The sequence below is a fragment of the Oncorhynchus clarkii genome, chromosome 1 (genome assembly GCF_045791955.1).
Source record: "Oncorhynchus clarkii lewisi isolate Uvic-CL-2024 chromosome 1, UVic_Ocla_1.0, whole genome shotgun sequence".
Lineage (NCBI taxonomy): Eukaryota > Metazoa > Chordata > Actinopteri > Salmoniformes > Salmonidae > Oncorhynchus > Oncorhynchus clarkii.
The window spans coordinates 82742155-82814243 of NC_092147.1; the positions used below are offsets into that span (position 1 = coordinate 82742155).

Consider the following 72089-nt stretch of genomic DNA (forward strand, 5'->3'; position numbering starts at 1 on the left):
ATGGACACAGTTTTGTGTACTCTGTGACAGGAGAAAAGGCTTGAGTGAGTGTGTGTTCTCAGATGTGTGTGTTCCATTCTCAAGTAGGTGAATGAATGCACAGTATGTAGATCTAGAGTATATGCTTTCAGGTTATGTCGATGTAGGACATGTTTTACTGTGGATATAGATACTTTTGTACCTGTTTCCTCCAGCATCTTCACAAGCTCCTTTGCTGTTGTTCTGGGATTGATTTGCACTTTTCGCACCAAAGTACATTCATCTCTAGGAGACAGAACGCGTCTCCTTCCTGAGTGGTATGACGGCTGCGTGGTCCCATGGTGTTTATACTTGCGTACTGTTGTTTGTACAGATGAACGTGGTACCTTCAGGCGTTTGGAAAGGTGTGTGTGTGTTCCTCCTCAGGTGGTGGAGTGATGGGTTCTCTGGGGTGGAATGTTGCTCTGGCTGCCATAACTGACCTGAAACGTGGCTGAAACCTTACCAACCCACTCTGATTGGAGGGAGTGATGGAGAAATAGGGAGGTGGTCCATGCCAATGCCTCAACACTAGATTCCCAGCTGTAGGTGCTTTATAGCTCACTTCACCGTTTGGGCGGAGTTTGCGCTTTAGGATTAGGATAATGACTAATGATGTACAAAATATGCCCACCCGGTAACCATGATGAGCTAAAACAAACACTCTCACTGATGTCTCTTTCTAGAGGAATGATCTCACATCCACATAGATCTCCATCCATTTGCATGGTACGGGGACACCATGACATGCATTTTATTGAACATTCAACTCATTCCGACTGATGACATTCAAAAGGGCTGCTAATTCAATCCTTAGCAAACTAGATTTGTAGAATAGAACACTATAAGGGTATCACATTTTAGGAAAGACCCAGATGCAGACAGTGTTGAAGTAACAACAGTTTATTACTAGAACAGGGTGCAGGCAAAACGACAGGTCAGGGGCAGGTAGAGGTCAATAATCCAGTGTGATGTGACAAGGTACAGAATGGCATGCAGGCTCAGGGCAGGCAGAATGGTCAAAACTGGGAAAACTAGAAAACGGGAACTAGAAACAGACAGGAGCAAGTGGAAAACCGCTGGTGGCTTGACGAACAAAACAATCTGGCAACAAACAGAGAACACAGGTATAAATACACTGGGGATAGTGGGGAAGATGGGCGACACCTGGATGGGGGTGGAGACAAGCACAAAGACAGGTGAAACAGATCAGGGTGTGACGATGGGGTTGAATTCTGGAATAGAACACTATAAGGAGTCGAATTCTGGAATAGAACATTATAAGGAGTTGAATTCTGGAATAGAACACTATAAGGAGTTGAAATCTGGAATAGAACACTATAAGGAGTTGAATTCTGGAATAGAACAAAAATGACTGAACAAAAGCTCAAACTCAAAAGCTCTCAGCCTAATTATAATGGTAGAAAAGACTGCACTCTCTGAGTGACACACACATATGCATGCACGCACGCACGCACACACACACACACACACACACACACACACACACACACACACACACACACACACACACACACACACACACACACATGCTAAAGCTGTGTGGTATGGATAGAAATTCATATCGCAATATTTTGTCTGAATTGATGTGATAATGATAAATAGAATGATACGTTTATAACATTAATGTGCACCACAGTTATGTTTTTTTATCATCCTTTAAACAATCACCCATATTAGATAACTTTTTCATTTCAAACTTCACATTTCGCTAGCACAGGCTACTTATCGTAATGAACGATATCAGCAAAATGTCTGTGATAAGTGATCAGTATGGTCGGTGTCGATCATTTTTGATTTATCGTCCCAGCTGTAACACACACACACGATTCATCTGCTGCAAATGTTAAACATTGACATTCAAACATGTGGTCTAAAGCACTGCATTTCAGTGCTAGAGGTGTCACTACAGACACCCTGGTTCAAATCCAGGCTGTATCACAACCGGCTGTGATTGGGTGTCCCATATGGCAGTGCACTATTGGCCCAGTGTTGTCTGGGTTTGGCTGGTGTAGGCTGTCATTGTAAATAATAGTTTGTTCTTAACTGACTTGCCTAGTTAAATAAATAAAATGTGTTTTGTGAATGAATATACTTTGAACAATCCTTTCTAATGTGAAAAAAACTCCATCTCTATTGTTTACAAATGTTGTAAAAAATATATTTTATGAACTTTGAACCAAATGTCTAAATTGTAAAACGCAGCTGAAATGACAGTCTGTCTGTCGGTTTTTCTGTGAAGATGTCAATATAATATTTTGGTCCAAATTAAAACATCTTAAACTGAAAGGCTACTGTCAAAACATTAGGTGAGGTTTGGGAATCCCACTGGTCCATGTCAATTAGGTTGTAACTATCAGGGGTTGAGAGTATCGTACACTAAATAGTGGCCACCACCCTTTTATTTTGAAAAATAACATTCTATAGAATCTATTGAAAGCGAAATCATTTCCATGGACATTTGGGATGTTATATCAATTGATGCTGAATTGTCATGTAGAATGTTCATTCAAATTATGCTAACTGATGTGGCTCATGGAATGGAATGTAGGCCTATTTGTTGTAATGTCAGTAGAGTTAACGCAAAACATTACAGCACAGATTGAAGGGAACATACGTACACTTCTAGATTCTATTTATATGTGAAAACGAATATAAATTTTGGATTTAGTCGTGAACTGCCTCTTTAAGACGTGGGCATTGGGTGGTACCTCCAACGAACTAAATATGCCGACTCATGACGCCCAGGAAGCCCTGACCAAACCTCCCAAATTCCCGCAGATCTGAGACAGCTAAGGTCCCCCATGTTATAAGCGTTTTTTACTTTGTAACAATGTGTGTGGTTTTGTTAACGGGTATTTGAGTCGATAATGCTGAATGGTCGGTGTCATGCGGTTCACATGGGATATTTACAGGCTGTTGGGGCTTGGGAGCGGTAAGAAATCTCCACTTTTGTACAACTCTTTTTGAACTTTCCTCTCAACTCGTTAACAGACGGCAAACAAAAGTTGATTTGGCCTTTGAACTAGGATTACAAAACATTTCAAGGGAGTGTTTGGAGTTACACTGATAGAATAACGAATCTGCAATAACATACTTCGGCGCTGTTGTTGCATGTTTATGATTAGAAGTTAAAATACATTCAAACAAGTGGCTACGCTTGCCACTCTCCCGCTAGCTTTTTCGACGCTACATTGGTACATTATAAAATGTAACGATTGCTACACGAATGTACTTCTGAGTGTGCATGATGTGGATTGTTTAATGCCCCACAAAAATAGTTGTAACGTGTCAACTATATTTCATTAAAGTATGTCGGTCTATACTGCGAACAGCACAGGGATTTTGTACATTTGCATATCTTACTGAATGAAGGAATCTGAATGCATACCTATGACGACTTGGCTATTAGAGTAACACTTCCTCTCATCGCCTCGTCCAAAAACACTTTAATGAAGCACAACTGATAAGAATTGCTCAATCGATAACAATGCATAGCCTTGCTCTCCAGAACCCAATGCATTAAAGCTGCAATGTGTAGCAACCAGACAAAATTCACATAGAAGAGTGTTATAGACATGTCATTCTCATTGAAAGCAAGTCTAAGAAGCGGTAGAACTGTTCTTTGTCAAATCAAATTGTAATAGTCACATGCGCCGAAAAAGGCCTCACAGTGAAATGCTTACTTACGAGCCCCTAACCAACAATGAAGTAAACAAAAATATGTAGAATAATAAATAAAGTAACAAGTTATTAAAGAACAGCAGTAAAATAACAATGGCGAGACTATATACAGGGGGGTACTGGTACAGAGTCAATGTGCCAGTTAGTTGAGGTAATATGTACTAGAGGTCGACTGATTGATTTTTCAACGCAGATACTGATCATTGGAGGACCCCCCAAAAAAACGATACCGATTAATCGGCAGATTTTTACATGTATATATTTGTAATAATGACAATTACAACAATACTGAATGAACAATGAACACTTTTTATTTTAACTAAATTTAATACATCAATAAAATCCATTTAGTCTCAAATAAATAATGAAACATGTTCAATTTGGTTTAAATAATGCAAAAACAAAGTGTTGGAGAAGAAAGCAAAAGTGCAATATGTGCCATGTAAAAATGCTAACGTTTAAGTTCCTTGCAGAACATGAGAACATATGAAAGCTAGTGGTTCCTTTTAACATGAGTCTTCAATATTCCCAGGTAAGAAGTTTTAGGTTGTAGTTATTATAGTACTATTTCTCTCTATACTATTTGTATTTCATATACATTTGACTATTGGATGTTCTTATAGGTACTTTAGTATTGCCAGCCTAATCTCGGGAGTTGATAGGCTTGAAGTCCTAAACAGCCTACCATCGCTCAGTCAGACTGCTCTATCAAATCATAGACTTAATTATAATAACACACAGAAATACGAGCCTTTGGTCATTAATATGGTCGAATCCGGAAACTATCATTTAGAAAACAAAACGTTTATTCTTTCAGTGAAATACAGAACCGTTCCGTATTTTATCTAACAGGTGGCAACCCTAAGTCTAAATATTATTGTTACATTGTACAACCTTCAATGTTATGTCATAATTATGTAAAATTCTGGCAAATTAGTTTGCAACGAGCCAGGCGGCCCAAACTGCTGCATATACCCTGACTCTGTTGCACAGAACGTAAGAGCAGTGACTCAATTTCCCTAGTTAAAATAAAATAATGTTAGCAGGCAATATTAACTAAATATGCAGGTTTAAAAATATATACTTGTGTATTGATTTTAAGAAAGGCGTTGATGTTTATGGTTAGGTACACATTGGTGCAACAACAGTGCTTTTTTCGTGAATCCGCTTGTTAAATAATCCGTTTGGCGAAGTAGGCTGTGATTCAATGATGAATTAACAGGCACTGCAGGACAAGCTAGATAAACTAGTAATATCCTCAACCATGTGTAGTTAACTAGTGATTATGTTAAGATTGATTGTTTTTTATAAGATAAGTTTAATGCTAGCTAGCACCTTACCTTGGCTCCTTGCTGCACTTGCATAACAGGTAGTCACAGCCTGCCACGCAGTCTCCTCATGGAGTACAATGTAATCGGCCATGATCGGTGTCCAAAAATACAGATTATTGGTCATTACGATTAATCGGTCGACCTCTAATATGTACATGTAGGTAGAGTTATGAAAGCGACTATGCGTAGATGATAACAACATCTATGCATAGTCACTATGCATTGCTATGCTTTCCGTTCTTAAGTTTCAATGTTGCTTCTTTTATTTTCGGGTTTGTACAGCAGTCTCAAACGTCTGAAACACCTGAATTTCCATAACCAAATAATTTTCATCAATGCTCGCAAAAAATGCTCATGGCCATGACTGAAGACAAACGAGTTGTCTTTGGGCTGTGGTTTAATGTGGGTGTTCCTTTGGTGTGTCTGACTGATTTCATGTCAACTGTAATATGGTTACATTTTAAACTCTAACAATGTATTTGAGAGACAACAAGTGCTCATTGTGCAAATGTATTTATGCTTTCAATAAACATTTGGAGACAAAATCTAGTTTACATGTTGTCAACAATCTAAGCCAACCCTGTCTGTTTTGTCCCATAGTGCACACACTTCGGTTGTTGCTAAACAACCAACCCGTCTATGGAGAGAATTCAGTTTGAAATTTGAGGACTTCTCCCCTGACTCACCATCTCAAGATTGTCAGCTAATTAGGTTCACCATGTAGGCTAAAGACCTTGTATTTAGCCAACCTGACAGCAGCTAGCTAGCATAGCTTGGTGAAATGGTAGCCAGCAGCAGCTATATTTCTCTGTCAAATCAGTTATGGCAAGAATTAGTGTCTGGAATGTGTTAAATAAGACACACTTGCTATAAAAGTAGCTTGCAACTTAGTTTCAACATTTCATAACATCATGTAAATAAATACATGTTATCGTGGAAACAATATAAACTACTGCCAGTTGAATGCCCATGGTCTTCAGTCAGCTCACCTACGCAATATTCTATAACTGGCAAGTTTTGTCTCTCCTTATGTCCGCTGTTAGATCTTTCCCGGGAAACAAATCCTAGAACTAATCTCCCTACTGGTGCAGGCTACATGTGGACATTGAACATCACCCAACTTGAGTGTAGATGAATCAACAAAAACAATCTAAGGATGTGTTTGTGTTACAAAGACGAAACATTTTCTGCTGTAAATATCATATTGTTGTGCTTATATAGACTATATGCCTACACTTTACCTAACAAATAAAATCAGTTGTGTTTAGAGCATAACTTCAGCTCTCTAACCAGAACTAGAATGACATTTATATGGTCTATTTGCTCAAATCTAAGGATTATTTGACTATCTAACATACTGACATGCACACCTCTCTGGGTGAGGTTCTGTCACCAGTGAGTGATACATCCCTTCCATCAGTGTAATGTATTACAGGTTATGGACAGGTGCAGTCAGGGGGCAGGAGGGATGGAGTGTATGACACTCCATCCTGGATATGACAGAGTTTGTCTCATGGGTCCAGCAGGCAGAGTTCAATAACTACAGACAGATGTGAGATGCCACTCTTCTCATACTGAGTAACCTACAGTGTAATATGACAAAAATGCAATAGCTGAACTTATGTAGATATTCTAAACAGTGTTATGATAACAAAATGAAAACATGAAGCAGAGAACTCTTTGGTCCTTTAAAAACCTACTCTATGTAAAATATTGTGTGCTAATAGCTTGGAAAATATGTAAATGTGACTGGATGATAGCATAATGATGTTTGTTTGCAACATTAGGGCTGTTTTCCTAAAGAAGTTTAAACCACCTTGTGTTTTATTTCCTTGTCACGATACTAAAGAGTATCCTGATACTGGTATTGTCCCAGCCCTAGTGGTTATGTCCTCCATTACTCTAAAACGGACTGGTGTCTCATCACCGTCTCCTTATCTGGTGATCTGTCATCATTTTTTGCCCTAGGAAATACACACTGTTTCTTGTTGGCACCTTTTCAAATCAAATAAACTTTTATTTGTCACATGCGCCGACCTTACCATGAAATGCTTACTTACAGGGCCTCCCGGGTGGCGCAGTGGTTAAGGGCGCTGTACTGCAGCGCCAGCTGTGCCATCAGAGTTCCTGGGTTCGCGCCCAGGCTCTGTCGTAACCGGCCGCGACCGGGAGGTCCGTGGGGCGACGCACAATTGGCCTAGCGTCGCCCGGGTTAGGGAGGGCTTGGTCGGTAGGGGTGTCCTTGTCTCATCGCGCACCAGCGACTCCTGTGGCGGGCTGGGCGCAGTGTGCGCTAACCAAGGTGGCCAGGTGCACGGTGTTTCCTCCGGCGCATTGGTGCGGCTGGCTTCCGGGTTGGATGCGTGCTGTGTTAAGAAGCAGTGCGGCTTGTGTATCGGAGGACGCATGACTTTCAACCTTCGTCTCTCCCGAGCCCGTACGGGAGTTGTAGCGATGAGACAAGATAGTAGCTACTACAACAATTGGATACCACGAAATTGGGGAGAAAAAGGGGTAAAAAAAAAGAAGAAATGCTTACTTACAAACCCTTAAACAATGCAGTTCAAGAAATAGAGTCAAGAAAATATTTACTAAATAATCGAAAGTTTAAAAAAAAAAAATAATAATAATAATAATAATAATAATAATAAAAAGTAACACAAGAAATGTACATGACAGTAACGAGGCTTTATACAGGGGGTACCGGTACCGAGACAATGTGTGGGGGTACAGGTTAGTCAAGGTAATTTGTAAAGTGACTGCATAGATAATAAACAGCCAGTAGCAGCAGTGTAAAAACAAATGGGGGGGGGGGGGGGTCAATGTTAATAGTCCGGGTGGCCATTTGATCAGTTGTTCAGCAGTCTTGGGGGTAGAAGCTGTTCAGGAGCCTGTTGTCTATTGATCAGTCTTATTGCATGTTAAAGCTGTTAAGGATGCTTTTGGTCCTAGACTTGGTGCTCCTGTATTGCTTACCATGCAGTAGCAGAGAGAACAGTCTGTGACACATTTTTGGGCCTTCCTCTGACGCTGCCTAGTATATAGGTCCTGGATGTCAGGAAGCTTGGCCCCAGTGATGTACTGGGCTGTACGCCCAGTACATTACTGGGGCCAAGTCTAGGACCAAAAGGTGAGCATTTTTGGACGATAAACAAATGACTTGCTTGGACACAGTTTTATTTAGGAATTTTAGTTCCAACCGGACCAAATAGAAAGAATACAATGTAACAAATAGTCAAACTATGTGTGAAAACGCCATTACTGTAGCAGGTTTGCACAGATCCTTATGTGTGTGCCTCCAGCCAACAAACTACACTTCCTCCCAGTTACATTTACACATGGGCAGTGGTAGAAAAAGTACCCAACTGTCCTACTTGAGTAAAAGTATAGATACCTTAACAGAAAATGACTCAAGTAAAAGTCAGTCACCCTGTAAAATTCTACTTGAGTAAAATGATTTGGTTTAAAATATATTTAAGTATCAAAAGTAAAAGTATAAATAATTAAAAATTCCTTTTATTTAGCAAACCAGCCACATTTTTATTAGGGATAGCCAGGGGCACGCTCCAACATTCACACATCATTTACAAGTGAGTCTGCCAGATCAGAGGCAGTATGGATGAATTTGACTATTTTCCTGTCTTGCTAAGCATTCAAAATGTAACAAGTACTTTTGGGTGTCAAGGAAAATCTGTCACCCATTGGATGGAAACCTAGTTACAGTGTCGTCTGGGTTAGGGTTTGGCTGGGGTAGGCCGTCATTGTAAATAAGAATTTGTTCTTAACTGACTTGCCTAGTTCAATAAAGGTTCAATGTAAAAGCTGTGATTACAAAGTAGCTCTTTAAATCCCCTGGTGTCTGATCTCTTTGTCTAGGTCTGATTCCAGTTGCAGAAAGTGTAGCTTGCAGCCCTGTTCCCCTTTTTTGGTATTTATATTTTTTTCTTTGTAACTTGATGACGTGGTTATTACGTAGGTAGGTACAGTACATTGTTTATTAGCCGATGTCAATGGCAACAGCTAGTTTTTCTGAGGTCCGACGCGAAACGGAAAAGACAGAGACAAGACTTTACAATTTACATAGGATAAAGAAATAAGACTCTAAGCTGCAGCTCAATACTACTTGTCAAACATAGAGAACTGATAATATATACTGGTTGTTGGGGTGGGGTTCCGTGGGTGGCTTTTCACCATTTTTCTTTGGAATCCTCATGTCTTGCTCATTGTTAGAATTATTTATTTTTGGTCCAAATTGGATGTTATGTACCCTATTTATTTTATATGAAACCAATAATTTAAAATGGCCAATTTGGGAGAAATCAATTAGCTTAATTTCTCAGAGATCAATGTTGAAAATGTTGTAGGAATGCTAATCTAATCTTTTTCTAACTACAGACATGATTCCCAAACAATCTTGAGATGGTGGCAGTCAATCCTCTTTCTGGTGCTTTTTTTGTGGCGGAACGACCCAACAATCTCTCATAGTAGAATTTTGCGCTTTCTCACACACCTGTGATCTGAGATGTTAGATGATTTCAGTCATGCAAATGTCTAGCAGGTACAATTATAGAGTATGATGAGTCCAAAATGAGTGCTGGGGTTGTTAGTGCTAGGCTGGAACGAAAGCCTGAACACAGTAGGCATAGCTCTCCAGGACAGAGTCGGAGAGCTCTGATTTGGGTAGTGAGTGAATAGCGATGACGAGGGAGGCTGAGTACCGTATTTAGCTAGATGGTGTAGCTAGCCTCCCATAGTTTGGGATGATATACTGTATATTTTACATTCTTGTGTCAGCAAAATCCCCTTTCAGCACTACTAATTTACTACAAGAGGTAAACACTGGATCTTTTGTTGCTATTGGCATCAGATCTGGATAATTTGTTGGACAGAGAACATTCCTTTATGATGGGGATTGAAGGAACAGTATGATTTAGCAGGTAATGGGTACTCAGACGGTGCAGTAAGAACATGCGTATCCTGCCATTTAAGTAGCAGGCCGGACACTGACATAAAATTAGGACTGGGTGGAGTTTTTACCATATTTCCTAGTGTTTAGTCTCTATCCTGTCCTCTCAGATCTCAGGGTTTCTGGATGGGACCAGATGCTGAGATTTACTCCATCCCTAAATGGTCTGGTGGTGGGTCACAGACGGATAGTTAGTCACCGTTGGTGTTTGTATGTGTGCGCGTGGGAACTACTGCAAGAAATGCCACAGATCTTCCACACTGAGGAGATGGACATTTCAACAGTGTACAGGTCTATGTATAGATGTCAATCCAGTGTTTTATCTAAACATCCCCCCTGTTCACTTTCCATTTTGGAAACATTTTGCTACATTGTGCCCTATTGAACATGCCCACTGTATCTGTATCTGTATCCCATTACCTGTATATTTGTCCTGGTGTCTTCCAGGGTGAGTGAACTGACACAGTGGCCCTGACTTGACCCTTAGCAGCCCAATAGGAAATCAGCATACTGTCATGTGAGGGGAACTTATGACATCAGCCACTCTAGTATTATATTCATCAATGGACTTGTACCCCACTGACATCATGGCCATTTAGATTACAGGAACAGCGTTCTGAAGAAGAAAAAGAAAGAAAAGATATATACCTTTGACTACTTTTCACTGAGCTCCTTTTGAGGTTAGAAGACTATTTAGGGATTTATCTATTTATCATATAAACTATCCCTTTAAATGTCTTCCCTTTTCCCCTAAGAAGTTTGAACTCGGCTCAGGGAAGGGACTCTGCGGGCCCTAGTCATGATGAGGCTGTGACATCACAGGTCAGCCAGCTCCCCAGACCTTCCCTGCCCTCCCAGAACATATTGTTGGATGACTTTGTCCCTGTTCAGCCATTAGAAGTCATTTAGAAAAGATGGCTGTGTTTTGATAAGGCCGTAGCCCAGAGCAGGGATCATCAACTAGATTCAGATCGCTAGATGTGTTTTTTTTCTATTTTTCTTGAGCTGATGGTCAGGGGGCCGGAACATACAGTAATTACAAATCATTTGTCAAATGCAAATTACGGCAAGAAGCACAAACAAATATAGCATTTGACTAAAACATAATAATTTCAAACTTGCTGACATTTGTATACAGTCAAATATCTCTTATGCGTGGGAATACATTCTAACAGATTTCCTCAATTAAATACCAGCCAAGCAAAAAACCTGCACTAATTTTGGCCTCTAGTACAGAGACCAATACATACGATTTTGATGTGTGTTGGTTTGATCTTAGCAGATGTTCTATATATGGACACCAACCGTCCCCACCCGCCTTCTTCTCGTCTCTGTGTTTACACTCAGAGATCTCATGATCTGCATCATCATTAAACTCACATTCACCCTGTCCCACCATTTACTAGGCTCACACAAACTCTGTTGGGGTTTTAGGCTGGGTTTCTGTATAAGCACTTTGTGACATCTGCTGATGTAAAAATGGCTTGTATTTATTGATTTGTTTCTACAGAACTCCCACACCTGTGCTTACACGTTTCACTTAGAGGCTGCCCTTAGACACAGATCTAGAAAACGGTTTTTATTTTTTATGTATATATTATTTATTTATTTGTGTGTGTGTGTATATATATATATATATATATATATATATATATAACACACACACACACACACACACACACACACACACACACACACACACACACACACACACAGTGGGGCAAAAAAATATTTAGTCAGCCACCAATTGTGCAAGTTCTCCCACTTAAAAAGATGAGAGCGGCCTGTAATTTTCATCATAGGTACATTTCAACTATGACAGACAAAATGAGAAAAAAAATCCAGAAAATCACATTGTAGGATTTTTTATGAATTTATTTGCAAATTATGGTGGAAAATAAGTATTTGGTCAATAACAAAAGTTTATCTCAATACTTTGTCATATACCCTTTGTTGGCAATGACAGAGGTCAAACGTTTTCTGTAAGTCTTCACAAGGTTTTCACACACTGTTGCTGGTATTTTGGCCCATTCCTCCATGCAGATCTCCTCTAGAGCAGTGATGTTTTGGGGCTGTTGCTGGGCAACACGTACTTTCAACTCCCTCCAAAGATTTTCTATGGGGTTGAGATCTGGAGACTGGCTAGGCCACTCCAGGACCTTGAAATGCTTCTTACAAAGCCACTCCTTCGTTGCCCGGGCGGTGTGTTTGGGATCATTGTCATGCTGAAAGACCCAGCGACATTTCATCTTCAATGCCCTTGCTGATGGTAGGCTTTGTTACTTTGGTCCCAGCTCTCTGCAGGTCATTCACTAGGTCCCCCCGTGTGGTTTTTGCTCACCGTTCTTGGGATCATGTTGACCCCACAGGGTGAGATCTTCCGTGGAGCCCCAGATCGAGGGAGATTATCAGTGTTCTTGTATGTCTTCCATTTCCTAATAATTTCTCCCACAGTTGATTTCTTCAAACCAAGCTGCTTACCTATTGCAGATTCAGTCTTCCCAGCCTGGTGCAGGTCTACAATTTTGTTTCTGGTGTCCTTTGACAGCTCTTTGGTCTTGGCCATAGTGGAGTTTGGAGTGTGACTGTTTGAGGTTGTGGATAGGTGTCTTTTTATACTGATTACAGGTTCAAACAGCCTCTTAAAGAAGAAGTTACAGGTCTGTGAGATCCAGAATTCTTGCTTGTTTGTAGGTGACCAAATACTTATTTTCCACCATAATTTGCAAATAAAAAAAATAAATGTAGTCTCAAATAAATAATGAAACATGTTCAATTTGGTTTAAATAATGCAAAAACACAGTGTTGGAGAAGAAAGAAAAAGTGCAATATGTGCCATGTAAAAAAGCTAATGCTTAAGTTCCTTGCTCAGAACATGAGAACATATGAAAACTGGTGGTTTCTTTTAACATGAGTCTTCAATATCCCCAGTTTAGAAGTTTTAGGTTGTAGTTATTATAGGACTATTTCTCTCTATACCATTTGTATTTCATATACTTTGACTATTGGATGTTCTTATAGGCACTATAGTATTGGCAGCCTAATCTCAGGAGTTGATAGGCTTGAAGTCCTAAACAGCGCTGTGCTTCAAGCATTTCCAAAAGCTGCTGGCAAACGGAGGAAAGTGTGGTTTGAATGAATGCTTACGAGCCTGCTGCTGCCTACCACCGCTTAGACTGCTCTATGAAATATCAAATCATAGACTTAATTATCAAAAAAGGAATCACACAGATAGGTCATTAATATGGTCAAATCCGGAAACTCATTTTGAAAACAAAACAGGGTAGCCTAGTGGTTAGAGCGTTGGACTAGTAACCGGAAGGTTGCAAGTTCAAACCCCCGAGCTGACAAGGTACAAATCTGTCGTTCTGCCCCTGAACAGGCTGTTCCTAGGCCGTCATTGAAAATAAGAATTTGTTCTTAACTGACTTGCCTAGTTAAATAAAGGTAAAAAAAATAAATAATCTTTCAATGAAAAATGGAACCATCTAAATATTGCTGTTACATTGCATAACCTTCAATGTTATGTCATAATTATGTCAAATTCTGGCAAATTAATTATGGTCTTTGTTAAGAAGAAATCGTCTTCACACAGTTCGCAACAAGCCAAGACAAACTGCTGCATATACCCTGACTCTGCTTACACTGAACGCAAGAGAAGTGACACAATTTCAGGCACCGCATTGATTATATGCAACGCAGGACAAGCTAGTTAAACTAGTAATATCATCAACCATGTGTAGTTAACTAGTGATTATGTTAAGATTGATTGTTTATTTAAAGATAAGTTTAATGCTAGCTAGCAATTTACCATGGCTCCTTGCTGTCTGCACTGCCACGCAGTCTCCTTGTGGATTGCAATGTAATCGGCGTCCAAAAATGCTGATTACCGATTGTTATAAAACTTGAAACCGGCCCTAATTAATTGGCCATTCCAATTAATCGGTCAACCTCTAGATTCCATTCCCATCCCATCGGAGCTCATTTCCTTCTGTTATTTTAGTTTCCCTATTGTCTCCCCTCAGACAAACTGTAGGCAAATGTCACTAGACCAGATAGATGTAATGTCTAGACTAGACAAATGACACATGATTCCACAACAATCAGTTTCACTCCTTAACCACGGAACTTACTGTTTAACCACTGAACTCTGTTTTGTGTCAACTGTCTGTTGTTGCCCAGTGCATAACCATGGTTTTTGTTGCCCAGTGAAAGACAGATTTTTCACTTAGAATGTATACCAAACAAAAACCATTGATTTAAAAGTTTAACAAACCATACAACTCTATGCACAATGACTCCTTTTAACAATGTACATTGACATTTTTACAGAAACACAGTTACTGGAAGAACTTGAACATTTTGGTAACAGAATTTCTGTAAAATCCCTCAAATAAAAATAAATAAAAAAAACCTGTTAAATATCTGCTCTGAATTAAGATGCAACGATGTCAGCCAAAACAATGGGGTGTCATCTATGACACCACACCTTGACATTGAAAAAATCTATTTGGTTTATTGAGTAAGTGAAGTGGATTTACACCCGGTAACGGAATTTCATCATGGGTCCCTGATCTGTACAACATAGAAATGCATAATTATGGATATGAATGTCATTCTCTTCATGGTGATGTATCCTAAATAGGTACACTAAAGTATACATATGAAATATCTTCCTTTGCATATCTGGGTATTATTCTACACACTGGCTATTATTTTAATGAGCTCTGCTCTCAAACAAGACCACATTTTGTTGTTCCGGACCAAATCTGAAACAATCATAGATGTCAATGTTTCACAAGTTTGAACATCAAAGTACAGCACGGTAGAGATCAGTACAGTTGAGCACAGTACAGTACACTTCAGCACAGTAAAGTATAGTACAGTACATTATAGTGTTCTCAACTTGTGTGCCCTACTGTGTACTGTACTGAACTAATACTCTGCTCTACTGTGCTGTCCAAACTTGTGAACCCAACTGTGGTTTGACTTCTATGATTTCCCATTGTAGCCAATTCAATTGCAGAAATCCGTTACCTGATTTTTGGTGATTTTAAAAGTAACTTTTTTAATCACTATCATAACTCTGCATTGTTGATGAAGGACCCATAACTATTTCACAGCACCTGTTGTTTATGAAGCATATGACAAATACATTTTATTTGACTTAATAATTTATAACAAAAATGTATATCAGTAAAAACACTAACTAATTGATAGGTCTACCGTTACTTCTGTTAACTTTCATTATTGTCCCTCATGAGGGAGAGAAATTAGAACATATCTTAAAGATGAGTGGGATTTTGGTAATGGTATTTCAAGGCACAAGCCAATGTATCTAAAACTTACACAAGGCAGAAAAAAATGATCCAAAGCTAAAAATACAGTTCCTATAGAAAGTCTACACTCCCTTTCAAAATGTTCACCTTTTGTTGCCTTATAGCCTGGAATTAAAATACAAAATACACTGCTCCAAAAAATAAAGGGAACACTTAAACAACACAATGTAACTCAATCACACTTCTGTGAAATCAAACTGTCCACTTAGGAAGCAACACTGATTGACAATACATTTCACATGCTGTTGTGCAAATGGAATAGACAACAGGTGGAAATTATAGGCAATTAGCAAGACACCCCCAATAAAGGAGTGGTTCTGTAGGGGGTGATCACAGACCACTTCTCAGTTCCTATGCTTCCTGGCTGATGTTTTGGTCACTTTTGAATGCTGGCGGTGCTTTCACTCTAGTGGTAGCATGAGACGGCGTCTACAACCTACACAAGTGGCTCAGGTAGTGCAGCTCATCCAGGATAGCACTTCAATGCGATCTGTGGCAAGGTTTGCTGTGTCTGTCCAGAGCAGAGTGTAGAGTGTAGAGCAGAGTGTCCAGAGCATGGAGGCGCTATCAGGAGACAGGCCAGTACATCAGGAGACGTGGAGGAGGCCGTAGGAGGGCAACAACCCAGCAGCAGGACCGCTACCTCCGCCTTTGTGCAAGGAGGAGCAGGAGGAGCACTGCCAGAGCCCTGCAAAATGACCTCCAGCAGGCCACAAATGTGCATGTGTCTGCTCAAACGGTCAGAAACAGACTCCATGAGGGTGGTATGAGGGCCCGACGTCCACAGGCGGGGGTTGTGCTTACAGCCCAACACCGTGCAGGACGTTTGGTATTTGCCAGAGAACACCAAGATTGGCAAATTCGCCACTGGTGCCCTGTGCTCTTCACATATGAAAGCAGGTTCACACTGAGCACGTGACAGAAGTGACAGAGTCTGGACACGCCGTGGAGAACGTTATGCTGCCTGAAACATCCTCCAGCATGACCGGTTTGGCGGTGGGTCAGTCATGGTGTGGGGTGGCATTTCTTTGGGGGGCCGCACAGCCCTCCATGTGCTCGCCAGAGGTAGCCTGACTGCCATTAGGTACCAAGATGAGATCCTCAGACCCCCTGTGAGACCATATGCTGGTGCGGTTGGCCCTGGGTTCCTCCTAATGCAAGACAACCTCATGTGGCTGGAGTGTGTCAGCAGTTCCTGCAAGAGGAAGGCATTGATGCTATGGGCTGGCCCGCCCGTTCCCCAGAGCTGAATCCAATTGAGCACATCTGGGACATCATGTCTCGCTCCATCCACCAACGCCACGTTGCACCACAGACTGTCCAGGAGTTGGCGGATGCTTTAGTCCAGGTCTGGGAGGAGATCCCTCAGGAGAACATCCGCCACCTCATCAGGAGCATGCCCAGGCGTTGTAGGGAGGTCATACAGGCACATGGAGGCCACACACACTACTGAGCCTCATTTTGACTTGTTTTAAGGACATTACATCAAAGTTGGACCAGCCTGTAGTGTGGTTTTCCACTTTAATTTTGAGTGTGACTCCAAATCCAGACCTCCATGGGTTGATAAATTTGATTTCCATTGATCATTTTTGTGCGATTTTGTTGTCAGCACATTCAACTATGTAGAGGAAAAAAGTATTTAATAAGAATATTTCATTCATTCAGATCTAGGATGTGTTATTTTAGTGTTCCCTTTATTTTTTTGACCAGTGTACTTAACACCCTTTGATCTACACATCCTACCGCACAAGTGACATTTTTTTATGTATTCTTTTGAAAATCAATAAATGGAATAGCTTGGTTGCTTACTGTAAGCGTCCACCCACCTTGTAATAGCAATCCTAAATTAGCTCAGGGCTAACCAATCACATTCAGAATCACACACCAAGTTTATTGGCCTCAACCTGTGTTAAATTGTATTGATTCACATGATTTCAGGATTCATTCAGCAGATCCTGTAGGTTATGTCTGCTAGTAGTGACTTGCAAAGCAAACACTCAATCATGAGCACCAAGGATCTTGAAAAAAAACTAAAAAACTCAGGGACAAAGTTGTGGAAAGGCACAGATTGGTGTCACAGCCAGGCATACAGTGCATTTGGAAAGTATTCAGACATTTTGTTACATTACCGCTTTATTCTAAAATATATGAAAGAAGAAGAAAAAAAACCATGACAAAGCGAAAACAGTTAAAAAAAAAGTTTGCACATATTTGCATAAGTATTCAGACCCTTTGCCTTGAGACTCAAAATTGAGCTCAGGTGCATCCTGTTTCCATTGATCATCCTTGAGATGCTTCTCCAACTTGATTGGAGTCCACCTGTGGTAAATTCAATTGTTTGGGCATGATTTGGAAAGGCACACACCTGTCTATATAAGCTCCCTCATTTGACAGTGCATGTCAGAGCAAAAACTAAGCCATTAGGTCGAAGGAATTGTCCGTAGAGCTCCGAGACAGGTTTGTGTTAAGGCACAGATCTGGGGAAGGGTACCCAAACATTTCTGCAGCATTGAAGGTCCCCAAGAACACAGTAGCCTCCATCATTATCAAATGGAAGGAGTTTGGAACCACCGGGCGGCCAGCTCTCCTTGGAGCTGAGCAATCTGGGGGAAAAGGGCCTTGGTCAGGGTGGTGACCAAGAACCCGATGGTCACTCTGATAGAGCTTCAGTGTACTTGGGAGAACCTTCGAGAAGGACAACCATCTCTGCAGCACCACCAATTAGGCCATTATGGTAGAATGACCGGACAGAAGCCACTCCTCAGTTAAAGGCACATGACAGCCCGCTTGGATTATGCCAAAAGGCACCTAAAGGACTCTGACTATGAGAAACAAGATTCTCTGGTCTGATGAAAGATTGAATTTTTTGGCCTGAATGAACCTGAGTGAACCTGGCTCCATCCCTACAGTGCATCATGGTGGTGGCAGCATCATGCTGTGGGGATTTTTTTTTCAGCGGCAGGGACTGGGAGTCAGGATGAACAGAGCAAAGTACAGAGAGTTCCTGGATGAAAACCTGCTCTAGTGCGCTCAGGACCTCAGACTGGGGGTGAATGTTCACCGTCAAACAGGACAATGACCCTAAGCTCACACAGCAGAGACAACGCATGAGTGGCTTCGGGACAAGTTTCTGAATGTTCTTGAGTGGCCGAGCCAGACCCCGGAATTGAACCCGATCGAACATCCCTATTTTCAGAGATACCTGAAAATAGCTGTGCTGCGACGCTCCCCATCCAACTGACAGAGCTTGAAAGGGATATGCAGAGAAGAATGTTAGAAATTCCCCAAATGCAGGAGTGTCAAGCTTGTTGCGGCATACCCAAGAAGACTTGAGGCTGTAATCGTTTCCAAAGGTCTTTCAACAAAGTACTGAGTAAAGGGTCTGAATATTTATGTATATTTCAGTTTAGTATTTTTTATACATTTGCCAAATGATTGAGTATTGTGTGTAGATTGATGGGGAAAAAAACAATTTAATCATTTTTAGAATAAGGCTGTGGAAAAAGTCAAGGTCTGAATACTTTCTGAATGCGCTGTATTTCTAGAGAAGTCACATGTACACCTCTTGACTGCTGTTTCACTTCTTCATTTTTAAAATCCTCATTTTGGTCCATCAGAATTCAGAGCTTGAAATGTAAAACACAGAAGATTGAATCCTGTCAGGGTAAGACACATGTCAAACTCATTCCACAGAGGCCAGAGTTTCTGCGCTCCACCCTTGGACTTGATTGATAATTATGGTCACTGGTTAGTAAGGAACTTCCCTCATCTAATTGTCTCGGTCTTAATTGACAGGATAAAAACAAAAACCAGCAGACACTAAGCCCTCCATGGAATGAAATTGACACCCCTGTTTTAAGGCTTTGACCATAAACAATATTTAAAAAAATATATATTCTCAGTTCTCCTTTTGCAGAAGGAACTGTTCAGTCGTTAGACTTATGTGCGTGACAGACTGACTTGAATCCGATGTCAGCGAAGCCGTGACCTGGTTCAAGCCTGTATCGGACCGCACAGTTCTGTTAATGTTAGCTAGGTTTCAGACATTGATTGGCTTACCTCTTTGAGCATGTAACGTATGAATAGAACCCTACCCTACACATTAGGAACACCTACTCTTTCCGTGACATAGACTGACCACCTGAATCCAGGTGAAAGCTATGATCCTTTATTGATGTCACTTGTTAAATCCACTTCAATCAGTGTAGATAAAGGGGAGGAGACAGGTTAAAGAAGGACTTTTAAGTCTTGAGACAATTGAGACATGGATTGTGTATGTGTTCCATTCAGAGGGTGAATGGGCAAGACTATTGATGTGCATTTGAACAGGGTATGGTAGCAGGTGCTAGGCGCACGGGTTTGAGTGTGTCAAGAACTGCAACGCTGTGTATCAACAATGGTCCACCACCCAAAGGATATCCAGCCAACTTGAAACAACTGAGGAAAGGAAGCATTGGAGTCAACATGTGCCAGCATCCCTGTAGAATGTTTTCAACACTTTGTAGTCCATGCCCTGATTAATTGAGGCTGTTCTGAGGGCAAATGGGGGTTCAACTCAATATTAGGTTGTTCCTAATGTTTTGTACACTCGTATGTTTTTGTTTTTTGCCCAGAAGCCCCCAGTGCCCAGGGCCAGGAGGAGATGGAGTGTGGCGTAGTGACCCCTGACCCCACCGATGACATCACACTGTCTCAGGTAAGGTAATCATCTTCAAATCATATTTTTTGCAGGAATCTCCATACGAATGATTTTCCTGAAAATAATGTGACACTATCAATCAGAGGTAAGGACATGTTACACTGAAGGACAATGTATGTTTGACAGTGTTCGGAGCATTGTGGTCTTAAAGTTAAATGGCATGCTCTGGAACTTTTTCGATGACTTTAACCTCCCGCTTTGTGCTGGATGTGCCAATGTGTAGTTCATACATGCATAATCTATGAGCGGAATTACTGTTTTACCTCAATTAGCCACGAAATCCCTAGTTTCAAAGCAACGTTTTTTCTGGGAGCTGTGCTGCACCATTTTTCCCTACATTTTCCCCCACGGCTACCAGCCTCCTAGCAATTTGACTTCTAGCCAATGAGCTTCAGTCCCTCAGCATTTGAGTGACAGCCAACAAGTGTTGCGCACACACAGTAGAGGGAGAGCAATGATGTGGTACACATATCTGCACAAATGTGACGTAGTATGCAATTTTCGAGGACCCCTTACGGTTTGTGAGCACTACTTTCAGAACTACTGGCTAGAAAATATACAGTAGTACCAGATAATGTCTTTAAGGAACAGGACATCAGTGGGGAGGACAGTCTGAGTGAGGAGGAGAAGGCCAAACGCAGAGTGGAGAGACGCAGAGCCAAGAGGAAGGTGAGCAACACGCGCACACACACACCTACTCCTCCTGAGCCATAGTGAACAACATAGTCATGTGTATTCCTGATGTGTGATGCTGTTTCTATGTTTCTCTCAGCGTCAACGGGAGCGCAAGAAGCTGGAGCAGGTGAAGATGCCTGAGAGCGCCGAGCAGGTAAACTACAAACCAATATTACATGTCTTCTAAATTAATCTGAATCATATGACGATTAGCACCCTAATTTGCAGTAATCGAAAAAAGGATTGGTTTGTATAGAAATGAATGGTTGTTATAAAAAGGAATGGACAGTTGGCATTCCAGCTAGGTTATAATATGCTCTCTCTAACTGTGTGTGTTTACCAGGACGCTGAAGATGAGTATGATGATGGTGGTGAATCTGAGGAGGAGGAAGCAGAGGAGAGCGATTCTGAGCTTGAGGAGGAGGGTCAAGAAGAAGAAAAAGAGGATAGAGCAGCCATTCCTTGCTCCAAGGAGCCTCCCGCCCCATCCCCAGCCCCCTTGGGGACTAAAGGACCCCAGAAGACCGCTGCACGACACTCTGAAGAGGTAGGGATAGATTGACTCCATCTTGGCAATGGCTTAAGAGCCTGGTCCCAGGTCTGTTTATGCTGTCTGTGACAATGACTATAGGAATTGTAAAGACTGAACAAACAGGTGGAACCAGGCCAATTATGTAGTGTTGTTGAGTCAAGAAACAGTCTGGGAAGCTAGTTTAGGGGAGCCGTCTCTTCTTGAGGAGTCTTAATACACACTGATGGGTACCTTTTTAGTAAACTACTCTCTCTCTCACACATATGATTTCTTTATTTTTGTCTCTCTACTGTAGGAACCGGAGTGGGATGTGAGCAGTGCATTCTTTGCCAACGCTGCTAGCCACATCAGGCCAAAAGGCTGGACCAAACCTGGGCGCAAGTCCAAGGAGAATGAGGGCAGAACCAGAGAGGTAAGTGGACCGTGAGCTTTGGGATATCTACCTTGCTGGCTAGTTGCTATGGTAAGAGTGGTGCTAGCCAGGATATCTAGCTAGATGGGTGTATTGTTGATGTCTGTCTGCAAGAGTTGTTGTGGCAACGATAGCTAGCTAGCTACTTAGAATTTACACTGGTAGGAGTGTTGTTGGGGATAAAGTTGTTTCTGTGGTAGGAGTGTTGATGATAGCTAGCTAGCTGTCTGCTGTGAGACTTAGGATATCTTGCCATCTAGAAGTCACTGCATTGTAGAAGTGTTGTTGGGGCTAAGGATAGCTAGGTAGCTAGCTAGTTGGTAAACGCTTGCTGTTTGATAGCTGTTATAGCAGTGTTGGTGATTACTTGCTGTCTGCACTAAGAGTGTTGATGGCTAACTGTCTGCTCTGGTGGTAGTGTCAGGGCTAAGGATAGTGTGGTACAGTAACTATTAACTGTGGTAGGAGTGTTGGGGCTAAGGATAGCGAGGTACAGTAGCTGTTTACTGTGGTAGGAGTGTGGGGGCTAAGGATAGTGAGGTACAGTAACTATTTACTGTGGTAGGAGTGTGGGGGCTAAGGATAGCGAGGTACAGTAACTATTTACTGTGGTAGGAGTGTGGGGGCTAAGGATAGCGAGGTACAGTAACTATTTACTGTGGTAGGAGTGTGGGGGCTAAGGATAGCGAGGTACAGTAGCTGTTTACTGTGGTAGGAGTGTTGGGGCTAAGGATAGCGAGGTACAGTAACTATTTACTGTGGTAGGAGTGTGGGGGCTAAGGATAGCGAGGTACAGTAGCTGTTTACTGTGGTAGGAGTGTTGGGGCTAAGGATAGCGAGGTACAGTAGCTGTTTACTGTGGTAGGAGTGTTGGGGCTAAAGATAGCGAGGTACAGTAACTATTTACTGTGGTAGGTGTGTGGGGGCTAAGGATAGTGAGGTACAGTAACTATTTACTGTGGTAGGAGTGTTGGCAATAGGTTGCTGTCAGTAGAAGGAGTGTTGATGGCTAACTGTCTACTGTAATAGGGGAGACCAGGGGTAAATTGGACGCCTTAGTCTAGAGTGCTGTGTTAAATTGTGCTCAGGAGCATTTTTTACATCTCAAAATGGTTAAAATAGGAACTAATTGATGTGATGATTGAAAGAAAATCTGTGTTTGCACCTTTTACTATCATTCTAAATTGCCACTTCTCTTTTTTGGATTGTCCTGTGGAACATTCCATGTGTCTAATGATGTATCATTTTCCAGTAAGAAAAGGTATTTTGATTGGTATAGTTGATGAAAATATGCTGAACAAAAATATAAACGCAACAATTTCGTTTTTGTCATTAGTTTTCATCAGGGAAAAACAGGTAGTTGACAAATATTTTTCTTCATAGTTATTGTTGACAAAATTATCACTGCCCTGCAGCCTGTTATGTTCAATTGTAACATTTCACTTCCGCCACTCTCGGTTGAATTGTAAACGACTGGTATGTCCAAGAAACACAGTTGTTGTGTAATGGTAGCTGAGACGTACAGTACCAGTCAAAAGTTTGGACACACCTACTCATTCAAAGGTTTTAGTTTATTTGTACTATTTTCTACATTGTAGAATAATAGTGAAGACATCAAAACTATAAAATAACACACATGGAATCATGAAGTAACCAAAAAAGTATTTCATATTTGAGATTTTTCAAAGTAGCCACCCTTTGCCTTGATGACAGCTTTGCACACTTGGCATTCTCTCCACAAGCTTTACCTGGAATGCTTTTCCAACACTCTGAAGGAGTTTTCACATATGCTGAGCACTTGTTGGCTGCTTTTGCTTCCCTCTGCGGTCCAACTCATCCCAAACCATCTCAACTGGGTTGAGGTCGGTTGATTGTGGAGGCCAGATCATCTGATGCAGCACTCCATCACTCTCCTCCCTGGTCAAATAGCCCTTATACAGCCTGGAGGTGTGTTGGGTCATTATCCTGTTACAAAACAAATGATAGTCCCACTAAGCGCAAATCAGATGAGATGGTGTATCGCTGCAGAATGCTGTGGTAGCCATGCTGGTTAAGTGTGCCTTGAATTCGAAATAAATCACTGACAGTGTCACCAGCAAAGCACCATCGCACCATCACAACGGAGATCCTCCGTTTACCTACTCTGCGTTTCACAAAGACACGGCGGTTGGAACCAACAATCTCAAATTTGGACTCATCAGACCAAAGAACACATTTCCACCAGTCTAATGTCCATTGCTCGTGTTTCTTGGCCCAAGCAAGTCTCTTCTTATTGGTGTTCTTTAGTAGTGGTTTCTTTGCCGCAATTTGAACATGAAGACCTGATTTCACGCAGTCTCCTCTGAACAGTTGATGTTGAGATGTGTGTGTGTTACCTGAACTCTGTAGCATGTATTTGGACTGCAATCTGAGGTGCAGTTAACTCTAATGAACTTATCCTCTGCAGCAGAAGTAACTCTGGATCTTCCTTTCCTGTGGCGGTCCTCATGAGAGCCAGTTTCAACATAGCACTTGATGGTTTGTACATGTAGGTAGGGGTGAAGTGACTATGCATAGATAATAAACAGCTAGTAGCAGCAGTGTACAAAACAAATGTAAGGGAGGGGGGGGGGGGGGGGGGGTTGTCAATGTAATAGTCCGGAGGCTATTTGATACATTTTTCATCAGTCTTCTGGCTTGGGAGTAGAAGCTGTTAAGGAGCATTTTGGTCCTAGACTTGGCGCTCCGGTACCGCTTGCTGTGCGGTAGCAGAGAAAACAGTCTATAACTTGGGTGACTGGAGTCGCTGACAATTTCATGGGCTTTTCTCTGACACCACCTGGTATAGAGGTTCTGAATGGCAGGAATATTGGCCTCAATGTACTGGGCCGTACGCACCACGCTCTGTAGTGCCTTACGGTCAGATGTCGAGCAGTTGCCATACCAGGCGGTGACGCAACCGGTCAGGATGCTCTCGATGGTGCAGCTGTATAACTTTTTGAGGATCTGGAGACCCATGCCAAGTCTTTTCAGTCTCCTGAGGGGAAAAGGTTTTGTCGTGCCCTCTTCACGACTGTCTTGGTGTGTTTGGACCATGATAGCTCATTAATGATGTGAACACCAAGGAACCTGAAACTCCACTACAGCCCGTTGATGTTAATGGGGGCCTGTTCATCCTGTAGTCCACGATCAGCTCTTTTGTCTTGCTCACATTGAGGTAGATGTTGTTGTCCTGCCACCATACTGCCAGTTCTCTTACCACCTCCCTATAGGCTGTCTCATCATTGTCGGTGATCAGGCCTACCACTGTTGTGTCATCAGCAAACTTAATGATGGTGTTGGAGTCGTGTTTGGCCATGCGGTCATGTGTGAACAGGGAGTACAGGAGGGGACTAAGTACACACCCCTGAGGGGCCCCAGTGTTGAGGATCAGCGTGCCAGACGTGTTGTTGCCTATCCTTACCAGCTGGGGGTGGCCGGTCAGGAAGTCCAGGATCAAGTTACAGAGGAAGGTGTTTTCGGCCCAGGGTCCTTAGCTTAGTGATGAGCTTCGTGGGCATTATGGTGTTGAACGTTGAGCTGTAGTCAATGAACAGCATTCTCACATAGGTGTTCCTTTTGTCCAGGTGGGAAAGGGCAGTGTGTAGTGCGATCTGTGTTATCTGTGGCTCTGTTGGGGCGGTATGCGAATTGGAGTGGGTCTAGGGTATACGGGAGGGTGCTGTTGATGACCAGCCTTTCGAAGCATTTTTGATTACTGTCCAATACTATGGGGCGGTAATCATTTAGGCAGGTTACCTTTGCTTCCTTGGGCACAGGGACTATGGTGGTCTGCTTGAAACATGAAGGTATTACAGACTCAGACCAGGAGAGGTTGAAAATGTAAATGAAAACACTTGTCAGTTGGTTCTCGCGTGCTTTGAGTACATGTCCTGGTAATCCATCTGGCCCTATGGCTTTGTGAATGTTGACCTGTTTAAAGGTCTTGCTCACATCGGCTATCAAGAGCATTATCACAATCATCCAGAACAGCTGGTACTCTCGTGCATGCTTCAGTGTTGCTTGCCTTGAGGCAAGCATAAAAGGCATTTAGCTCGTCTGATAGGCTCGCGTCACTAGGCAGGTCGCGTCTGGGTATACCTTTTGTAGGCCGTAATAGTTTTCAAAGCCCTGCCACATTGGAATGGGGTCAGAGACTGTGTAGTAGCATTCAATCTTAATCCTGTATTGTTGATGGTTCATCTGAGGGTAAAGCAGATTTCTTATAAGAGTCCGGATTAGTGTCCCGCTCCTTGAAAGTGGCAGCTCTAGCCTTTAGCTCAATGCGGATGTTGCCTGTAATCCATGGCTTCTGGTTGGGATATGTAGGTACTAGAGGTTGATCGATTAATCGGAATGGCCGATTAATTGGGACCGATTTCAAGTTTTCATAACAATAGAAAATCTGTATTTTTGGACACCGATTTGGCAGATTAAATAATAATAATAATAATAATAATAATTTTACACCTTTATTTAACTAGGCAAGTCAGTTAAGAACACATTCTTATTTTCAATGATGGCCTAGGAACGGTGGGTTAACTGCCTTGTTCAGGGGCAGAACGACAGATTTTTACCGTGTCAGCTCGGGGATTCAATCTTGCAACCTTACAGTTAACTAGTCCAATGCTATAACCACCTGCCTTACATTGCACTCCACGAGGAGCCTGCCTGTTACGCGAATGCAGTAAGAAGCCAAGGTAAATTGCTAGCTAGCATTAAACTTACCTTATAAAAAAAACTATCAATCAATCAATCATAATCACTAGTTAACTACACATGGTTGATGATATTACTAGTTTATTTAGCTGCATTTAATCGATGCGGTGCGCATTCGCGAAAAAGGACTGTCGTTGCTCCAACGTGTACCTAACCATAAACATCAATGCATTTCTTAAAATCAATACACAAGTATATATTTTTAAATCTGCATATTTAGTTAATATTGCCTGCTAAGATGAATTTCTTTTAACTAGGAAAATTGTGTAACTTCTCTTGCAACAGAGTCAGGGTATATGCAGCAGTTTGAGCATCCTGGCTCGTTGCGAACTGTGCGAAGACTATTTCTTCCTAACAAAGACAGCCAACTTCACGAAACGGGGGATGATTTTACAAAAGCGCATTTGCGAAAAAAGCACAATCGTTGCACGACTTTACCTAACCATAAACATCAATGCCGTTCTTAAAATCAATACACAGAAGTGTATATTTTTCAACCTACATATTTAGCTAAAAGAAATCCAGGTTAGCAGGCAATATTAACCAGGTGAAATTGTGTCACTTCTCTTGCGTTCATTGCATGCAGAGTCAGGGTATATGCAACAGTTTGGGCCGCCTGGCTCGTTGCGAACTAATTTGCCAGAATTGTACGTAATTATGACTTAACATTGAAGGTTGTACAATGTAACAGCAATATTTAGACTTAGGGATGCCACCCATTAGATAAAATACGGAACGGTTCCGTATTTCACTGAAAGAATAAACGTTTTGTTTTCGAAATGATAGTTTCTGGATTCGACCATATTAATGACCAAAGGCTTGTATTTCTGTGTGTTATTATGTTATAATTATGTCTATGTGCTTCAAGCATTGCGCTGTTTATGACTTCAAGCCTATCAACTCCCGAGATTAGGTTGGTGTAACGAATGTGAAATGGCTAGCTAGTTAGCAGGGTGCGCGCTAATAGCGTTTCAATCGGTGACGTAACTCGCTCTGAGACTTGGAGTAGTTGTTGCCTTTGCTCTGCAAGGGCCGCAGCTTTTGTGGAGCGATGGGTAACGATGCTTCGAGGGTGGCTGTTGTCGATGTGTTCCTGGTTCGAGCCCAGGTAGGGGCGAGGAGAGGGACGGAAGCTATACTGTTACACTGGCAATACTGAAGTGCCCAAAAGAACATCCAATAGTCAAAGGTATATGAAATACAAATGGTATAGAGAGAAATAGTCCTATAAATACTATATTAACTACAACCTAAAACCTCTTACAATGAATATTGAAGTCATGTTAAAAGGAACCACCAGCTTTCATATGTTCTCATGTTCTGAGCAAGGAACTTAAACGTTAGCTTTTTTACATAGCACATATTGCACTTTTCTTTCTTCTCCCAACACTTTGTTTTTGCATTATTTAAACCAAATTGAACATGTTTCATTATTTATTTGAGACTAAATTGATTTTATTGATGTATTATATTAAGTTAAAATAATTGTTAATTCAGTGTTGTAATTGTCATTTATTACAAAAAATGTGTTTTGTCAGATTCATTGGTATCGGCTTTTTTTGGTCCTCCAATAATCGGTTGGAATGTGTTCCCGGGATTCATCCAGTCTGTGCTAGCAAAACAGTCCTGTAGCGTAGCATCCGCGTCATCTGACTACTTCCGTGTTGAGCGAGTCACTGGTACTTCCTGCTTTAGTTTTTGCTTGTAAAATAGAATTATGGTCAGATTTGCCAAATGGAGGGTGGGAGAGTGCTTTGTATGCATCTCTGTGTGTGGGGTAAAGGTGGTCTGTAGGTTATTATTTTTTTCCCTCTGGTTGCATGTGTGACATGCTGGTAAAAATTTGGTAAAACTGATTTGTTTGCCTGCATTAAAGTCCCTGGCCACTAGGAGCGCCGCTTCTGGGTGAGCATTTTCTTGTTTGATTGTGGCCTTAGAGTTGGTTGAGCGCAGTCTTAGTGCCAGCATCGGTCTGTGGTGGTAAATAGACAGCTACAAATAGTTTAGATGAGAACTCTCTCGATAGGTAGTGTGGTCTACATCTTATCATAAGGTACTCTACCTCAGGAGAGCAATACCTCGAGACTTCTTTAATACTAGACATCGCGTACCAGCAGTTATTGACAAAAAGACAACACACCCTCACCCCTAGTCTTACCAGACGTAGCTTCTCGGTTCTGCCGTTGCATTGAAAATCCCTCCAGCTCTATATTATCCGTGTCGTCGTTCAGGAACGACTCAGTGAAACATAAGATATTACAGTTCTTAATGTCCTGTTGGTAGGATAATCGTAGATAATCAATTTTATTTATTACGTTAGCAAGTAGAATTGATGGCAGTGGGAGTTTACTCTGATCGCCTACGGATTCTCAGAAGGCAGCGAGATCTGCATCCTCTTTTCCTCCGTGTTTTCTTCACGCAAATGACATGGATCTGGGCCTGTTCCCGGGAGAGCAGTATATCTTTCTCGTCAGACTCGTTAAAGGAAAAAGCTTCTTCCAGTTCGTGGTGAGTAATCCCAGTTCTGATGTCCAGAAGTTATTTTTGGTCATAAGAGACGGTACCAGCAACATTATGTACAAAATAAGTAAACAAATAAGCTAGAAAACGAACAAAATAGCACAATTGGTTAGGAGCATTAAAACGTCAGCCATCCTCTTCGGCACCATCTTACTATATGTGTTATTCAATAGTTTTGATGTCTTCAATATTATTCTACAATGTAGAAAATAGTAAAATAAAGAAAACCCCTGGAATGAGTAGGTGTAAACTTTTGACTGGTACTGTATGTTTGTATAAAAATATTATTCATCTAACTCCAACAATCTTTTCATGAATAAGCAAAAGGCTTTTATCTGGTCTCCCATCGTGTTGATATCTGTAGGCCGTGGCAGGTTCAATGCCCTCCCTAAGATGAGGTGAACTCTGCATCTGGAAGGCATGGTAAACAGTTATTGGAACGTTTATGTGTTTGCCCTCGCATAGTCTCACACACACATACATAGATACATATACACTGCCAGAGCACGGTCAGTCGTGTCACTGGGTCAAAGGTTACCAACAGTTTTATTTATGTGTATGTATGTATATATACAGTGCCTTGCGAAAGTATTCGGCCCCCTTGAACTTTGCAACCTTTTGCCACATTTCAGGCTTCAAACATAAAGATATAAAAATGTATTTTTTTGTGAAGAATCAACAACAAGTGGGACACAATCATGAAGTGGAACGACATTTATTGGATATTTCAAACTTTTTTAACAAATCAAAAACTGAAAAATTGGGCGTGCAGAATTATTCAGCCCCCTTAAGTTAATACTTTGTAGCGCCACCTTTTGCTGCGATTACAGCTGTAAGTCGCTTGGGGTATGTCTCTATCAGTTTTGCACATCGAGAGACTGACATTTTTTCCCATTCCTCCTTGCAAAACAGCTCGAGATCAGTGAGGTTGGATGGAGAGCATTTGTGAACAGCAGTTTTCAGTTCTTTCCACAGATTCTCGATTGGATTCAGGTCTGGACTTTGACTTGGCCATTCTAACACCTGGATATGTTTATTTTTGAACCATTCCATTGTAGATTTTGCTTTATGTTTTGGATCATTGTCTTGTTGGAAGACAAATCTCCGTCCCAGTCTCAGGTCTTTTGCAGACTCCATCAGGTTTTCTTCCAGAATGGTCCTGTATTTGGCTCCATCCATCTTCCCATCAATTTTAACCATCTTCCCTGTCCCTGCTGAAGAAAAGCAGGCCCAAACCATGATGCTGCCACCACCATGTTTGACAGTGGGGATGGTGTGTTCAGCTGTGTTGCTTTTACGCCAAACATAACGTTTTGCATTGTTGCCAAAAAGTTCAATTTTGGTTTAATCTGACCAGAGCACCTTCTTCCACGTTTGGTGTGTCTCCCAGGTGGCTTGTGGCAAACTTTAAACAACACTTTTTATGGATATCTTTAAGAAATGGCTTTCTTCTTGCCACTCTTCCATAAAGGCCAGATTTGTGAAATATACAACTGATTGTTGTCCTATGGACAGAGTCTCCCACCTCAGCTGTAGATCTCTGCAGTTCATCCAGAGTGATCATGGGCCTCTTGGCTGCATCTCTGATCAGTCTTCTCCTTGTATGAGCTGAAAGTTTAGAGGGACGGCCAGGTCTTGGTAGATTTGCAGTGGTCTGATACTCCTTCCATTTCAATATTATCGCTTGCACAGTGCTCCATGGGATGTTTAAAGCTTGGGAAATCTTTTTGTATCCAAATCCGGCTTTAAACTTCTTCACAACAGTATCTCGGACCTGCCTGGTGTGTTCCTTGTTCTTCATGATGCTCTCTGCGCTTTTAACGGACCTCTAAGACTATCACAGTGCAGGTGCATTTATACGGAGACTTGATTACACACAGGTGGATTGTATTTATCATCATTAGTCATTTAGGTCAACATTGGATCATTCAGAGATCCTCACTGAACATCTGGAGAGAGTTTGCTGCACTGAAAGTAAAGGGGCTGAATAATTTTGCACGCCCAATTTTTCAGTTTTTGATTTGTTAAAAAAGTTTGAAATATCCAATAAATGTTGTTCCACTTCATGATTGTGTCCCACTTGTTGTTGATTCTTCACAAAAAAATACAGTTTTATATCTTTATGTTTGAAGCCTGAAATGTGGCAAAAGGTCGCAAAGTTCAAGGGGGCCGAATACTTTCGCAAGGCACTGTACATAGGCCTAGGATACATCAGTAAGATGTGACTGACTTTCTAGGAAATGATATATATGTATCCTAGGCCTACGTGCTTTTTATCTAACACTTTTCCACAAAGTGCTAATTAGCATGTTATAACAGCCACCCAGGCCTAGAGCTGCAGGTTACAGTGACAGTAAACATCTTCCTAGGTAGGACAAACTCTAGGGAGCTAATATGCGAACAAATTAATGTATTTGCCTTACTTTTTTGGGAACATATTCTGGTTTCTTCAGGTGAATGGAACAGATGCTGTGACTAAGAGAAGCGCCTCGTTGACAGGTGAGTGTGTGCGTTTATACTACTCTCTGTACACACCCTCAAACACATACGGGTGCACACACACACACACCTTGCTGTGCAAACATGCTCAGATGTTGTTTGTACATTTGAGCCTCTGGCTGTGTATGTGCCCTGTAGAAAAAGGGATCAAGCTGGTGCAGGAGGGCCAGTATTCTCAGGCCGTCGTTATGTTTACAGAAGCCATCAAATACGACCCAAAGGATTACAGGTAATGTCACACCATTATATGTCTGCATTATATCACCTACTAACGCATGACCTCTGACCTCAATACGCTAGTTACAGTGAGCTCCAAAAGTATTAGGACAGTGACACCTTTTTTGTTGTGACAGGGGAGGTTAGCATTTTTGGGGGGTATTATATTTATGCCTTTAACTTTCTCACTCACTTATTCACAATTCATTTAAGGATTATCTGTAACCATGGTAGCATCCACATTCATGTAGATGTGTTTAGAAACATTCTATTATTATTATTTACAACAAAAGTGACTCCAAGATGACACTGCATTAATTACCATTCATTTCTATTGGGCACAAAATAATCTGAAACACAACCAAAACAAACAGCAAATACATCCAACAAGTTTGCAGAGTCACAAGCTTGATGTAGTCATTGTGTTTTAGGAATATGGAACCAAATACTCAACTTTATATTCCTTTAATACACAAATAAGTGCATTTGTCCAAATACCTTTGTTCCCCTAAAATGTACGAAAAGTGCTGTCATTTCTGAACGGTTCACCCAATATGATTGAAAATACCCACAAATTAATGCTGACAGTCTACAATTTAACCTCCTACTCATTGTATAATTTCAAAGCCTAAACAACAAAGCATGTGTCGCTGTCCTATCAATCAATCAAATGTAGATATAAAGGCCATTTTACATCAGTAGATGTCAAAGTGCTATACAGAAACCCATCCTAAAACCCCAAACAGAAAGCAATGCAGGTGTAGAAGCACGGTGGCTAGGAAAAACTCCCTAGAAAGGCCAGAACCTAGGAAGAAACCTAGAGAGGAACCAGGCTCTGAGGGGTGGCCAGTCCTCTTCTGGCTGTGCCGGATAGAGATTAGATGGCCAATATTTTCAAACGTTCATAGATGACCAGCAGGGTCAAATAATAACAATCACAGTGGGTGTCGAGGGTGTAACAGGTCAGTTGGCTTTTCATAGCCGAGCATTGAGAGTTCGAGAGCGCAGGTGCTTCAGAGAGAAATATTAGAACACAGCACGACCAGGTGGATTGGTCCCAGGGCTCAGGTCCTCCGGGAGGGGGAGAGAGCGAGAATTAGAGGGAGCATACTTAAATTCACACAGGACACCAGATAAGACAGGAGAATTACACCACGTATAACAGACTGACCCTAGCACCCGACACAAAAACTATTGCAGCATAGATACTGGAGGCTGACTATCTAGCCGACATCAATACATTGGTACAGTACGGCATAGACAATAAACCACAATTTACCCTCTGTGTGTCTCCGTGTGTGTCTGTCTGTCTCCGTGTGTGTCTGTCTGTCTCCGTGTGTGTCTGTCTGTCTCCGTGTCTGTCTGTATCTGTGTGTGTGTGTGTGTCCTTGTATCTGTGTCTCCGTGTGTGTGTCTCTCTGTGTGTGTGTTTATCTGTCTGTCCGTCCATCCAGGTTCTTTGGGAACCGGTCGTACTGTTATAGCTGTTTGGAGCAGTACCCCCAGGCCCTGTCTGATGCTGAGAGGTCCATCCAGCTGGCACCTGACTGGCCTAAAGGACACTTCCGCAAGGGCAGTGCACTCATTGGGATGAAGGTGGACCACAGACTGCATAACTGTCCTCTCCTGTTCTATTGTATTCTATAGGAAGCACATTCTCCGTATAGTGATTATTCACAAATTATATAATATATGCTTATGCAGGCTTGATGTGTCTTGACCTCCTAAGTGTGTGTGTGTGTAGCGGTACAGTGAGGCGGAGAAAGCCATGGAACAGGTGCTGAAGCTGGATAAAGACTGTGAGGAGGCTGTCAGTGATCTCTTCAACTGCAAAGTCTTACAGCTTATGGTGAACACACACATTTTTGAATACAGATGCACATGTTCAAGCCTGCACACAGACGTGGCTATGTGCTACCAACGTGCTCACGATACTTGGCAATGTATAGCTGTTACAGATCACCCAAAACTGTTTCCTACTGCTTCCTGTCTCCTTTCTTTTATAAAAGCAGCGGAGGACAGAAAGACTGGAGTTTAGGTTTAGTGCTTTTCACACCGCTAATCTGGGACCCACAGCTGTTCCATGTGTAGTGCCGTGGAAAAGTATTTGCCCCCGTTCTCTATTTTTGCATATTTTTGATACTGAATGTTATCAGATTTCAACCAAAAACCTAATATTAGATAAAGGGAAACTGTCGCGCTTTCTCGCCCTCGCGGTCGCGCTCTCTCGCCCTCGCGGTCGCGCTCTCTCGCCCTCGCGGTCGCGCTCTCTCGCCCTCGCGGTCGCGCTCTCTCGCCCTCGCGGTCGCGCTCTCTCGCGGTCGCGCTCTCTCGCGGTCGCGCTCTCTCGCGGTCGCGCTCTCTCGCCCTCGCGCTCTCTCGCCCTCGCGCTCTCTCGCCCTCGCGCTCGCGCTCTCTCGCCCGCTGTGTCTCGCACGCGCGGTCGCGCTCTCTCGCACGCGCGGTCGCGCTCTCTCGCCTGCTGTGTCTCGCCCGCACGGTCGCGCTCTCTCGCCCGCACGGTCGCGCTCTCTCGCCCGCACGGTCGCGCTCTCTCGCCCGCACGGTCGCGCTCTCTCGCCCGCACGTCGCCCGCACGGTCGCGCTATCGCCCGCACGGTCGCGCTCTCGCCCGCACGGTCGCGCTCTCGCCCGCACGGTCGCGCTCTCTCGCCCGCACGGTCGCGCTCTCTCGCCCGCTCTGTCGCTCTGTCTCGCCCGCTCTGTCTCGCCCTGTCCCTCTGTCTCGCCCGCTTTGTCTCGCCCGCTCTGTCTCGCCCGCTCTCTCGCCCGCTCTGTCGCTCTGTCTCGCCCGCTCTGTCTCGCCCATTCGCTCTGTCTCGCCCGCTCTGTCTCGCCCAGTCGCTCTGTCTCGCCCGCTCTGTCTCGCCCAGTCGCTCCTCGCCCGCTCTGTCTCTCCCGCTCTGTCGCTCTGTCTCTCCCGCTCTGTCTCGCCCGCTCTGTCGCTCTCTCGCCCGCTCTGTCGCTCTGTCTCGCCCGCTCTGTCGCTCTGTCTCGCCCGCTCTGTCGCTCTGTCTCGCCCGCTCTGTCGCTCTGTCTCGCCCTGTCGCTCTGTCTCGTTCAGTCGCTCCTCGCCCGCTCTCGCTCCGTCGCGCCTCGCCCGCTCTCGCTCCGTCGCGCCTCGCCCGGTCTCGCTCCGTCGCGCCTCGCGCCTCTCAATTCAAGAGGCTTTATTGGCATGGGAAGTATATGTTAAAGCAAGTGATGTAGATAATTTACAAAAGTAAACATTACACTCACAGAAGTTCCAAAATAATAAAGACATTACAATTGTCATATTATGTGTATATATACAGCCGTGGCCAAAAGAGAATGTCAATGAGAATGACAGCCGTGGCCAATGAGAATGACAAAAATATTAATTTTCACAGTCTGCTGCCTCAGTTTGTATGATGGCAATTTGCATATACTCCAGAATGTTATGAAGAGTGATCAGATGAATTGCAAAGACCCTCTTTGCCATGGAAATGAACTGAATCCCCCAAAAACATTTCTGCATTTCAGCCCTGCCACAAAAGGACCAGCTGACATCATGTCAGTGATTATCTCGTTAACACAGGTGTGAGTGTTGACAAGGACAAGGCTGGAGATCACTCTGTCATGCTGATTGAGTTCGAATAACAGACTGGAAGCTTCAAAAGGAGGGTGGTGCTGGAATCATTGTTTTTCCTCTGTCAACCATGGTTACCTGCAAGGAAACACGTGCTGTCATCCTTGCTTTGCACAAAAAGGGCTTCACAGGCAAGGATATTGCTGCCAGTAAGATTGCACCTAAATCAATCATTTATCGGATCATCAAGAACTTCAAGGAGAGCGGTTCAATTGTTGTGAAGAAGGCTTCAGGGCGCCCAAGAAAATCCAGCAAGTGCCAGGACCGTCTCCTAAAGTTGATTCAGCTGCGGGATCGGGGCACCACCAGTACAGAGCTTGTTCAGGAATGGCAGCAGGCAGGTGTGAGTGCATCTGCACACACAGTGAGGTGAAGACTTTTGGAGGATGGCCTGGTGTCAAGAACGGCAGCAAAGAAGCCACTTCTCTCCAGGAAAAACATCAGGGACAGACTGATATCCTGCAAAAGGTACAGGGATTGGACTGCTGAGGACTGGGGTAAAGTCATTTTCTTTGATGAATACCCTTTCCGATTGTTTGGGGCAAGGTGAGCGCTCCCATCAGTCCTGTGTCATACCAACAGTAAGGCATCCAGAGACCATTCATGTGTGGGGTTGCTTCTCAGCCAAGGGAATGGGATCACTCACAATTTTGCCTAAGAACACAGCCATGAATAAAGAATGGTACCAATACATCCTCCGAGAGCAACTTCTCGCAACCATCCAGGAACAGTTTGGTGACGAACAATACCTTTTCCAGCATGATGGAGCACCTTGCCATAAGGCAAAAGTGATAACTAAGTGGCTCAGGGAACAAAACATCGCTATTTTGGTTGGACAGGAAACTCCCCAGACCTTAATCCCATTGAGAACTTGTGGTCAATCCTCAAGAGGCGGGTGGACAAAAAAAAAAAAAACAAATTCTGACAAACTCCATGCATTGATTATGCAAGAATGGGCTGCCATCAGTCAGGATGTGGCCCATAAGTTAACTGACAGCATGCCAGGTCAGATTGCAGAGGTCTTGAAAAAGAAGGGTCATCACTACAAATATTGACTCTTTGCATCAACTTCATGTAATTGTCAATAAAAGCCTTTGACACTTATGAAATGCTTGTAATTATACTTCAGTATTTGTTAGAAAAATTATGATTAAATGACTGAACAATAGTCTTATTTTAAATGAAACTGTAACTAAGTAAACTTATACTCTGTTTTATTATATCTGATTAACAATATGAGTTCATAAGAAGGGATTGTGTGACACAGACAAGGAGTAATTAAAGTTAATGAACACCATTCCAACTAGGAAGAAAGGAATGGTTTGCGGATTAAGTAAACAGATAAGGTAGTTCAACCTATGGTTGAACCGACGAAACTTAGCTCTGGGGTGTTTTAGATAAGGCAGTGAGTGCATTCCTTGCTTTTCTGTTAATTAGAACTGTCAGCTAAGTGGTGATCGATAATAGTGAGGAGTCAAAAGTTAATTCAGTTGTGTTGTGTGTCTTGTGTATGTGTTAGTGAGTTGGAATGAACTTTGAATGAACTTTTAAAGTTCCCTTTGTCCCGGTCGAGAGGAGGAGATTCATTTTAGAAGCAATGAAATAACGTCATGTTATTGTATATAAACTGTTGCTCGTGGTAACGTGGCAGCGCACTCCGAGAATAAATTCTGTGACCTATTATTGATAAGACTGGTCTCCGTCTATTTTATGCAAACAAGAATCTTACAAATTCTCATAAAATAGATTAAGGGAATTCAATTAATGAAAACATATTGGAGAAACTAAATTACAGTAACAGTGTTCCATAGTAACATCTGACAAAAATATCTAAAGACACTGAAGCAGCAAACTTTGTGGAAATTATTATTTGTGTCATTCTCAAAACTTTTGGCCATGACAGTGTTGTAACGATGTGCAAATGGTTAAAATACAAAAGGGAAAATAAATAAGCATAAATATGGGTTGTATTTACAATGGTGTTTGTTCTTCACTGGTTGACCTTTTCGTGTGGCAACAGGTCACACATCTTGCTGCTGTGATGGCACACTGTGGTCTTTCACCCAGTAGATATGGGAGTTTATCAAAATTGGGTTTGTGGATCTGTGTAATCTGAGAGAAATATGTGTCTTTTAATATGGTCATACATTTGGCAGGAGGTTAGGAAGTGTAGCTCAGTTTCCACCTCATTTTGTGGGCAGTGTGCACATGGCCTGTCTTCTCTTGAGAGCCTGGTCTGCCTACAGCAGCCTACAGCTGCCTTTCTCAATAGCAAGGCTATGCTCACTGAGTCTGTACATATTCAAAGCTTTCCTTAAGTTTGGGTCAGTCACAGTGGTCAGGTATTCTGCCTCTATGTACTCTCTGTTTAGGGCTAAATAGCATTCTAGTTTGCTCTTTTTTTTGTTAATTCTTTCTAATGTGTCAAGTAATTCTCTTTTTGTTTTCTCATGCTTTGGTTGGGTCTAATTGTGTTGCTGTCCTGGGGCGTCTGTGTTTGTGAACAGAGCCCCAGGACCAGCTTGCTAAAGGGACTCTTCTCAAGGTTCATCTCTCTTTAGGTGATGGCTTTGTTATGGAAGGTTTGGGAATTGCTTCCTTTTAGGTTGAAGCGCTCCCTCTCACTCTGTCTCACTCTCGTCTCCGTCTCTAGGATCTGGGTTTTGAGGAGGGGCAGAGCGTGTCTCTGCTGGAGCGATTCACCACTCTACAGGCTGTGCTGACCTCACCTGAGGCTTCTAGGGGTGAGGACACACACCACTGTGCAGGCCGTGCCAGTGGTATGGAAAAACATGCAATTTCTCTTCTTAAGCCTAGAGGGCAGCAATGTCAGGAAGTAGTCTAATTTAAATGACATGCGAAGGAAAGGGAACACATTTCTGAGCTATTGCTGAAATGTAGAAGATCATACATAATTTTTTTTGTGTGATCTAATTCAGTTGTCTTCACTCTTTCCTCAGTGGTGAGCCAGGATTCCTCATTGGGCTTTCCAGGGTAGGTGGATATTAGCCAATCTTGTTGACCCAATAAGGGTCAGGGGTCATGGCCCCAAATAGAAAAACATACATTTTTTATTTCCTTATTTGGTGTGGACAAGTATGTGTAACTTGATGCCTGTGGACATAAGTGATGTCTCTTCCCTGTTCTGCCTCTCTTCCTCCTCCAGGTCCCCGTGTGTGTCTCTCTGGGTGGGGAACGTGACCGCTGAGCTGACTGAGAAACACCTGTTGGACCTCTTTAAAACTTACGGGGAGATAGACAGCATACGAGTTCTCCACGAGCGGTTCTGTGCCTTCGTCAACTTCAAGAATGCCAACATGGCATCGCGGGCCATGGAGAAACTCAACGTCAGTGACCTTCATCAGATGCTGTGGCTTTTTGGATGTCTATATATGTTTTAAAACTCTTTATATTCTATTGATCTTAATGTATTAGTATGTGTTTCTCCCACAGGGCTACAGTATAGAGAACACAAGGTTGGTGGTTCGCTACCCAGACCATCGCAGCCAGAGGCTTCTGCCCATCCCCCTCAAGACCAGCCCCCTTGCATTGCAACAGACAGCTGCTGGGTAAGAAAACACCCCTTTAAAGCTGAGATCAGTGAAAGGTGAAATGGCGCTCCGTCCCCTCCCCACACACACACACACAGGCGCTTGACCTAAAACTTCAAAAGGTGGAATAGTTATCCCTTACTTCTCCAGAGTCAGATGAACTCATTGATACCCTTTTTATGTCTGGATCCAGTATGAAAAAAGTTGGAGGTAGTTTTGCGAGCCAATGCTAACCAGCCTTAGTGCAATGACTGGAAGTCTATGGTATCTACTAGTATGCTAGCAGTTACTATAGACTTCCAGTCATTGTGCTATTGCTAGTTAGCAATTGCACACAGAGACATGAAAATGTATTCCACAAGTTAATCTTAGGGTTCAACCCAAAGAATGTAAGAGTGCCCTCTAGTGCCACCTTGCTGACTGTCTGCGCCACTATGTTAAAAATATTTCTTTGCCCTAGATTACAGGTGTTCAAAAACACAATCTCGGCACTGCCCCCCTTTGGGCCTCCCAAACAGCCGTACTCAACAGCATCATCTTGTTAAAAAATCCATATGAAAAGCCCTCATCTGACTCTAGGGGAAGTAGAGAAAGGGCTTCATCTGACTCTGGGGAAGTAGATAAAGGGCTTCATCTGACTCTAGGGGAAGTAGAGAAAGGGCTTCATCTGACTCTGGGGAAGTAGAGAAAGGGCTTCATCTGACTCTGGGGAAGTAGATAAAGGGCTTCATCTGACTCTAGGGGAAGTAGAGAAAGGGCTTCATCTGACTCTGGGGAAGTAGAGAAAGGGCTTCATCTGACTCTGGGGAAGTAGAGAAAGGGCTTCATCTGACTCTGGGGAAGTAGAGAAAGGGCTTCATCTGACTCTGGGAAGTAGATAAAGGGCTTCATCTGACTCTGGGGAAGTAGAGAAAGGGCTTCATCTGACTCTGGGGAAGTAGATAAAGGGCTTCATCTGACTCTGGGGAAGTAGAGAAAGGGCTTCATCTGACTCTGGGGAAGTAGAGAAAGGGCTTCATCTGACTCTGGGGAAGTAGAGAAAGGGCTTCATCTGACTAGGGAAGTAGATAAAGGGTTTCATTGCCAAAACCATGAAGTAAAAAAATAAAGCAAGAGGAAATCTGTTGACAATGAGCTACGTCGCCCACTTTAACATTTTGTATAATTTCATCCCAAAATCAAATTTTCGTAACCTTCTTGCTCCTTCTCCAGTCCCAGACGTTGTGGCCCAGTGAACGGAGACGAGTGTTACTTCTGGAGGACCACCGGCTGCCATTTTGGGGACAAGTGTCGCTACAAACACATTGCTGAACAGACTGGCAAAGACAGGAAGCCCTGGCAGCCCTGAGCACCGTTTCAAATCGAATACATTTTTATTTGTCACATGAACCCAATACAACTGGTGTAGACTTTACCGTGAAATGTTTCCTGCTCAATTCTGACCTTCTATAAAATTGGGACCCCGTTATGACGATGGACTCAATATTAAATGGACAGTGTAGGACTGTTGTTGTGATGGAGTAGAATGTTCAGACTAATAAAAATGGATGACAGCATAAGGAGTGCTATAATAGAAGAGCATTAGGACTGTAATAATGGACCAGAAGACATCAGCAGTCCCCCTTGACCACAGCTGGGCCTTTAGGCTTTGCATGGCAACGAACCTCAACACCTTGAAGCCTTAAAACCTTGCTAGCCTTACAGCTAGCCCTACGGCTGGCATCAGTTATCCCTATGGCTAACATCAGTACTATTGCTGTCTGGGGTTTGTGGCATAGGGAACTGGGCTCTCCACCTCATCCTCATCTCCCATCCATGTCTCTCTCTTCCCATGCCAATACCACCAGACCAGAACGGACCAGGCCCGGCCATGCTCTCCACACCAAAGGACAACCAATAACCACCCGGACCACCACACCAAAGAACCAGCAGCCATCCAGCCTGCATCAGATTCAACCTGATGTTTCAGTTCATCCCTAAGAAAGAGGTTCCTCCCTTCCACTCTGCCTTGGTGCTAAGTAACATGCCTCCTAAAATGGTCATGTTAGTTAGGCACCAAATGGAAATAAATGGACTGAAACAGAGAGCGACTACATGTATTTCTCCAATATGAAACACAAATGTTCCTTTTCCACACATTTTCAAACGTTTTCCTTGTCATGCCCTAATGAACATGGCCCAGGGCTTGCAATACAGTGGGCTATGGGCTCTGTGCTATTGGCTTTAGCTAAATGGGCCATTGCAATGTGTGAGTGGAGCAGAGAGGTGTACAACCAATTTAACAGAGAACCTTGTTTTTCAATGTATTAACCCATGTTTCATTTTACCACTGTACCTGATGGCAAACTCCAAATCGGTTGGGTGATTTTGACACTGAGAACTGACAGCAACTTTTTTTTCTATGTTAGGGTTTGTTTAAAGTTTAGTTCGCCAGCCCTTAAAATATCTGGAAAATAAGCATCTTGTTTGTAAAATGAACCAAATATGTTTTTTGCTCTCTGTTTCAATCTACCCTCTCTAGACCTTGCACCTTCTCAATGTGTCCCATTTAAAGGAAAGTGTCACTGAATGTCTGTAGGCAAGACCGAAGCTTGAGGGTACATCTCAGCAGTCTAAAGTTGCTAGCTGAAGCTATGTAAGACCAAGCTAGCTGCGTCTTTGGTTTATATCTGTCTGATTTTACTAATGGTACAGTAGGAGGTTGCTTTTTAGGAATGGGTTCACCACTTTGCAGTAAAGCCCTCTTAGGCTCTTCTCACACTATCGTTTGTCCCTGCAGCGTTAGGCTGTCATTCTGTCCCTGTGTCATTTTTAAGCTGTCGAGCTGTCCGAGTGAGGGTGACACTCAACTCAGTAGGGGAGAGGCTTTGGACACGGAACTACACCTACTTCCCCATTTTTGTGTTCCTCTTCAGATTTTCACCATTCTGGAGACCCAAGGCTTCCATTCAGTATTTAGTCTGAACCAAAGAATGCTTGTAGACAACCAAAGGCTGTCTGCACTGGCAATACGTGTTAGCTGTTTCTTTATTCTGTCACTCAAGCCTTCAAATGTAAATGGATAACTTCTCAGAGACCCAGTGAATCAAAACAAGCCTCTCGTGGTGAGGAGCTGTAGCTGCCACTAGAAATGGAAAAGTTATTTTTCTTAGTCCACACTACTCTATATCTCAAACTGTGTGTACAGACGAGTGCAGGCTATTTATTTGCGTATTTATATGTATATTTGCTTTACCTGTGAGACCATAGTGGTTGGTTGGTATATGATTCAAATGATGACTCACCAGACGCTAGAACTTTCTGGGCCGGTTTGTAGTAGTACAATGGATATTCTCCATTGAAGTGATTTTTAGTCCAGGACTAAGCTTAGTCTGGGAAATCAGCCCGATCTGTTTAGTAACTGTTGAGAGAAAGAATTGTTATTAAATGTGGTGGGAGTTTCTGCTTTTTTTTGTGGTTGCCTGGTTTTCGGCCTCGTAGAGATTGGTCAAAGAAATCAGAACTTCATATTAGGATAAAGTCACATGAGAAAACACTATACTATTATCTTTAAAAGACTCGCAGAAGTGTGTTTTCTTAGTTCAGTGATCCCAAGTACACAGTATTCACTAATTTGGGCAAATGCATGTTTTATGAGTTTGATAGAAATGAATAATAAAGTATTTATGTGTGAAGCCCAGTTTTCTCTCTGGTCCCAATTTCAGGAGAAAGTGTTTTTTAATGACTATGTACTCCCCAAAACTTAACTCAAGCAATGTAATCTCTGTTCATTCCAAATTGACAAAATATTTTTAAATGTGTGAAAGTCTGCCAAAGAGTCCTTTTGTACATAATATATTCATTCAAATAATTTCAGCCTCTCAGTCAATTTTTCTGTTTTCTTCCTGCCGTTATGGTATACAGTGCATTAAGAACCCTTGAATATTTCTTAATTTTGTTACGTTACAGCCTTATTCTAAAATGTATTTAAAAAATATAAAAAAATATTCATAAATCTACACACAATACCCTACAATGACAAAGCAAAAACAGGTTTTTAGAATGTTTAGCTGATTTATAACAAAAAAAGACATACCTTATTTACATAAGTATTTGCTATGAGACTCTAAATTGAGCTCAGGGGCATCCTGTTTCCATTGAACATCCTTGATGTTTCTACAACTTGATTGGAGTCCACCTGTGGTAAATTCAATTGATTGGACATGATTTGGAAAGGCGCACACACCTGTCTATATAAAAATCCCACAGTTGACAGTGCATGTCAGAGCAAAAACCAAGCCATGAGGTTGAAGGAATTGTCCATCGAGGCACAAATCTGGGGAAAGGTACCAAAACATTTCTTCAGCATTGAAGGTCCCCAAGAACACAGCGGGCTCAATTAATACATGGAAGAATACTTCCTACAGCTGGCTGCCTGACCAAACTGACCAATTGGGGGAGAAAGGCCTTGATCAGGGAGGTGACCAACAACCTGATGGTCACTCTGACAGAGTTCCTCTGTGGAGATGTGAGAAACTTCCAGAAGGACAACCAACTCTGCAGCACTCCACCAATCAGGCCTTTATGGGAGAGTGGCCAGACGGAAGCCACTCCTCAGTAAAAGGCACATGACAGCCCGCTTGGAGTTTGCCAAAAGCCGCTTGGAGTTTGCCAAAAGTCTCCTAAAGGACTCTCAAACCTTGATTAACAAGATTCTCAGGTCTGATGAGACCAAGATTTAATTATTTGGCCTGAATGCCAAGCGTCACGTCTGGAGGAAACCTGGCACCATCCCTATGGTGAATCATGGTGGTGTCAGCATCATGCTGTGGGGATGTTTTTCAGCGGCAGGGACTGGGAGACTAGTCCAGATCGAGGAAAAGATGAACGGAGCAAAGTACAGAGATCCCAGGACAAGTCTCTGAATGTCCTTGAGTGGCCCAGCCAGAGTCCGGACTTGAACTTGATCAAACATCTCTGGAGAGACCTGAAAATAGCTGAGCAGCGAGGCTCCCCATCAAACCTGACCGAGCTTGAAGGATCTGCAGAGAAGATTGGGAGAAACTCCCCAAACACAGGTGTGCCATGCTTGTAGCGTCATACCCAAGAGGACTCGAGGCTGTAATCGCTGACAAAGGTGCTTCAACAAAGTACTGAGTAAAAGGTCTCAATACTTATGTAAAGGTGATATTTCAGTTTTGTATTTTTCAAAAATAAATTAGCAAAAATGTCTAAACCTGTTTTTGCTTTGTCATTATGGGGTATTGTGTGTAGATTGAGTTTTTTTAATTTATTTTTTGAAATCCATTTTAGAATAAGGCTGTAACGTAACAAAAAATGAAAGCTATGCACAGGTGCTGAAGGTGGATAAAGACTGTGAGGAGGCTGTCAACGATCTCTTCAACTGCAAAGTCTTACAGTTTATGGTAAACACACAGATGACTGATGATAGTGGGTAAGGAAGTAAAATCAGCAAAAAAAGAAATGTCTCTTTTTCAGGACCTTGTCTTTCAAAGATAATTTGTAAAAATCTAAATAACACAGCACCAGCTGTGCTACCAGAGACTAGGTTCACGCCCAGGCTCTGTCATAACCGGCGGCGACCGGGAAGTCCGTGGGGCGACGCACAATTGGCCTAGTGTCGTCCGGGTTAGGGAGGGTTTGGCCGGTAGGGAAATCCTTGTCTCATCGCGCACCAGCGACTCCTGTGGCGGGCCGGGCGCAGTGCGCGCTAACCGAGGTTGCTAGGTGCACGGTGTTTCCTCCGACACATTGGTGCGGCTGGCTTCCGGGTTGAATGGAGCTGTGTTAAGAAGCAGTGCGGCTTGGTTGGGTTGTGTATCGGAGGACGCATGACTTTCAACCTTCGTCTCTCCCGAGCCCGTAAGGGAGTTGTAGCGATGAGACAAGATAGGAGCTACTAAAAACAATTGGATACCACGAAATTGGGGAGAAAAAAGGGTAAGAAATTCAACAAAAAACACACACACAAAAAAAATAGCTTCACAGGTCTTCATTGTAAAGGGTTTAAACACTATTTCCCATGCTTGTTCAATGAACCGTAAACAATTAATGAACATGCACTTGTGGAGCGGTCGTTAAGATACTAACAGCTTACAGACGGTGGGCAATTAAGGTCACAGTTATGAAAACTTAGGACATTAAAGAGGCCTTTCTACTGACTCTGAAAAACACCAAAAGAAAGATGCCCAGGGTGCCTGCTCATCTGTGTGAACATGCCTTAGGCATGCTGCAAGGAGGTGTCATGACGTTGGCCTGGGGGTAGGTTTATGACAGTCATAAATACCTCTTCCCCCCCTTTTTCCTCTCTACCCTACTGATGTTACATTTGCCAAACCCTTGGTTAACATAGAGATTCTGGGAACATCAGAAGGTGGGGGGAAATTAACTATATTCTGGTAATCCGACCAATGGAACATATGCGGTGGTACTTAATGAATATGATGTCAGTTGTCATCTGAGACATTCTCATCAATTGATAAGATGACAAACTCTACAGTGGAAAGTCTACACATCAGAGTTATCGGATTCACATGGAATTGTTGTTCAATTTAAATGTTTGAATATGAAATTATTCGTGATGGGATGAAATGTGATTTTAGCTTCTAAAATGTGAGATTTGGGTTTTCTGCTCAATCAGTGGCCCGTCCCTGTGAAGGGGCATGGGCTATACAACTTTTCAAACAAGCCCTCCTCATTTAGAATTCATAAGATTCTGTATTTACGATAGCACAGCTTCGCCCTTTGTTCCTCAGTCTTCCCGCTCTTTCACTCAAACCCAGCCCTTTTCTTTTGTGTAACCAGCTGTCATATCTGATCCGCCCGCTAGAGACGTTTTCCTTTATGACGTAATTTGTAACCAAGTTATGATTTAATTATGTGTATGTGTAATTATGTGTGATTAGTTAGGTATTTAGTAAATAAATAATTAAACCCAATTTTGTATTACTGATTCAACTTGTTAGACAGGGTTCATGCAGATAACCAAGAATTTACAACTTTCAGATGAGACTGAATTAAGGTGAGGATTAATATTGACTGCTATTGATGTTAAATATTACTAGGTCTTTAAGAGTTTATTCGGAAGATAACAGCTCTATAAATATTATTTTTCGTGGTGCCCCGACTCTCTAGTTAATTACATTTACATGATTAGCTCAATCAGGTAATATTAATTACGGAAAAATAATTTTATAGAATAGCATGTCATTTCACTTAATCCGGCATAGCCAAAGACACGACAGAGGCATGAGGACTGCAGATGTGGCCAGGGCAATAAATTTCAATGTCCGTACTGTGAGACGTCTAAGACAGCGCTACAGGGAGACAGGGCGGACAGCTGATCGTCCCCACAGTGGCAGACCACATGTAACAACACATGTACAGGATCGATACATCCGAACATCGCACCTGCGAGACAGGTACAGGATGGCAACAACAACTGTCCGAGTTACACCAGGAACGCACAATCCCTCCATCAGTGCTCAGACTGTCCGCAATATGCTGAGAGTGGCTGGACTGAGGGCTTGTAGGCCTGTGGTAAGGCAGGTCCTCACCAGACATCACCGCTAACAACGTTAGCTGTCGCTGGACCAGACAGGACTGGCAAAAAGTGCTCTTCACTGCCGAGTTGCGGTTTTGTCTCACCAGGGTGATGGTCGGAGGAATGAGCATTATACCGAGGCCTGTACTCTGGAGCAGGATCGATTTGGAGGTGGAGGGTCCGTCATGGTCAGGGGCGGTATGTCACAGCATCATCGGACTGAGCTTGTTGTCATTGCAGGCAATCTCAACACTGTGCGTTACAGGGAAGACTCCTCCCTCGTGTTGTACCCTTCCTGCAGGCTCATCCTGACATGACCCTCCAGCATGACTGCCACCAGCCATATTGCTCGTTCTGTGCATGATTTCCTGCACAACAGGAATGTCAGTGTTCTGCCATGGCCAGCGAAGAGCCCGGATCTCAATCCCATTGAGCACAGTTGGGACTTGTTGGATCGGAGGGTGAGGGCTTGGGCCATTCACCCCAGAAATGTCCGGGAACATGGAGGTGCCTTGGTGGAAGAGTGGGGTAACATCTCACAGCAAGAACTGGAAAATCTGGAGCAGTCCATGAGGAGGAGATGCACTGCAGTACTTAAAGCAGCAGGTGGTTTCCACTCCAGATACTGACTGTTACTTCTGATTTTGACCCCCCCCCCCCCTTGTTCAGGGACACATTATTCCATTTATGTTAGTCACATGTCTGTGCAACTTGTTCAGTTTATGTCTGTTGTTGAATCTTGTTATGTTCATACAAATATTTACACATTAAGTTTGCTGAAAATAAACGCAGTTGACAGTGCTAGGACCTTTCTTTTTTTTGCTGAGTTTATTTTATGTTCGCAGAGTGTGGTTTAGCTTGCTTAACACCAGGGGGCGTAGTATAATCTATTAATACTAAACTCCACACAAACTGAAGGGAGAGTGAGCGTTTATATATACCTTGTATATTTAGTTTTCCAGAAAAGACATTGACATTTTGGTTTAAGTCACTCCTGTGACACTCACTATACGAATTCAGAGCTGCTGATGATGTGGTGGCCATATCATCACACACAGAAGGAAGCTGAGTGGAAACAATGGAGTAATGTGTATGTAAGCAAGATAAAAGTGTATGGTGGTTAGTGTGTGTGATGGAGGATGGATTGTGTGTGTTTGTCACAGATAAAAGTTTATTGTGGTTAGTATGTGAGGTGGATGCAGTAGCGAGTATGTAACCACTAGCCAGGTGGAGAAGGATAGACATACAGATTACAGTATTGTTAAAAGCATGGGGGAAATCAACTGCATACCCTAATTCCATTTTTTTTTAAACAAAGGTGTGCGTGTGTATGCTTTTGTGTATCTGAAAGAGCGAGAGAGAGCATGTATTTCTGGCCTGCCTTGGCTGATTGTGGCTAAGGGCAGAGCAGGGCCGGGCTGCGTAATTAGAGAGGTGGAGATGGCGAGAGAGCTCAGCCACAGCAACTATACTCTTAAAGACTGTGTGTGTCTCTCGCTCTCTCTTTCTCACTCTCTCACACACACACTCTGCAACCTCCTCTTCCAATCTTTAGGTCAGGCACATTAGCTACACATACACTGCTCACACAGTCAGTTCCTCTTTGTCTTCACAGATGTTTCTCTCTCTTTATCTCTCTCTTTACGTATTTCTGAGCACCTCCAAGATGTATGATACCTACTAATGGTCTAGTTACTTTAGACAGAGACGAAAGTAGGGAGGTTGGTTGGGGAGGATGGGTGGGCGTAATCTGTGACCGTCTAGCAATCAAAGATTGCATGTTCTAGTCACGTCGGTGACAACAGTAGCATTTTAGCTAACCTTTCCCCTAACCCTTATTCTAAACTTAACCCAATTCACCTAACTTGCTACCTAAATTACCTAACCTTTGTCATTGTAGCTCTAACCTTAACTGTAAATTATCCTAACCATTGTTGTTAGTTCCCTTAACTGCTAACATAAATTCTTCCTGTCATTTTCCTTTGTTGTCATAGCGCAACAAGCAACCTGGTATCAGAGAAAGTATAATGTATAATACTATACGTCCTTCAAAATGTATCATGAGTTATTAATCCAATTTGTAAGCTATTTTGTGACTAGGTAAGACGTATGAAACTATACATCCTATAAATCGTATGACATTTTACGACCGCTATTCCATTCAAATCAAATCAAATCAAATGTATTTATATAGCCCTTCGTACATCAGCTGATATCTCAAAGTGCTGTACAGAAACCCAGCCTAAAACCCCAAACAGCAAGCAATGCAGGTGTAGAAGCACGGTGGCTAGGAAAAACTCCCTAGAAAGGCCAAAACTTAGGAAGAAACCTAGAGAGGAACCAGGCTATGTGGGGTGGCCAGTCCTCTTCTGGCTGTGCCGGATGGAGATTATAACAAAACATGGTCAAGATGTTCAAATGTTCATAAATGACCAGCATGGTCGAATAATAATAAGGCAGAACAGTTGAAACTGGAGCAGCAGCACAGTCAGGTGGACTGGGGACAGCAAGGAGTCATCATGTCAGGTATTCCTGGGGCATGGTCCTAGGGCTCAGGTCCTCCGAGAGAGAGAAAGAAAGAGAGAATTAGAGAGAGCATATGTGGGATGGCCAGTCCTCTTCTGGCTGTGCCGGGTGGAGATTATAACAGAACATGGCCAAGATGTTCAAATGTTCATAAATGACCAGCATGGTCGAATAATATTAAGGCAGAACAGTTGAAACTGGAGCAGCAGCACAGCCAGGTGGACTGGGGACAGCAAGGAGTCATCATGTCAGGTAGTCCTGGGGCATGGTCCTAGGGCTCAGGTCCTCCGAGAGAGAGAAAGAGAGAAGGAGAGAATTAGAGAACGCACACCTAGATTCACACAGGACACCGAATAGGACAGGAGAAGTACTCCAGATATAACAAACTGACCCTAGCCCCCCGACACATAAACTACTACTGCAGCATAAATACTGGAGGCTGAGACAGGAGGGGTCAGGAGACACTGTGGCCCATTCCGAGGACACCCCCGGACAGGGCCAAACAGGAAGGATATAACCCCACCCACTTTGCCAAAGCACAGCCCCCACACCACTAGAGGGATATCTTCAACCACCAACTTACCATCCTGAGACAAGGCTGAGTATAGCCCACAAAGACCTCCGCCACGGCGCCAACCCAGACAGGATGACCACATCAGTGACTCAACCCACTCAGGTGACGCACCCCCTCCAGGGACGGCATGAGAGAGCCCCAGTAAGCCAGTGACTCAGCCCCTGTAATAGGGTTAGAGGCAGAGAATCCCAGTGGAAAGAGGGGAACCGGCCAGGCAGAGACAGCAAGGGCGGTTCGTTGCTCCAGAGCCTTTTCGTTCACCCTCCCACTCCTGGGTCAGACTACACTCAATCATATGACCCACTGAAGAGATGAGTCTTCAGTAGAGACTTAAAGGTTGAGACCGAGTTTGCGTCTCTGACATGGGTAGGCAGACCGTTCCATAAAAATGGAGCTCTATAGGAGAAAGCCCTGCCTCCAGCTGTTTGCTTAGAAATTCTAGGGACAATTAGGAGGCCTGCGTCTTGTGACCGTAGCGTACGTGTAGGTATGTACGGCAGGACCAAATCAGAGAGATAGGTAGGAGCAAGCCCATGTAATGCTTTGTAGGTTAGCAGTAAAACCTTGAAATCAGCCCTTGCTTTGACAGGAAGCCAGTGTAGAGAGGCTAGCACTGGAGTAATATGATCAAATTTTTTGGTTCTAGTCAGGATTCTAGCAGCCGTATTTAGCACTAACTGAAGTTTATTTAGTGCTTTATCCGGGTAGCCGGAAAGTAGAGCATTGCAGTAGTCTAACCTAGAAGTGACAAAAGCATGGATTAATTTTTCTGCATCATTTTTGGACAGAAAGTTTCTGATTTTTGCAATGTTACGTAGATGGAAAAAAGCTGTCCTTGAAATGGTCTTGATATGTTCTTCAAAAGAGAGATCAGGGTCCAGAGTAACGCCGAGGTCCTTCACAGTTTTATTTGAGACGACTGTACAACCATTAAGATTAATTGTCAGATTCAACAGAAGATCTCTTTGTTTCTTGGGACCTAGAACAAGCATCTCTGTTTTGTCCGAGTTTAAAAGTAGAAAGTTTGCAGCCATCCACTTCCTTATGTCTGTAACACATTCTTCTAGCAAGGGCAATTTTGGGGCTTCACCATGTTTAATTGAAATGTACAGCTGTGTGTCATCCGCATAGCAGTGAAAGTTAACATTATGTTTTCGAATAACATCCCCAAGAGGTAAAATATATAGTGAAAACAATAGTGGTCCTAAAACGGAACCTTGAGGAACACCGAAATGTACAGTTGATTTGTCAGAGGACAAACTATTCACAGAGACAAACTGATATCTTTCCGACAGATAAGATCTAAACCAGGCCAGAACTTGTCCGTGTAGACCAATTTGGGTTTCCAATCTCTCCAAAAGAATGTGGTGATCGATGGTATCAAAAGCAGCACTAAGGTCTAGGAGCACGAGGACAGATGCAGAGCCTCGGTCCGATGCCATTAAAATGTAATTTACCACCTTCACAAGTGCCGTCTCAGTGCTATGATGGGGTCTAAAACCAGACTGAAGCATTTCGTATACATTGTTTGTCTTCAGGAAGGCAGTGAGTTGTTGCGCAACAGCCTTTTCTAAAATTTTTGAAAGGAATGGAAGATTCGATATAGGCCGATAGTTTTTTATATTTTCTGGGTCAAGGTTTGGCTTTTTCAAGAGAGGCTTTATTACTGCCACTTTTAGTGAGTTTGGTACACATCCGGTGGATAGAGAGCCGTTTATTATGTTCAACATAGGAGGGCCAAGCACAGGAAGCAGCTCTTTCAGTAGTTTAGTTGGAATAGGGACCAGTATGCAGCTTGAAGGTTTAGAGGCCATGATTATTTTCATCATTGTGTCAAGAGATATAGTACTAAAACACTTGAGCACACTTACATTACATTCATAATGTAACCTAACGTAACGTAATATATAATACGAAAGGGAGTGTCGCAGATTAACATACAGAATAATACGAACTGCCCTGAGTCCCCGTTGCTCTGTGTCGTCCAGTGTGATCTCTCGTAGCCTTGCGTTGGGTGTCCCGGACATTTATATTTGGCTGCTTTCCCTATCCCTATTTTCCTATCTTTCTGATAGGGGCCTGTTCTTCCAGTGTGATCTCTCTGATAGGGGCCTGTTGTTCCAGTGTGATCTCTTTGATAAACCTCTCTGATAAACTATTTAGATTTTAGTGGCCAAAATGTAAATTGTGCCTGGGCTAGAGTAATACATTATGGCCTATCTCTTGCATTTCAAAAATATTAAAAAACGCATGTTTTTTCTGTGTATTATCTTTACCAGATCTAATGTGTTATATTCTCCTACATTCATTTCACATTTACACAGTTGAAAGTGTTTCCTTTCAAATGGTATCAATAATATGCAGATCCTTGCTCCAGATCCTGAGCGAGAGGCAGTTAGATTTGTCATTTCAGGTGAAAACTGAAGAGGTTTTAATTAAGTACATTTTAGCAATCCCATTTACTTTTGATACCTAAGTATATTTAAAACCAAATACTTTTAGACTTTTACTCAAGTAGTATTTTACTGAGTGACTTTTACTTGAGTCTTATTCTATTAAAATATCTTTACTTTTACTCAAGTATGACAATGTAGTACTTTTTCCTCCCCTGCTGCTACGTTAGGTTATTCCGGTGTTGGTTTTACCGGCCATGCAGGGAGGGACCGCCACTCAAGCATCCAGTCTCACACACCCTGTCCCGGCCTGCCTGGCTGGCACAAACAACTAGATTGCTGGTTCTAGATTCACACAGTCACAGAGACATGCATGCAGCAGGCACGTGCACACACACACACCCTACCCTAGGCGGCATGTGGTCTTAGAATGAGGGCTTGCAGTTGATTTTTTCCCACGCATTCAATATTACTGTAATCTACGTTTATCTTTCTCCCCCTGGTTAGTGGTTACACATTCTCCCTGCTGCATCCATCCTTCACCACACATCCTAACCACTGAGTTTTTATCTTTGACACACACACACACACAGACACATCGACTAAAACGGAATCAAAAATATACTGAAAAAATATATAAACTCAACATGCAATAATTTCATAGATTTTTACTGAGTTACAGTTCATATGAGGAAATCAATCAGTCAGTTGAAATACTTTCATTAGGCCCTAATCTATGGATTTCAAATGACTAGAATACAGATATGCATCTGTTGGTCACAAAATTGGCCTCAGGATCTTGTTACAGTATTTTTGTGCAATGAAATTGCCATCTATAAAATGCAATTGTGTTCATTGTCCGTAGCCCATACCATAACCCTACAGCCACTATGGGGCACTCTGTTCACAATGTTGACATCAGCAAACCGCTCACCCACACAAAGTCATACATGTGGTTTGTGGTTGTGAGGCCGGTTGGACATACTGCCAAATTCTCTAGAATTGTGGCATTGTGTGACAAAACTGCACATTTTAGTGGCCTTTTATTGCCCCAGCACAAGGTGTACCTGTGTAATGATCATGCTGTTTAATCAGCTTCTTTATATTCCACACCTGTCAGGTGGATGGGTTATCTTGGCAAGGGAGAAATACTAATAGGGATGTAAACATTTGTGCACAAAATTTGAGAGAAATAAGCTTTTTGGCATACAGAAACCTTCTGGGATCTTTTATTTCAGCTCATGAAACATGGGACCATCAATTTATATTTTGTTCAGTGTTCAGTAGATCACGGTTTTGTTCATTAGGGCATGCAATGGAAAATGTTTTACAATGGAAACAAATGTTTTTTGTGTGAAATTTATATGAAAACATATCTGTTTTATAAATATTTTAGAAATCTGTAGAGCCATGCCATCTGTGTCTACCTGTGAATTTACGGTCATCGCCGATGAGAATATGAATCCTATGAATACACCCTGTCCTTCTCAAAATGGAGCTCTGAGGTTTGTGCTTGCACTGAAATACCTTTATCAACACAGCAGTCAGGGGCAGAATATTCCAGGTGGCTAATTCTGTAAGAAATCAAATAAACACCTTTCCAACAAGCAGACAAACAAACCTGGACACCTGGAGGAGGGACCAAATAGGCACCAAATAGAAGAACATTTACTGAAACAGGTAGGGACTGTGGGACTTCTTATCGGAAATGCCCAATAGGAAACACAAAGAACGTTTGTTTCCATTGCAAAGCGTTTTAAAACATTTTCCATTGCATGGCCTAATGAACACAACCGTGATCTACTGAACACTGAACTGATCCCAGAACAGACTAACTTGCTGTATTACATATAGAAGCCATAAAGACATGCTGTATGTCATGCAGTGTAAGGGTGAAAGCTAATATACAAATTAGTTCTAGAAAATGTATCATTCATGGGGGAAGAACAGAGGAATCCCTAACGTATAAAGACACTTGATGATTGACTGAACAATCCCCTGGAGATGTCTCCCTTGGAAACGACATGCATAGTCTTAGATACAGAAGATATAAGCCTACTACACTGTATAAAAGACAACAGCTGTGATTCCAATTGTCTATCAAAACCTTGCAATTTGAAGTCAAAGAGTCAAACAACAGCTTTTTATTCTTCCTGCTTTATCAGAAAATTGCAGCCACACTTAGGTAAACAGTGAAGTGAGGGCAAGTGACCTTAGAAATCCCCCTCTCACGTATCACACGTTCCTCACTGGTGCTATACCCTCATCAATACTCCCATCTCGGACTACCACCCTTACACTAGCAGAGAGAGAGAGAGAGAGAGAGAGAGAGACAAGGAGGCTGGGCCTATTTTAAAACACTGGTTTGCGGTTGGGCTCAACAAGGAAATATATACCCTGTGGTTTACGCAGCTTCTTTGGGATACTTGGAACTTGACATTTTGGAACTATTCCTGACATAGCAACTTCCTGTTGGTAGCATTTACACAACACACACACACACAGACTTACATAATGTTGGCCTCCTCGAAGACTTGTTGTGTAAAACATTCTGGACCGAGGTTGTGTAAATGCAACCGTCAGCCTATCAGAGAAGAGAATTTGATGGTGTCACTAGCAGAAACATGTGACTCTAAATGTGAATGATTTGATGATTAGGTTCATTCACTCATGTATTAATTAATTAATTCATGACACATAATCAGTCTTGAATGTACAGGACATATACGCTCTCATGTTGAATTATTTGAATGGTTAAATTGATTAATAAATTCAAAGGACAGACACTGATTCTTCTTTCATGTCAAAGGTATTACCCCAGCTTTTCATTATGTTTCTGTGATAAAACGTTTGGATTAGTTTTGACATTATTAAGATAGAATCCTATCTCTCCTCCCTGTAGAGACAACAGTGCCATGCTGTCAATACAGAACATGGAGGAGGGAATACTTTTGCATTAGTTGAACCCATTAAGAAGGCGTAAGACATCATTTACAGTCATTCAACCTGGATGTTTTTGTTTGAAAGATTACTCAGAGCCACCCACTGTTGACTCTCCTCCCGTACTCCAGATTGTTATTTTATTAATGTGATCGTGAAAAATCAAGGATACAAACTGAACTGTTTCATCACTTTACCGTCTATCAAGTGAGATTTGTCTCCCTGTGAGTTTATAGGAGATGCAATGGGTTGTGAGAAGAGACTTTATTTGTTACATGTGACTACATTTTATCTCTATTGGTACAAGAGATGTGTGGGAGTATGTACAACAGTGAAATTATACACAGACAGTATCTGAAAACAGATCATTATTTCCCAACAGCACCATTTAAAATGCACACACACCCCAAACTATGTTTATAGTTAAATCAAAATGCAATTAAACAATTGTGTGTGTGTGTGTGTGTGTGTGTGTGTGTGTGTGTGTGTGTGTGTGTTTGTGTGTCAGCATTTCTGAGTGAGCAGGAAAATTCTTAAAAAGAGAGAGAGAAGAAATGTGGGAGGGAATGAGGGAGGCAGGAGAAGAAAGAGAAAGATTGACCAGAGACCTCATCTAGCATGCACACTTCCTTACTCAGTCACTCTCTCCTCTCCCGGTCTGGGACGTGTAGGACAGCTGTGTCTGTAGCTTTCTATCAGGTGAGTCCATCCTCCTTACTCAGTCACTCTCTCCTCTCCCGGTCTGGGACGTGTAGGACAGCTGTGTCTGTAGCTTTCTATCAGGTGAGTCCATCCTCCTTACTCAGTCACTCTCTCCTCTCCCGGTCTGGGACGTGTAGGACAGCTGTGTCTGTAGCTTTCTATCAGGTGAGTCCATCCTCCTTACTCAGTCGCTCTCTCCTCTCCCGGTCTGGGACGTGTAGGACAGCTGTGTCTGTAGCTTTCTATCAGGTGAGTCCATCCTCCTTACTCAGTCGCTCTCTCCTCTCCCGGTCTGGGACGTGTAGGACAGCTGTGTCTGTAGCTTTCTATCAGGTGAGTCCATCCTCCTTACTCAGTCGCTCTCTCCTCTCCCGGTCTGGGACGTGTAGGACAGCTGTGTCTGTAGCTTTCTATCAGGTGAGTCCATCCTCCTTACTCAGTCACTCTCTCCTCTCCCGGTCTGGGACGTGTAGGAGAGCTGTGTCTGTAGCTTTCTATCAGGTGAGTCCATCCTCCTTTTTGTTTGTATTTTATTTAACCTTTATTTAACTCGGCAAGTCAGTTAAAAACGCATTCTTATTTTCAATGACGGCCTAGGAACAGTGGGTTAACTGCCTGTTCAGGGGCAGAACGACAGATTTGTACCTTCTCCTGCTCTTTTATTCTCATTTTATTCCCTTTTTATTGACCTTGCAGTGCTTTTGATGTATAATTCAAATACACATTTTCAGAGAAATATATTTAGTCTAGGTAACTTATGTTAAGTTGACATGTTGGCTTTTATCTGGTTGTGTCTTCTCATACAGGGATGATCAGGTAGTTAAACATGAGTGGTTGCTTCTTTCTGGATTAGTTGATTAAAGAATAAACATGATTTGATGAACATCAACCTCATCCATTTTTTTAAGATTACGTTTCATTCAAATGCGGAATTTTGTTCCAAATGTAATTATCATCATTTATGATAATAGCTCTATTCTGTATTCTGATATGTAATTACACAAAGAAAGTTATGGCTTCTGTGCAACTCAATGTGATCTAGTGTATTCTCATGTGTTTCTGAGGATACAGTGAATGTCTCAAACATTTGTGGAGTTATTTAGTCGATTTATAGTATTATGCAATTCTGTCCGTCCTTCTGCCTGTCTGACTGCCTGTCTCGCTGTGTCTGTGAAGGGGTGAAATACGTTTCAATAGCTCCAGGGTGATACTTGTACATATCTGGGGCTGAAAGAACTTAAGAACTGAAATATTTCTAGACTAATTATATGTCTATGTGAAATGCAACCATGGTTCTGTGGTTGAACTTCAGATTTTAATGTCTGGAACGACAAATCCTGCTCATATCAGACTGGTTTCTATCAGGTCCTCTTCATTGTATCTGTAAACTTTGGATTAAGCTTATTTTTATGTTGTTCAAATGTATTTTGAGAGCGAGAGAGAGACTAACCTGTCCACTTACCTGTAGCCTACCTGTCTTCCAGCTCTGAATAGGACAGAATAGGCCAACTCTGTCCAGATGATGTCAGTATTGGCCTGTTTGAAGATAGCCATCTCTCTCTCACTCCCTTACAATTCCACTGCTGGTTATGAGCCAAAATAATGCCTCTTCTTTTAGGGTAGCAAAATATTGAATTGAGATGAATCATCTCTCAATAAAATACTATTGATCACACTATTAAAATCTACTCAATTAATAAACAGCTGATTACCTTCAGTCAATTATGTTGATGACTCTACTAACCCAATTCTCTCTCTCTCTCTCTCTCTCCTGGACGATATTCCATATACAGACATGATGCATCGCATCTTCCTCATCTGCTTGAGTTCTCTGCTCCTCCTCCTCTTCCTCTCCTCCTCCGCGCTTTCGGAACCCCGCCGATGGTCGTCATCTTCACCACGCAGCAGGACCGCGCGCGCTCCGGTTTCCAAGGTGCGCCTGGCGGGAAACTTCGCCCGGGGACTGAACGAGGGTCGCGTGGAAGTGCTTCACAACAGCACGTGGGGGACGGTGTGTGATGACGAAGTGGATATCAAACTAGCCAAAGTCGTCTGCCGCGAGCTGGGCTTTCAGACCGGCATCACGTGGGCGCACAGTGCCAAATATGGAGAGGGTGATGGTAAGCGTTCCAGAGCAGTTGCTGCATTTTTGCAATGATCAAAACGTATCTTTATTTCTGTAATGTAATACAGATAATATACTCTTTAAAATCGAAAGGTACATTAAAAGAAGACAGTCAGCTTCCATTATTTTTATATGGCTGTCAGATGTTAAAGGGATAGTTCACCAAAATGACAAAATTACACAAATGACAAAATTACAATGTAAGCAGTCTATGAACAATATATGACAGGAATACATGCTTTAATTTCCCTGTCACTGTTTCCACATGCTAACGTTTTAGCATTTGTTGCACTAATCCCATTCAAGTCATTGGACCGATATTAGCATTTTTCACGCATCATGTCCGAATCATCTGAAAGTATCAAACATTTCTTGTGAAGCTTAACAAAGTCAGTTATAGATAATATGAACATGATGTGCAGAAAAAGCTCATATCGATCTGTGGGATTTGTGCCACAAATTCTAAAAGGTTAGGATGTGGAAACAGAACCAGGGAAACTAAACCAAAGCATGGATTGCTGTCATTCCTCATCCATAGACTGCTTACATGGTAAGGAAGCCAATACATAATTGAGTAATTTGGGTGAACTTTAGTCCATAGGCCTATCTTTCCAATTCTGTGAAGAGGGCGCCTGCATTCTAACTAAAATTCAGTTCCTAAACCTTTCAGTTTCTAAAGCACTTGACTTTTACTGGCAGGCATGATTAGTAAATAGATATTTCACAACAGCAGTAGCCTATCCCAGGATAGGATGGCAGTGCTAGACAGCTAGCCTAGCTACTGCCATGTCGGTTCACTCACCCTTCCCTTTAATTGTAATTTAAAGTTGGAAATAAAGCATGTCTATAAAACAAGGCAAGTGTAGCACATCACTGGCAGGGCAAGGCTGTCATTACTCTAAAACAAATGTTCCTCTCAGGCCGTATATTGCCACGCCAGCCTGCCAGGCAGCGACTGTAATGAGGAGTGCAGTGAAGTCCCATAAGTTTTCTTTGTGTCTTTATGATGGTGGCAGGCTCAGCTCATTCACTGCAGGGTTATTTTGGTGATGTAATTGGTGATGTAAACTTGGGTGTTGGAGGCCTACAGAAGCTGGGGAGACAGACTCCCAGTCCCACAGTTGAGTGTTAGAAGCCTACAGAAGCTGGGGGGACAGACTCCCAGTCCCACAGTTGGGTGTTGGAGGCCTACAGAAGCTGGGGAGACAGGCTCCCTAGTCCCACAGTTGGGTGTTGGAGGCCTACAGAAGCTGGGGAGACAGGCTCCCAGTCCCACAGTTGGGTGTTGGAGGCCTACAGAAGCTGGGGAGACAGGCTCCCTAGTCCCACAGTTGGGTGTTGGAGGCCTACAGAAGCTGGGGAGACAGGCTCCCAGTCCCACAGTTGGGTGTTGGAGGCCTACAGAAGCTGGGGAGACAGGCTCCCAGTCCCACAGTTGGGTGTTGGAGGCCTACAGAAGCTGGGGAGACAGGCTCCCAGTCCCACTGTTGGGTGTTGGAGGCCTACAGAAGATGGGGAGACAGGCTCCCAGTCCCACAGTTGGGTGTTGGAGGCCTACAGAAGCTGGGGAGACAGGCTCCCAGTCCCACTGTTGGGTGTTGGAGGCCTACAGAAGCTGGGGAGACAGGCTCCCTAGTCCCACAGTTGGGTGTTGGAGGCCTACAGAAGCTGGGGAGACAGGCTCCCAGTCCCACAGTTGGGTGTTGGAGGCCTACAGAAGCTAGGGAGACAGGCTCCCAGTCCCACAGTTGCGTCTTATTGCTGTATATGGCATATTTACGGCACATTTTTATCAAATGTGGCTATCAATTATTATATCAGTGAAGGAATGAAGGAATGAATAAAGGGATGGATGATTCAATCAGTCAATCAATCAGTCAATACTTGAATCCGTCCAACCACAAAGACAAGTTGATGTCCATATCCGATAATAACCCTGTTTTCCGCGTCCCCAGGTCCTATCTGGATGGACAACGTGCGTTGTGACGGCACAGAGAAGACTGTGAAAGACTGTAAACATAACGGCTGGGGTGTCAATGATTGCAAGCACTCTGAGGACCTTGGCGTGGTCTGCAGTCCGGAGCGACGACTGGACCAGGTCACGGGGTCACGTAATGGTCAGTCAGTGGCCCTGCGTCCGGATGTCAGCGTCTCGCCCCAGTGGCAAAGCATCCTGGCCAGCCGCAGTAACCCCCGACAGGCCCATCATGGGAACGGACACCCTCCAGAGAGGCCCAGCCAGAGACAACACCACTACAACCCGGTAGGTAGCATTGCACCTTATACTCTCTATCCCTGCTACCGCTAGTAGTAAAGTAGACGTAACCTGAGACAACATCTATACAAACTGGTAAGCAGCTACAGTGGGCACCACCAACTCTATAACTCTGGTACTTGCTAATGTCTGGTATTTGCTGATCAACCACCGATACTGCCAATGCCAATCAATTAACCAATCAATCTATATATTTACTGTCCCAGTTGGAAATTATTCACTTAAGTCATTTGAATTTGAAAGTGTCCTTGATCAAACTTTTTTACAGCAAATTTTTAAATCCCCACCCCCTCAGTATTCCAGCAAGGTGCGTATCCAGGAGGTGCGTCTGCGGCCCATCCTGATGCACACTAAGAAGCGGGCCCTGATCACTGAGGGCGTGGTGGAAGTGAAGCATGCTGGGAGATGGAGGCAGGTGTGTGACCTGGGCTGGAACCTCAACAGCAGCAGAGTGGTGTGTGGAATGCTGGGGTTCCCTGAGGCAGAACTACACAACGAAAGAACATACAAGTAAATAACCCACTCCATTCAGCCCTGCAGATTCAGAGATTCAGAGTGTTTAATAGTCACATGTTCAGGGTTACAGGAGGGATTGTTGTTCAGATTCAGTGTTTAATAGTCACATGTTCAGGGTTACAGGTGGGATTGTTGTTCAGATTCAGAGGGTTTAATAGTCACATGTTCAGGGTTACAGGAGGGATTGTTGTTCAGATTCAGAGGGTTTAATAGTCGCATGTTCAGGGTTACAGGAGGGATTGTTGTTCAGATTCAGTGTTTAATAGTCACATGTTCAGGGTTACAGGAGGGATTGTTGTTCAGATTCAGTGTTTAATGGTCACATGTTCAGGGTTACAGGAGGGATTGTTGTTCAGATTCAGTGTTTAATGGTCACATGTTCAGGGTTACAGGTGTGATTGTTGTTCAGATTCAGAGTGTTTTTATAATCACATGTTCAGGGTTACAGGTGTGATTGTTGTTCAGATTCAGTGTTTAATAGTCACATGTTCAGGGTTACAGGTGTGATTGTTGTTCAGATTCAGTGTTTAATAGTCACATGTTCAGGGTTACAGGTGGGATTGTTGTTCAGATTCAGTGTTTAATAGTCACATGTTCAGGGTTACAGGAGGGTTTGCAGGGTACAGTGAGCTACAACATCTAGGATTAAGGGAAATATATATATATATATGTATTTTTTTAACCTTTATTTAAACTAGGTAAGTCAGTTAAGAACACATTCTTATTTACAGTAACAGCATAGGAACAGTGGGTTAACTGCCTGTTCAGGGGCAGAACGACAGATTTTTACCAGCTCGGGGATTCGATCTAGCAACCTTTCAGTTACTGGCCCAACTCTCTAACCACTAGGCTCCCTGCTCTAACCACTAGGCTCCCTGCTCTAACCACTAGGCTACCTGTTCTAACCACTAGGCTCCCTGCTCTAACCACTAGGCTACCTGTTCTAACCACTAGGCTACCTGTTCTAACCACTAGGCTCCCTGCTCTAACCACTAGGCTCCCTGTCTCTAACCACTAGGCTCCCTGCTCTAACCACTAGGCTACCTGTTCTAACCACTAGGCTCCCTGCCACCCCAAAATAATGGAAATGGTAATAAAACCCCCCCAATATAAATAGAAATAGCACTATATACATCATAACAACTGTAGCAGTGATGAATAAATAAATGTCCATTGGGGTGGAAGCAGAGTAAAGACTGTTGAGGGAGTGGGGAGAATGACCAAAGCAAATAGTTGGAAGGTGTAGGGGGTGGTTTTCGGACAGGGCTGAGGTTTTGTCCGGATGTACATGTCCTCATGTGTATGGTATTCATATTAGGAAGTCTCTCAGTTCTCAGACAAAACGTCCTCAGTTGTCAGACTCACTCACTTACTCACTGACACACTGACTCACTGACACACTGACTCACTGACACACTGACTCACTGACACACTAACTCACTGACTCACTGACACACTGACACACTGGCTCACTGACTCACTGACTCACTGACACACTGACACACTGACTCACTGACACACTGACACACTGACTCACTGACACACTGACACACTGACACACTGACTCACTGACACACTCACTCACGGACACACTGACTCACTGACACACTGACTCACTGACTCACTGACTCACTGACTCACTGACTCACTGACACACTGACGCACTGACACACTGACACACTGACTCACTGACACACTCACTCACGGACACACTGACTCACTGACACACTGACTCACTGACTCACTGACTCACTGACACACTGACACACTGACTAACTGACACACTAACTCACTGACACACTCACTCACGGACACACTGACTCACTGACACACTGACTCACTGACTCACTGACACACTGACACACTGACTCACTGACTCACTGACTCACTGACACACTGACACACTCACGGACACATTGACTCACTGACACACTGACTCACTGACACACTCACTCACTCACTCACTCACTCACTCACTGACACACTGACTCACTGACACACTGACTCACTGACACACTGACTCACTGACCCACTGACACACTGACCCACTGACTCACTGATACACTGACACACTGACTCACTGACTCACCGACACACTCAATCACGGACACACTGACTCACTGACACACTGACACACTGACTCACTGACACACTCACTCACGGACACACTGACTCACTGACACACTGACACACTCACTCACTGACTCACTGACACACTCACTCACTGACTCACTGACACACTGACTCACTGACACACTGACTCACTGACTCACTGACACACTCACTCACGGACACACTGACTCACTGACACACTGACTCACTGACACACTCACTCACAGACACACTGACACACTGACACACTGACTCACTGACACACTGACACACTGACTCACTGACTCACTGACACACTGTCTCACTCACTCACCGACCTAACTGTACTTCCTCTGACCCTGTGGAAATCAGTGGTATTAGGACGGTTTAGCTTAGAACCGAGGGAGAACCAAGCATTAGCACGACTATTTCTGTCCCATCATGAATGAAAGTCCTCTGTCCAGACTGTCATGGACATCCTACTGTAATTATTTCCTAATGGTTTTGTCCTGTGTGACTCAAAGTGGAGACATTCATTCTCCATATAGGCTGCAGCTACTGTAGCTTGCCCCGTGTGTGTGTGTGTGTGTGTGTGTGTGTGTGTGTGTGTGTGTGTGTGTGTGTGTGTGTGTGTGTGTGTGTGTGTGTGTGTGTGTGTTTGCGTGCGTGCGTGCGTGCGTGCGTGCATGACTGAACTGACCATAACATCTGTTCTGATTCCTGTATCTGTTTAAAGAGAGAGCTACTGTTTTAGCCGGTTCATTTCCTCACTAGACCTTTCCCTGTCATGTTACATTCAAGTGAGGGGAGTTTCAAGACTGGATTGGTACATTTTCAGAGGTGATTAATTCCAATGAGATATTTAGCTCCATAATGGCACCGTGGAAGACAGAGGCCCTACCTAGGCTCATAGCCAGTATACTGGAATTGTAAGGGAGACGAGAGAGAAACAGGACAAGGTTAGTGTAGTCTGAAGGACTTCAGAAGAATTCATAGGCAGTTGAATTCTGTTGGCCTCTTGTTTTTAAACCTGTGAGGTCACAGAAACAATGTTCAAAGAAGGAGGAATGAAAGAAAGGAAAAAAGATGACAACAGAAGAAGAAAAATAAAGTAGGGAATAAATAAATAGACTGAGAGTGGATATATTCAGGACTATTTGTCTGTTTGTTTTGACAAGTGCATGTGGTCCAATGGCCGTGTCCGAAATCTGCCTTGCCTATAGGCTACTTACTAAAACTGCATACTGTGTACTTATTATTGTACGGGACATTTACATTATAGTCATTTAGTTGACGCTCTTATTCAGAGAGACTTACAGGAGCAATTAGGGTTAAGTGCCTTGCGACCTTTCACCCCTTCTTTACTGCTCGTTCATTTGGGTACAGCTTGTCACCTCAGCTAATTATAGGCTGCTGTCAAACCCACATGGATCTGACAAGACGACTCCTCCTCAATAGTGTTCAGATAATTCTACTACATGAAAATACTAAATAAGTATGACATCAAGACACTTAAATCATACAACATTTTCGAAATATCAAATACTATAAAACATTCTATTTTTGAAAACCCAAAATGCCTACTTTTTAGAACACAAGTACAGATATTTGGCCATTATCTTTTCAGAGTTCAAACCGCCAGTTTGTTTTTCTGTCAGTATGTTTCATTCTCAGTTGAGTAAATAACAAGGCATTTGGGACGGCAGTGGTTGCTTTCTATTTTAATTCAGTTGGGTCTCTGTGTCCTAGGGTTGACCTGGTGTTGTGTTCCGAAGGGACAAACGAGAGAACACATCTGGAAACGCACAACAAAAAGGGACTTTCTCATTGGCTAAATTCCATCTGTTTCAAAGCGTTTTCTTTAATCGCGTGCCTACTGAACTGTACCCCAGTGTTTGTGTGCCTGCTGGTCCAGCTAGTGAAAGCTTTATCCCTGGCACGACATCACTCTGATATGACCCAGAAAGGCCAGATAGTTTTTTGTATAGTTTATTAAGGCCAGTTTTGCTATTTTATAGCTTTGTTCTCATGGATTTTATTAGTATTTTAGTCCTGGTTGGTTGATAATTTAAGACACTACAGTTTTTATGTGTAGCCCAATATCCCACATTCTAAAATAGAATGAGTGATTGACTTACTGATGATTGATTGATTTTAACATGGCTTAAAGGTGCAGTCTGTAACTTTGATAATTATCACATTCGTCCAAGAACCTAAATGAAAATATCATTTATTTCACAGAAAATGAAAGTTACTGTAGTCCTAACCCAGTAGAACCCAATTAGGACTGGCATGACCTGGCATGAATTGACCTACAGTAGCTTGTTCAGACAGTCTCTGGTCCATTCTTAGAAAGCTCAAACGAGACCAGAGCATATGGCTCCTGTCCCCTCCTGGCTCTTGTCCGTGTCTACTGGTCTGGATGAGACCCTGGAGATGTTGTAATTGTAGGTTGGGCAGTACTGAGGCTCTCCAGGTTTCTGCCCTGCTTGCCGCCAGAGAAAAAAAAACCCAATTATAGCTGTGTGTGTGTGTCTGTCTGTTGATGGCTGTAAGTGCTTGTGTGTGTGTGTATGCATGCATCCTGTGTGTGTGTGTGTGTGTGTGTGTGTGTGTGTGTGTGTGTGTGTGTGTGTGTGTGTGTGTGTGTGTGTGTGTGTGTGTGTGCGCGCATCGTTCATGTGTGTGTGTGTCTGTGTGTGTGAAGAACAGTGTGTAGGACTGAGCCACTCAGACTATCCAGGGTTTTCTACTGTCTCCAATTATAGCTTGGGCCCAGCTGTGGCCCCACTGTGTCAGCAACTGTCTGTCTCTCTCTGTCACCGTGGAGATTAGAGGTCCTACAATTGATTAATTGCGCTTCAGCCGAGATGGGGGTGTATCATTTTCCTTAGAGTGACATTTTTGGTACCGATTCAGTCTCGGTTGGTGTCTCAGATCTGAGAAACCTGAGGGATCTAATGTGAGCTTGTCTCTAATTTATATAGCTTCTTTTGATTTATGGGGCGGCAGGGTAGCCTAGTGGTTAGAGCGTTGGACTAGTAACCGAGTTCAAACCCCCGAGCTGACAAGGTACAAATCTGTCATTCTGCCCCTGAACAGGCAGTTTACCCACTGTTCCTAGGCTGTCATTGAAAATAAGAATTTGTTCTTATCTGACTTGCCTAGTTAAATAAAGGTTAAATAAATGTAGGCCTATGTATGGCGGGCGGCTGTGCTTTATGTGGTTTTGGCGTTTAACTGTGGTTGTCAGCCCAAGCTGTAATTCATTCAGTTGTGTTTTGACTGACATGTTTTATTGCATGTACTGTACTTGCATAAGAGATCGTCCATAGCCAAGGAGGAGCTCACAGGCTATCATCTCTGAGCCCATAGAAAGAGGATCATCCATGATAGGAGGACACAGACTATGCAACTATGCAACTTCATCTGGACAACTCAAAACTGTGGATCTAAGATCGATGGTTCCCAGCAATCACTATCCTGACAAAGACATTTGGTGTTGAAAGTAGTTGCTATTCATATCCGGGGTTCAAACATTGCATTGGGTACTCCTCTTCTTCTGGCACTGCAGGGTAAGGGAGGAAAATACTGGAGAGGGAGAGAGAGAGGTGAAGGGGGAGAGAAAGTGGTAAAGTGGTAAGGAAAGCAAGGGAGTGTGACGGTGATGAATAAAGAAACAGCAGGGTGATTGTTGTCGTTTAGCAACAGGGGTGGGTCCCCCTATAATTAGCCTCTCTCTCTCTCTCTCTCTCTCTCTCTCTCTCTCTCTCTCTCTCTCTCTCTCTCTCTCTCTCTCTCTCTCTCTCTCGGTAAACGAGGGGTAGAGCCTGTAACACGCTGATTATACAGGCAGACTGGGGTTCTGGGAAGGAGAACCGTTAAACACATTTAAACACATACCATTATAGAGTCAGAGGTGTAGTGAACAGTAGTTCTGTTTTCTAACCCACCTGCTCAATATGTGTGTTCATACAAGTGTTCATAATATTCACTAGCTAGCTAATTAACATTTGTACAATCATGTTAGAGAAAGAGGGATATGTGCACCCTAAATATAGTACCTTCAGAAAGTATTCACACTCCTTGACTTTTTCCACATTTTGTTGTGTTACGGACTCAATTTAAAATGAATTCAATAGAGATTTGGTGTTACTGGCCTGCACTCAATACACCATAATGTCAATCTGGAATTATGTTTTTTTTTAAATGAAAAGCTGAAATGTCTTAGTGTTTAATATGATTATTGAATGACTACCTCATCTCTGTACCCCACAATACAATTATCTGTAAGGTCTATCGAGCAGTGAATTTCAAACACGGATTTAACCACAAAGACCAGGGAGGTTTTCCAATGCCTCGCAAAGAAGAGCACCTATTGGTAGATGGGTAAAAATGAAAAACAGCAGACGTTGAATACCCCTTTGAGCATGGTGAAGTTATAAATTACACTTTGGGTGGTGTATCAATATACCCAGTCACTACAAAGACACAGGCGTCCTTCCTAACTCAGTTGCCGGAGAGGAAGGAAACCGCTCAGGGATTTCACCATGAGGCCAACGGTGATTTTAAAACAGTTACAGAGTTTAATGGCTGTGTGAGGAGAAAACTGAGGATGGATCCACAACATTGTAGTTTCTCCACAATACTAACATATTGTGAAAATAAGGAAGCCTGTACATGCATCCTTTTTGCAATAAGGTGCTAAAGTAAAACTGCAAACAAATTGGTCAAAGTAATAAACTTTATGTCCTGATTATAAAGTGTCATGTTTGGGGGAAATCCAACACACCACTGTTCATATTTTCAAGCTGGGTGGTAGATGCATCATGTTATGGGTATGCTTGTCATCGGCAAGGACTAGGAGGTTTTTTAAGGATAAAAATAAACAGAATAGAGTTAAGCACAGGCAAAATCCTAGAGGAAAACCGGGTTCAAACCTGGGAGACAAATTCACCTTTCAGCAGGACAATAACCTAAAACACAAGCCCAAATATACACTGGAGTTGCTTACCAAGAAGGCAGTGGGTGGCAGAGTTACAGTTTTGACTTAATTAAATCGGCTTGAAAATCCATGGCAAGACTTGACATGGCAAGAGTTAAGGGACAAACAACTTGAGCTTGCGCAAATATTATACAATCCAGGTGAGCAAAGCTCTTAGAGACTTACCCAGAAATACTCATCAGCTGTAATCGCTGCCAAAGTTGATTCTAACATGTATTGACTCAGGGGTGTGAATGCTCATGTAAATTAGATATTTCTGTATTTCATTTTTAATAAATTAGCAAAAAAATCTAAAAACATGTTTTCACTTTGTCATTATGGGGAATTCTGTGTAGATCGGTGAGAGAAAAACATCTATTTCATCCATTTTGAGTTCAGGCTGTAACACAACTAAATGTGGAATAAGTTAAGGAGTATGAATACTTTCTGAGGACACTGTATCTTCAAAGACAGGAGAAGTAGCGTGAATAAAGTTAGAGTAGTAGTAACAATATAAAGACAGGAGAAGTAGCGTGAATAAAGTTAGAGTAGTAGTAACAATAGATGGGTTTTATATAGCACTTTTTTCCAATGCTTTGATGTTAGGTTGAAGTTAAGGGAACTTAGGTGAAGTTCCACCAAAGTTCAACCAAATATACTCTAACTGAATCAAAGGAGTCTGGGAAATGGTTGACATGTGGTTTTCTTTCCTCGGTGCTCAATTTAGTCAGTGCCAGTGTGGTGAGGGAAATAGTTGGTTTGATTGGTGTGTGGTGAGGTCACAATTATGTCACAGACATTCTCTCCCCTGGTTACGTGTGTGTGGGTGGGTGTGTGTGTGCTGGCTCGCCTTTGCGTATATGTGTGTGTCTATTCTCTGGGTTACGAACGTTTTACAACAGAGACACATGGTAGACACATCCAAGTTATTTTACGAATTTCATTTAAGAATAAGTGTTCAATTCAATTCGCAGCGTGTGTGTCTGTCTCAATCCACCACAAGCCCTTTAGCATGACCTTACTGCTGCAGTATATGTCTGTCTGAAACTTACATATACATATAATTCAACTTTTGATGGCTTAAGCTAACATCCACAGGGATGCCACAGTTGACTGCAATGCTTCCCACAGTCAAGTTGGCTTGATGTCAGTTGGGTGGAGGACTATTCTTTATACACACAGGAAACTGTTGAGAGTGAAAAACTCAGCAGCGTTGCAGTTCTTGACACACTCATACCGGAGTGCCTGGGATCTACTACCATACCCCGTTCAAAGACACTTCAGTCTTTTGTCTTGCCCATTCACCCTCTGAATGACACACATACACAACATGTCTCTATTGTCTAAAGGCTTAAAAATCCTCCATTACCCTGACTCCTCCCCTTCATCTACACTGATTGAAGTGGATTTAACAAGTAACATCAATAAGGGATCATAGCTTTCACCTTGTATCACCTGGTCAGTCTATGACATGGAAAAAGCAGGTGTTCTTAATGTTTTGTATACTCAGTGTATACCTCCATTTATTTTTGTAACTGGTACTGAGCCACATTCAGACGAGTCTTGTGAGGCTTATGGGCATCCTAAAGCAAATACAACTGACATGTATTTGTTTGTGAGAGTCTCATCTTTCCATGGAATGGTAATATTAGTTTGTAGGCCAAACCGTTCTGACGCTACAGATGTTTTCGTGAGAAGACGTTTTTTGAGATGTCTCTTGGTCTGACAAACACTGCAGTTGTGGCTACCAGCTCTCAGTCTCACGTCAGAATTAGACATTCATCCATGTTCCTCAAACATAAACATTTAGAAGTGTTCAGTTCAGGCATTAACTCTGAATTCTTAAGGTTAGGCATTCATTCTGAATTCTTAAGGTCAGGCATTCATTCTGAATTCTTAAGGTCAGGCATTCATTCTGAAAGGTTACTTATGATAAGGGTTAAGGTCTGGGATAGGCCTAAAACAAAAATATCAAAAATAACTTTACATCACTGGATTTAAACTTACAACCTTTGGAATTAGAGGCAGACTCTTACTCTCATCCAGCATCCCCGTCTACAACACCAAAACCTACTTGAAGGTAACAGTGCTTACTGTTGCCTCTAGTGGCCAGTTTCCACTCCATCTCCTGACGCCCTGTGACATGGATGGACATGGAATACTGACTTGTGTCATGGGTGACCTGGCCAATGGAAGGCCGCCATTGGTGGATGTGACGGATTGAGATGCAGCACATACAACAAAAAAAGACATCTCTACCCCAAACAGACAGATTTAGCTGGGTATTTCTTATTATACTAGTTTGATTTCCGCGAGGGCACGGACATCGACTCTAGGGGTCTAATAGTTCAACCTTTGATGCTTTAAAAGGATAGTTCACCCAAATGACACGCTGTTTCCGGTCAAGAAAGCTAGCTATCTTAAAAGAGCTGTTGTGCCAGGAACTGAAAGGTCGCTGGTTCGAATCCCTGAGCTGACTAGGTGAAAAATCTGTCAATGTGCCTTGAGCAAGGCACTTAACCCTTATTTCTCCTGTAAGTTGCTCTGGATAAGAGCGTCTGCAAAGGTTTTACCTGAGAAAGCACATGTTTTGCCTATGACTAAGGATAAAAAGCATAACTTTCAAGGGATCACAGCTAACTGACTTCACTCCCTGAACTTGCTTCCCGACTCTCGTTACAGAGTTAATGTGCCGTTAAAAGGTAAACATTTTAAAAGTTAAACAACAAATATTTACTGTGAGGCCTCAGTGATGAGAGATGATATTACAGTAAATGCATAATGATTCTGTATGTAATTCTATATTTAGGTCAACAACAAAAATAGTGCAAGGAGGTACCATACCAGAAAGAAGTGACATCTACTTTCCCACTGTAACAGGACTAAACTCTAGCTACTTTACAACATCAGGGCTGAAACAATGTCTCTCTTCATTCCAACATCCTCCTTTGTAGACTTTGTGACTAGCAAGGCAGGAATGTGTTAGTTTCATGTTGGAAATCCAAATATCCTGTGTTATGAATATCCGTAGATGTATTTGTTTCCCTAAGTGCAGCTGACTGAGTTGTGTGTATGTGTGTGTGCGTTGGTGTGTGTGTGTGTGTGTGTGTGTAGTCTAGTCTGCCTCAGCTCCTGTTTGGCACTCTCGGCATCTAGGGGTGGGAACTGTGGGACGGCTATTTCGATGCAGATCAACCGTGTTTGTGTGTGTGTGTATGTGAGCGAGGGAGAGTGGGAGGGAGGGAGGGAGAGAGAGTTTCTCGGACAGACTGACCAGTTCTTACGGTTAAAGTGTGCCAACACTGTTTCTTTGTGTGTGTGTTTTGTTTCAACCTTTTCCCAGCAATGTCGTCCATAGTTGGTGTTGAAAGTCACATTTTTTCAGCCTACGCATGGTTGGTTAGTATAATGAGTAGTTTCAAAAGGAGCGGTATTTAGTTTGAATCCCTTTCTCGCTTTCAAGAGTTATTTACAAATGTTGTTGTACTAGCAATGTTCTTGTAAAATGCCAAGTAAGCGTTTGTTATTGAAGTCATAGTCCCTCCCTGTTTTATTCAGTTTACTTCCATTTGGTGCATAATGAATACAACCCAGCTGTTTGAGCAGATCTATTGTATGTTGGCAACAGACATTGTTTTTCTCTTAAAGCCTGGCTTAGCTGGGTGTACATAGACCTACTACACTCTGACCAGTCGTTCTAAACATACACACAGACCTAGGCTAGACATCTACACCCCAACATAAAGGAAAGAGAGACAGGAAGTGTTGGTCAGAGAGAAGAAGGGAAAATTTCACGATCCCACTTACACACACACACACACAACGATTTACTGTATCTCAACACAGATGGGCCTCTCTTTAGGCTGACAATATGTATCTATGTTAGTGTATTTCTACTGGTTGGCATCCGTAAGGCCAGTATGACAGGTACAGATGCTTCTAGGACATAACTGTTTCTGTCTCTGTCCATGTACACCAACAACACATGCCTACCGATGTGGCTGATAAACAGTGTGTATGGGGGAATCATTCTGTGTGGCATGGACCATACAAACACCAGATATCTACAGTCAATGTTTGGGTATCACTGTGTGTGGCATGAACCAAGCACATCAGACAGTTGTCGTCTACAAAAGCTAACTCAGTGGGTAAGCTTTAGTCATCACACCTCACAGGACTAACAGGTGCTTCACGAAACCTCAACTAATAAACGGAAGAGACACTAACGTCCTTTTCTATTTTTCCTGTTTCTTCACAGGAAAATCTGGGACACCAAGCTTGCTGACCCATCCACAAAGTAAGACCAACTCAGATGTTGGAACATCTCAACTAACTACAAATTGTTTGTTCTCCAGATGTTGATACTGTTTGTGTATGTGATTTTAGCACACATGGACTGTAAGTCATTTTGGATAAAAGTGTCTGCTAAATAGCATCTACTATACAGTATATCTACTATAGTAATGCATTATAAAGTATTCATACGAAGTGTTCCTGGATAGTGCTTGTCTTGTTCCTCTACTTCATGGAACGGAGATGACATAAATGACCAGACATTAGCTATGCACACATTAAAGTCTTGTTCCTCT

The 72089-nt window shown here is 42.8% G+C and overlaps 2 protein-coding genes across 5 annotated transcripts in view; both read left to right on the forward strand.

The window, feature by feature from the left end:
* The first annotated feature begins 2735 nt into the window (after positions 1–2735).
* LOC139413387 (stress-induced-phosphoprotein 1-like) lies at positions 2736–42681 on the forward strand. 3 transcript variants are annotated; one of them, XM_071160714.1, is made up of 15 exons: positions 2736–2974; positions 19973–20055; positions 20644–20727; positions 20831–20887; positions 21077–21280; positions 21561–21677; positions 31388–31433; positions 31572–31662; positions 33104–33245; positions 33394–33498; positions 37934–38024; positions 38241–38274; positions 38447–38627; positions 38734–38849; positions 40044–42681. In XM_071160714.1, exons 1-15 carry the CDS (start codon positions 2917–2919, stop codon positions 40177–40179), a joined length of 1545 nt encoding a protein of 514 aa, XP_071016815.1. In that variant the 5' UTR covers positions 2736–2916; the 3' UTR covers positions 40180–42681. The 3 variants fall into 3 exon arrangements, with proteins under 3 accessions (XP_071016815.1, XP_071016824.1, XP_071016832.1); XM_071160723.1 differs by having other exon boundaries at positions 20650–20727; XM_071160731.1 differs by having other exon boundaries at positions 2813–2974; positions 19976–20055; positions 20650–20727.
* Positions 42682–55418: 12737 nt separating this feature from the next.
* LOC139417999 (lysyl oxidase homolog 4-like) overlaps positions 55419–72089 on the forward strand; it is a 43575-nt gene continuing 26904 nt past the window's right edge. Inside the window, exons 1-5 of one of the 2 annotated variants that reach the window (XM_071167069.1) lie at positions 55419–55506; positions 57303–57629; positions 59590–59897; positions 60205–60419; positions 71759–71797. In XM_071167069.1, coding sequence (XP_071023170.1) covers positions 57305–57629; positions 59590–59897; positions 60205–60419; positions 71759–71797 — 887 coding nt within the window. In that variant the 5' untranslated portion in view covers positions 55419–55506; positions 57303–57304. Of the gene's footprint in view, positions 55507–55868; positions 55927–57302; positions 57630–59589; positions 59898–60204; positions 60420–71758; positions 71798–72089 lie in introns of those variants that run through there. The other variant, XM_071167078.1, reaches the window with a different exon arrangement.

Coding starts and splice junctions, on each gene's coding strand:
- LOC139413387 (XM_071160714.1), top strand. CDS start 2,917: ATGGTCGGTGTCATGCGGTTCACATGGGATATTTACAGGCTGTTGGGG. Junction 20,728..20,830: donor GACGCAGAGCCAAGAGGAAG/GTGAGCAACACG, acceptor TGTTTCTCTCAG/CGTCAACGGGAGCGCAAGAA. Junction 31,434..31,571: donor GAGAAGCGCCTCGTTGACAG/GTGAGTGTGTGC, acceptor TGTGCCCTGTAG/AAAAAGGGATCAAGCTGGTG.